This window comes from Chaetodon trifascialis, chromosome 13 (genome assembly GCF_039877785.1).
Source record: "Chaetodon trifascialis isolate fChaTrf1 chromosome 13, fChaTrf1.hap1, whole genome shotgun sequence".
NCBI classification, from domain to species: domain Eukaryota; kingdom Metazoa; phylum Chordata; class Actinopteri; order Chaetodontiformes; family Chaetodontidae; genus Chaetodon; species Chaetodon trifascialis.
Genome location: NC_092068.1, coordinates 20,045,881 through 20,117,754, shown reverse-complemented (window position 1 = coordinate 20,117,754; position 71,874 = coordinate 20,045,881). Strand labels below are relative to the sequence as shown.

General features: G+C 42.8%; 4 protein-coding genes across 4 annotated transcripts; 2 read left to right on the top strand and 2 right to left on the bottom strand.

Annotated features, from left to right (window-relative positions):
* Positions 1–19,644: 19,644 nt before the first annotated feature.
* Positions 19,645–21,325, bottom strand: olig3 (oligodendrocyte transcription factor 3). Its single transcript, XM_070978037.1, has one exon. The coding sequence runs from the start codon at positions 21,162–21,164 to the stop codon at positions 20,304–20,306; it is 861 nt and encodes a 286-aa protein (XP_070834138.1). The 5' UTR covers positions 21,165–21,325; the 3' UTR covers positions 19,645–20,303.
* An 18,824-nt stretch (positions 21,326–40,149) lies between these two features.
* LOC139341543 (uncharacterized) lies at positions 40,150–40,975 on the bottom strand. Its single transcript, XM_070978098.1, has one exon. The coding sequence runs from the start codon at positions 40,973–40,975 to the stop codon at positions 40,163–40,165; it is 813 nt and encodes a 270-aa protein (XP_070834199.1). The 3' UTR covers positions 40,150–40,162.
* Positions 40,976–50,838: 9,863 nt separating this feature from the next.
* Positions 50,839–63,743, top strand: gdf10b (growth differentiation factor 10b). Its single transcript, XM_070978171.1, has 7 exons — positions 50,839–51,051; positions 59,340–59,457; positions 59,593–59,774; positions 60,016–60,215; positions 60,411–60,588; positions 60,982–61,100; positions 61,197–63,743. The coding sequence occupies exons 1-7, from the start codon at positions 50,985–50,987 to the stop codon at positions 61,554–61,556; spliced, it is 1,224 nt and encodes a 407-aa protein (XP_070834272.1). The 5' UTR covers positions 50,839–50,984; the 3' UTR covers positions 61,557–63,743.
* A 2,779-nt stretch (positions 63,744–66,522) lies between these two features.
* Positions 66,523–71,485, top strand: il22ra2 (interleukin 22 receptor, alpha 2). Its single transcript, XM_070977579.1, has 6 exons — positions 66,523–66,617; positions 66,946–67,066; positions 68,113–68,294; positions 68,667–68,809; positions 69,721–69,878; positions 71,160–71,485. Exons 1-5 carry the CDS (start codon positions 66,560–66,562, stop codon positions 69,868–69,870), a joined length of 654 nt encoding a protein of 217 aa, XP_070833680.1. The 5' UTR covers positions 66,523–66,559; the 3' UTR covers positions 69,871–69,878; positions 71,160–71,485.
* Positions 71,486–71,874: the final 389 nt, after the last annotated feature.

Sequence of the window (71,874 nt, the reverse complement as noted above, 5' to 3'; positions counted from 1 at the left end):
ATAGATCTGCCATATTGTCTTATTATTACAACTGATGAATGTAGCTGGTAAAATGTGACATTTTTCCAATGATAGTGACCCTGATAGTGACTTAAATTTTGTTTGGTCATTTGTGTGTGCATATTTTTTTTTTAATAGGTTTTCTGTGACTGCAAGAATACAGCATGGGGATGAAGTACGACCGAGAGACGAGAGAAAGTCCAGCAGAGAGAAAATGACAGAGCGATGCAGAAGCAGCGGCAGAGGCCGTGGCTTTTCTCAGAGATGAACATTAATAATATGACGAGCCACAATAGACGCACTGAGATCAGAGAGATCACCTCCATTGTCCCGCCATCTCCTACTGACACCGACCGCTCTGCTGAAGGAAGAATAAGAAGAATAGAGGAGCATAACCTGGCCGCTCACCATGCCCCTCTTTTTAAAATACATAATGGCCCGTGGTCCTCTGCTATGCCTTTTAAGTGTGTTAAAGACTTGATGTGCAGGGATGTGGAGGTGAAGGCCTGCACGTTTCAGCTCAGAGTCAGCAATTTGTGTGAGTTGCTGTGATCTCTGCATAGTTTTAAACACATTCTTAAGTCATCCCGGAAAGTTCAGGGAGTAGTGCTTTAATTTAGTCTCATGTATTTTTGATTGTGCATTGATTTATGCCATTAATGTTCAGTTTGCAAATACAGGCAACGCTTCCACAAGACTCAGAAAACTCTGTCTGAAAAACAAACAAATGAGTTCAGAGAATAAAGTTGAGATTTTGAGTTTGATTTCATTTTAAAGAATCTGAGATCATGTTTTTTTAGAAACTCTTACCCAAATTAAAAATGCATAACCATCAAATTGATCCTGCGTTTCTAGCTTGGAATAATTGGTTCCTACATGACAGCATCAATATCAATATTCGAAAACAGTGTAAACTTAACCGAACTGCTATAACGACTAAATGTACAAAGTGTCTCACTCCTCGTCCTAATCAATGAAAACAATGACCAGACCAGTCAGAGGTAGAGCAGGGTGAGTCATGAATTAGCCATCCTAGGAAAAAAAACTTGCCAGCATGGCTAGTGCAAGTTGCAACTCAGACTCAGCGATGAATAATTGTTTTATAAATAAATGATCACAGATTCCATGTTGACAGGGCACGCCGAGCTGAAGCTTGTCCTTTCTTGAGAAATATTTACATTCAATCGTTTAGAGAGGGTGTGGGGAGGGAGAACAGGTTGTCTACAGATCAGACTACCCTGCAGAGGAGGAGAGGCTTCCTAGGAATCATTCCAGTTTGTTTTTCCTCTCCTGCTTTTTGTTGTTTAGTTTTCTTTCTGTCAGTGCCGTCCAGCCACATCCAGTGTCTCGCTCCGTCTCAACCCCCAAGTTGTGTTTTTCAGTTCATCTCATCAAATTTTCCTTTTTGTACCGTCAGTCTGTCTACCCATCTGCAGCACAAGGAGAATTTCAACCTGTTTTTCATTTGAGGTTTTCTGGAAAAGAGTGTATCTTGAAACTAGAACTAGAGATGATAAGGTGGAGTGCTGCAGTGTGATCATGAAAAAGCTGATTTTACAAAATTATTGAAACCAATAGATTGACATTGCAAGCGTACAAAATATCCCCATTGCACTGGCAGATGCTTTTCACTTTTATTAAAAAAAACAAAACTTCAAGAACTCCATGAAGGTTTATGGACTTCAGAAATGTAGTGAAAAAGTGGAAAATAACATAAAATGGGAATATTCAAGCAAAGTGCAAGTACTTGAGTAAATATACTTAGTTAAAAGTGAGCACATAACAAGACATGGTACCATCAGCTGGACTTTTCATACTGTAGATAAACCAACAGGAAGAAGGTAACAGTTTGGCTCCAACTGTCCCTGCACGTGTTTCATTTTCTGGATGTACAGTGCAGACCACCACCGAGGAGGCCCTGAGGTGCTGCAGAATATCAGCAGTGAAAAGAGGACCGGTGTCAATAGAGCAGAGGTTCAGTGGCTGACCAGGGGAATCCCTGCGGTCATTAATCATCAGAGTGGACAGACACGTTACTCTGAAGTGGACACGTCTGGGACACCGCACTCCAACACGTCCTTGACCTTATCTACGCTTTTATCTACTTTATTTTTGCATTGTGTTTGTTTCTTTTACAGTTTTGATTGTTGTCTTTTCTTGCACATTTTATTGCATCCTCATGGATGAAACATGTTGTGTGGGTACATTTTGATTGATTGATTGATTAACTGCTAAAGGAAGACAGGTCTCTCTTCTGCTGATAGGATCCCATATTACAGAGGGCAGTGTCCCAATTTAGCTCTTCTGTTGTTATTGGCGCCTTGATCAGTGTGAGCCCTAAAGCAGTGTTGGGTCTTGACCTCAAAGTGGGTCACGGGAACACTAATATGGATTATTTTAGGGGGGTTGGTACAAGACAGTTTTTATGTTGTCAAAAGATGGCCACAGTTAAGTTAATAAGCAAAGAAACCAACATGAACCACTGAGTTTAGAGCTTTAAAACATTAAGAACTTCCTGTTTTATGACTGTCTGCATTTTTTCTCCATCTGTGTTTCCTCTGTTGATGCTTTCATGTTTTCTTTCAGGAGTGTTTATTCACAGCCTGATGGACCCGAAGGCTCCCACATTCGAAGCGTTGAAGCTCAGCCTTCCGTCTAAGCGTAACCACTTTGGCAAATAAAGAAGATGAATGTGTGCAAATCTGAAAGCAAACAGCCGAGATTGTCAGCACCGCGGGAACACGATCTGGGCCGAGTGAATGATGATGTCGCTTAACTCGATGACAGATCACTTAGAGGGCTTGAGAAGGCGGCTTTCAGATTCTCCTCTCCTCTCCTCTCCTCTCCTCTCCTCTCCTCTCCTCTCCTCTCCTCTCCTCTCCTCTCCTCTCCTCTCCAGGGACGGAGCTTTCGTCCAGAGCCATTTTTCAGCCAATTTATTTCTTGATGTGGTCTAACCTGGGGCATCTCCCGCTGGGGAGGCTTTATGTGGTGATTAATGACGGGTATTTAGCCCAGGTACCTGGGGGAGCTGGAGCCCATCTGCACAACACTGACAGGTACAACACTGCACTCCAGGACCAGACAGGACAGGCCAGGCCTGCAGCAGACTGGAGAGTGGCAGACAGGTGTGACGAGTGTCACTGTGCCTCCGCCAACCTCAGTTACACGCGGTTTATTACTGCTGCCAAGTGGTTTCTGCCTTGTTTAAGCTACTAGAATTTAAACTTTAAAGAACTGCACAACTTCCATGTATGTGTTCTCATTTCTGTCTCCCTCTGTCTTCCTTTATCTGATGTGTTTCAGATTGTTTCCCCTGCATACTTCCAGAGCATCCCATGAAAGAGCAAGAGGACCCGCTGGCTGAGGCCAGATGATTTAGACATCTATTATACGCTTGAACGCCTTGTCTTCTTCACTCCATCATAGACCATCCCTCAGCAGAACAGGCCCAGATGCCAGAGGGACCCTAATGAGATTAGGCTGCGGACAGGTTGGTGGCCAGTAGCTGTCACAACTACTCTGTCTGTGTGTGGAGAGATTAATGCGCGAGTGTGAGTGTTTGCATGAAGGCATGCTTGTGTGAGCTTGCATCGGCGAATGTATGCGATGCACAAGTCTACGTGAGTGAGTGAGTGAGTGAGTGAGTGAGTGAGTGAGTGAGTGAGTGAGTGAGTGAGTGAGTGAGTGAGTGCGCGCAAGCTGCCACGTTGATGGTGATTAATGAGCGAGGTAATCCATAGTCTCGTTCTGTCAGTGATAGACACATCAGCAGACCCCCAGAGCCTGATGAACAGACTGTGCAGCTCCATCAGTCAGAGCACACAAACAGAAACACACACACACACACACACAGACACACACACACACACACACACACACACACACACAGACAACACAAATAAGAAGTGTTGTCCACTGTGACAGACTCTTGGTTGCATTCCAGTTTATTATTGGATGAGAGAATCTAATTTTCCCATATAATTGATGATGTATCCTCAACAGACAGCTACTTTTACTTTTCCTCGAAATCATTAATTGTCCTTAACCCCTGCGTGCAGCTTTGTGGACATACACCTCAACCCTAAGCGCAAAGACGATGGTAACACAATGCTAACGATATGGCTGTTCATAAAGCCAGCAGTCTGCGTGCACAATGCTTGAAACCCTGTGGCCCCAGACGCCTTTGAAGCCCACTGAGATCAAAAAGCAATGCTCCATGGAGCACGGACTAGGTGAGGAGCATGGGCAGAACAAGAGACGAATGGTTGGAAGCAAGGAGGGAGGGACGGAGGACAATGCCTGCAGGACAGGGCTGCTGACTTCCGAAGATAAAATCATATTTTGAGGGCAGGCGTCCAAAACTCCCCGTCTGCCTCCGTCTCCCCTCCTGCCTTCCCTCCTTTCTTCTCTGAATATGGACAATGACTGTTTGCGTTTACAGAACCATAAATCAGAGGTGCCCATTGCCACAGAGCAGCTGGCACGTTTGCCAATAATTATAATTATTAATCATGCCGATTTCACGGTCTTCAGCGGGACGGCAGGAGACTGCACGGGACAGGGTGCGGCTGGCGCCTCCGGGCCCGCAAAGCAGGCTGGGAAGGGAAGAGTGGCCCACTGAAGAGTGGGGGAGGAGGGGAGTGGAATAGCAGCAGGGACGGAGAATCAGAGGAGAGCAGGAACAAAACATAAGGTTTTATCTCATTTAATCACTACACGCAAACTATTCAAGAAGAGACTGTCCTCCTGAGAAGAAGACAGCATCGGTTTTTAAAGCAAAAGCCCCAAAACGCCATTTTCAAGTGAGAAAGTCCTCTTGTGTCGGAACTCATTATGACGGGAGCGAAGGAGGAAGTCAGGTGACGTGACAGAGCGACACTGGACTCTAACATGTTGGATGATCTTTTCCAGTTTTCAGCCGAGAGTCAGTATCTCATTTTGACTCCCTAACGATGATGACGAAGGTTCCCTGACATTAATAAAATACTTCTTTTAACTCCAACCATTTTAACCTCCAAGTCTAAGTCAGTTAGTCAAGCCTAACCAAGCGACCGAACCAACCATAGTGGTGTCAGATCATTAAACAGATGTTTATGAATGAGCGATCAGATTCTTTGTGTGGTTCTAAGGGACAGTCTAAAACAATGATTTATTTATTTTCTATTTAATTTGGACTTGTTGTTTCAGAAACCATCTCGTACCGTCTTTTACTCCCACGTCTCTCGTTTTCATCTCACTCTCGTCACGGTGCAGGAATATAAAGCTTCAGGTGATCTCTCCGAACATCGAGCCTCTGGAGGACTTGTGTTTAACTACTCGCATTCATTCCAACAGCTGTTGCCAGTTCCCTCCTCCTACTCAGGCCCTCTGCTAACCAGCTGCCTTACAGAGCCCGGTAAAGCATTGTGCGGAACTGCCAGCTTGTGTCATCTGCCTTTCACTTCTACAGTGCTGTAAACACCAGGACGACTGCATAATGAGACGGTTAAGTAGTAGAAGACGACGTTTTCCTTGTTAAAATGTGCGAATCACGGGAAGCTGGCCGAGTGTGTGCTTGAACATACAGTACGCGCCGCTGTGTGTTTTTGTCTGTGTGTCTATTGTCGTACAATCAGTGTTCTTACATGTACAGTACACATTGCATGCTGGACAGATGGGCGTTGCATGGGTGTGATCAACAGAGACCTGAACCCTGTTGTCCTGATCGCCAGTACAAACCCAACAAATACCCTGAGACCTGCAAGATCCAGCTCTGGTCTGAGGTCAACACATGTCTGTGCTGGCACAAACACGCACTGAACAGATGTGTTATTCAAATCTGGGGACAAATAGCAGCTTAAAGAGGAGCTTCATTCACTCTGAAATGTGGCATCACAGCTACTGCGGTGGCCCAGGAGGGAAAATGACATGAGAACAGATGAATTAAATCCTTAAAGGTGAACAAAAATTTAAATTCTCTTCAACTTTTGTGCAGGAAATATATCTACAATGATTATTGCAGCTATTGCCCATGATTTTTATTCATTTTTATTATTTTAAGAGGCGCTCCACTGACTGCCACTGACATTTTTTCCCATAATTCAACAACAACAACACCCAAAGTATACAGAACACGGCTGACTTAGCATTACACTCCTGTAACACTGCTGGACTCATAAATGCTTCTTCCTTGCCACAATGCAACTCAACTGTAGATGGTTCAATCAAAGATTCAGGTGAGTTACGCTACTGGCAGCTAATGCAGCTTTGAGCCGCTGGTCTCAAGCACAGATGAAGAGCTTCACAAAGAACTCCACAACACCTGTAAACAGATAGGTAAAAGGTAAAAGTTCCCTTTTAAGGCATCTGTCCCTTCACAGCATTAACATGTGGGATGACCCATCGTGCTACGAAGGTTGTAATTCATTGAGGAAGTAGAAGCTATCGAGCTAGCTGGCTTGCTCCTGTCAAATAAAACTATTTTGGTTAATTATTTTTGGTAATTACAATTAAGTACACAAGTCAAAACAAACACCAATGATAAATTTGCCGATTTCTTAGAAAAAATTAATTAAACTTTCAGTTGTTTAGGTTTTTTTTTGTTACCTCTCTCTCCTTGTCTGTGTCTCTGCAGGAGGTGGGAAAATTGACAGCAGGTTTGATGGATGACCTCCAGTCAACTCTTCATCTCCTCCCTGCTCCATCCTGCCTTCTCCTCCTCTCTCCGTCCCTCTCCTCTGGCTCTCCTTATCCTCTCCATGCATAACACAACGTCCCCTGGGCAGGTCCGGACAGGGGGCCGGTCTGGGAGGGTAGACCCAGAGACAAAGCACTCTCTACCATTCGAATGCCCTCCCCCCGGGCCCGGTCCTCCAGGGAGAGTGCTCTCCGCTGGGCCGGGGCTGTTAATAAGCTGCTAATGAGGAAACAGACCTCTATTCTCTGCTAACATCAAGACAGATGGACGCACGCGACATGTTTGTTTTAAACTTCCTACTGGTATGACGGATTAAAGCAAGAAAGGCTCTGATTGGTGGATGGATTTCGGGGTGTGTGATTGGTAATGATTTTTATATCATGTATAAATAACTAAAGTAACTTTAATTTCTAAGAAACAAAGAATAATATAATTGTGTGGTTGGGAACCGCAACAAGCATTTTCTAGATTTTTCCTCTTTCCTTTCACGTCTTTATGGCAAACAGAAACAGGGAGTGCTCCTGCTCCTCCAGGAGAAACTGGGTGGAAGCTTTCGTTGGCACCTTCTACACTTCAGCCACCGGCTATACAAACTAGAAAAGCCAACGTTATCTGAGGAAAAATGTGGTTGCTTACACTGAAAATTGCATGTGTGATCAGAATAAAACGTTTTAAAATTATATTTTCCTTTCTTGTGAAATTTTGTATGAAAGTCGGGTTTAAGTGAAGTTTTAGTGTTTTTATTATTACACTAATGATAAAGATAGAATTAAGAAGGTTAAAGCTTTGCTAAACTGAGCACAAACTGAGCAATTTCTGACAAAACAATCACACCTTCATGTCCATTTAATTGCTGTTCTGGAGCTTACAATCATACCACATGTTCTTCATCAGTAGATGGAGTTTACCTGGTTGCAGATGTTCACAAGTTGTCACGAGGTCCTCAGAAAAAAAGTAATCTAAAATGTGAAATGAACAAAAGCTCCAGACCAGCTACTAAATGGACCTTGAGGTGAGGTCAAGAAACGCAATGCATGTAATGGATTTAAACACTTTGGCAAACAATGTTATTAGTACATTAATTTGCACAATATATGGAAGTGAGGAAGTCCATGAGGAGTGAAAAGTGGCTAGAAATTTCAGGTCTCTCTTGCTTCAAGATTGCTCAGTTATTGCTGCATATGGTGGCCATAGGAGTTTTGTTTGTTGAGTTAATGTTAGCTGCAGTCTGACTGAAAATTTACAGGATGTCAGCGAAACTAAAGATAGAAAATGGTCAAAGACTGGGGACAAAAACAATAAAACTATACATGTTCTGTATCAATAAACCAGAATTAACTGCTGCCACAATCTGCCATTTCAGCATATTGTGCATCACTGCATATTTCCCCAACCCATCAACATCAGTCTGTTTCCATGCAGGTCTTTGCCTTCACCCACTTTCTCTTCACCTCTGCAGCCTCCTTTCTCTCAGCTTGTCGGAGGAAGCGGCATGCTGTAAACTCTGCAGGCCAGATGTGATCCAAAGAGACAACTGATGGTATTAAAGACACCAACAGGACTTGGAAGTGTGCCTTTTCAAACTCTGCATTGTCTGCTTAGGCCCATCAGTGCAACAGGAGGACTGACAGGAGGTCTGCACTCGAGGGCCACACTCGCATTGAAACCCCATCCTCTCTGTGTCTCGACAGGAGGCCCATGCAGGGCTGTCTGTGCCAGGCAGGCAGCCTGGCTGTGTCTGGCGGCGGGATGCATAACAGACAGGTATTGATATGGATTTCTCTGCAGTAGGCCCCAGCAGAGAGCCCGGGGACTGTTAATAGGCCTCTAACGGGATGACCAGCCCGTGGACAGCCCCCACTGACCCCCCAGCACTGTGGAGAAGGGGAGATGATAACAGATGGAGGGGGGAAAGGCGCTCTTCCTGTTTGACGGACAGACGGAGAAAGGTGGAGGGTGGGGTGGGGGTGAGTGACAGCTCTTGGGGCTTCAGAAAGCGACAGTGCTCATGCGTATTTGCTGAGGGCACATGACAAGTTACAAACCTGCATTTTTTCTAAAGGCCTGCAGGGGGCAACTCCACTGGTAGCAGAGGGAAGTCCAATTCTATGTAAACTTATAAGAAAACAATCTTCTCACCTCACTCAACCATCTCTCAATGAGTTTATTGATCAATCACTAGTTTCAAGGCTGCCTTGGTTTCAGCTGAAACCCCCATTAAGCCGTTCTGCTCACCAGAATCAACGGAGGCTCACAGTTCGCCTTGCATCGGCCGAAAAAGTGTGATGAAGTGTTGTGTTATGCTGCTCGACTGCAACAGGGTGGCGGATAGCTTGGCCATCCTCCCTGGTGGTAGTTAGTGTCATGGTTACCAGCTGCTAGATTCCAGCACGGCATCCAGTGGCTATTAGCACAGCATCTGCTGCTGCTGACATTTTCAATATAGCAAATCAGAGCACTGCTGCTTTTATGGCATTATGTACTAGAGAGAGAGAGATTGCTGCACAAAGTTACTTTCACTTCTTTTTGCAGAGCAGAACTGTGTCTGTGTGTGTTTTATCATCTTCAGACTGACTGTGTTTTAAATCAATGTCTGTATTCTTTGCAGCCATGAGCAACATCTGGCTTTAACTTCAAAACAACAACACTGAATCACAGATTTCATTCCCACCTCACAGTTGCTTCCAGTTTCACCAATAACAGGCTTTACTCAAACTTTCCTATTTAAGAACTTTTCTATTTATATGAAATTCAAACTTTTGTTCAAATGTGGGAGGAAAGCTAAGTATTGACACTATGAATACCTGTTCAAACTCAGCATTTACACTCTGTAAACACAACTGACTGTTTGAGGTTTCAGTTTCACCGACTGCATGTCCTGTTGATCGATCAGTCCACTGGCAGATCAGAAAAGCAGTGTGAGGGAGTATGTTGGGTTCTGCACCTGAGCTGGTAAAATAACCAACATACAGCTGACTGTCCTCAGAGTTCAGACTTGGCAACATCATAATTGTCTCAGAGTGCCAAACTGGCAACCGCAAGGCTGTTATGATGAGATAAACAGTTTTCCGGGACCACAGAGTTGATGAGGTTCATTTGAGGGTCCAGACTTTCATCAGGAGCTGTCAGAAAAAGGTCTGCTGTAACTAATGAACTGGGTTCAAACACTGTACCAAGGTTACTGCAAGGAAACTGACCACCACAGCCTGCATGTATTAAACTCTGATAAGGTCCAGGATCAAGGATTGTTAGAGACTGATTGATCTTTCTTAAAGCTCTCAATTTCAATGTGGATCAATAACCGGAGATGGCACTGCAATGTGTTTCCTGCACAGTAAGAACAGATCAGCTGCTTTAGCTCTATCATCGTTCCTTTTGGTTTCACATTGGACATGAACCCTGGTCTCCCGAGTGAAGGTGCTGTGTTTGACCCCTCCAACCACCTCAACCTCCTACATCATTTGACACAATGGGAGTGAGAACAGGTTAGCTATAGAAGTCAGACAACCCTGCATCTTGTAGAATGGTGCTAAAGGGGACCCAGGGCCTTAAAAGGTGACGCCATGGGTTCCTGACCTGCACATGTGAGTCAGGAGTGAGAACATGTTGCACCCAGTCGATCAAAAAAAGCGAACAAAATAGAGAACAGAAAACTGCAATTTTTATATGAAACAACCAAACCACCAAGCTTGTCGTTACTTTAATCATCGTAGAGTAGATTTGTAAATGTGTTTGTGTCCCACCTAGTTTGGTCTGATCACTTTATTTTACAGAACTTTGCTGTGAAGCGCAATAAAAATCTAGTTATTATTTGAAATATGCAGTAGTCAAGCATGAAATTACTCTCTGGTAGCAGAAGGGTTCCTCTCCCTCTTTCTCTCTCTCTCTCTCTCTCTCTCTCTCTCTCTCTCTCTCTCTCTCTCACACACACACACACACACACACACCAGCAGACATTTAAAATGGTTTATCTGAAACCTCCGATTAAACTGTGGCACATAAGATTCAAATATTACAGATGTTCAACCAGGTTTAATGACATGAATGAATAGTTTCCACCGAACCACCACCTACTGCAGCATGCACACACACACACACACACAGACACACACGCACAGAGTCGGCACACATCCCCCGGACGAGCACTGTGTCCTGTCTGATTGGGTGAGGTCTTGGGGGAGTCATTAAGTACAAAGCGTTAACATCTGCCAGACATTACTGAGCCAGAGCAGTTTTGATTTGTCCATATGATGACTCTGGCCCATACAGACATTGTTTGTGTGTGTGTGTGTGTGTGTGTGTGTGTGTGTGTGTGTGTGTGTGTGTGTGTGTGTGTGCCTGGCCCACTGCTGCTGTCACTTCTGGTTTCACACCCACGATAATGCCTGTTTATAATTGGAGCTGTGCTTTCCCCGTGTGTTTCCCTCTCCTCGCCGGTGCTGCACTCACGCCGCTGAGCCCTGCCAAGCAGAGCTGGTGCAGACCGGGCTGTCTTCACAGCAACATGGCGAGATCATTGTCGCTCCGTGATCTTTGTGCGGAGATGCTTTTGGTTGAACTAAATGTCTGGTTGCTTTGCTTTAAGTAGCACCGACGCCTGTCAAGCTCCAGGGTTGCTGTTCTATGGTCGATCCTGCTCACTGATGTCCTGCAGCAAGAAAACTTTCTTCTTATTATTACAATATTATAGTATTATATGCTATTTTTAGATACTATACAGATGTCAACCCAAGAGCAGACTGCAGAGAACTAAAAATGACAGTTGTAGAAGACTGAATCAGAAATTTTATCGGCAGGTTTTTGTGTTTGGTCTCTATAACTCTATAAATGGCTTGTTTGTGTTTTATGCGTTCATATACAATATTAAATGCCTCTCGGTGTATTTTCAATGGCTACTAAAATGTGAGTTTCCCTTGGAGAGACAATAACATCAAGTGACATGAAGTGAAGTGACACTATTTTTAGCAAAAAGATTATGGAAATGTGCACGTTCCACGCACGTTCTAGCCGCACACACGGATCTCTGAGGTGAAATAAACGCGTCTCTCTTTGACCTCTCCACCAATAACCACCCCGGCCAGAACATCAGAACGTGTTGACGCATTATTTACATGTTTGTTTGTTCTCCAACAAGCTGTCTGGGTGTTGTTAACGTTGATATTGATCAAAATCACCAACTGTGATGGAGTCCACCTGGCAGCACCATCAATGAGGTCCGAACGTGCCAGCTGAATCCAGGCCAGAGGGAGGAGGCTAATGTCTGCTTTGACATCACTGCCAGCTCACACAGAGGGTTAGGTAGCGGGCTAACGCCTGGGTTAACGGCACTGCCAGATCACATACTCAGAGAAAGACCTGAGGAAATGTCCTCGGAAAAACCTTAAAGGTGATTTAGTTTCTTTGTTGAAGACCTTTTCAGATACTCTGATCAGGTCAGCTGGCATGTGGAAGCGAGGTAACATCTGGACAGTGAGAGAGAGCGTAGGTGTAATCTATATGTTACTTCTGCTGCCAACTGATTCATGATAGACAAGAAGGTTAGACTGACTGCAGGGTGTAAATGTGAGCTGATGCCAAGCCACGTAGCTTGAGTCGGAGGGGTGTAATGTCTGTTCCTATACTGCTGCCAACAGAGATGTTTGAGCAGTTCCCACAGGCCTGCTTGAATCCCACTTTTCTAAATTCAGCTGCAAAAGACAGAAAAGTGAAAGACATGAATATGATTACATAAAGCTTTCAGGCATTTTAAAGTCAATGTTTTTTGATTTGCTTGAACCGACCTGAACAACAGGTGAAATTGACTATAAATAAAATTTGACTTTTCAGCTGTGATACAAGTGTGACAATACTCTCCACTAAGTGATGTGATACAGAAGCTAGCTAGAGTCAAGAATGAGTAGCCTACAGCATAAAGACCAGAAGCGGGGCAAACAGCTAACTTTGCTCTATCTAACACTAACAAATCCACCTTTGGATGCTAAGCTAAATGTCTCCTGGCTGCAGCTTTGTATTTAACTTCAAGACATGCAAAAACTGATTTTTGTGGCACTTTATTTAAATGACATTTAAAGATGGAACAAGAAAGTGAGATTAGCTCCAATTTTTACTACGTGATGAGTGCAGCCCATTTCAAAATGTGATGAATTTGACACCGACTGTACGGAAGTTTGCAGACTGATTGTAAAACTGGTTAAGCCTGAGGTGAAGCTAATGCTGAATACTAGCTTGATCAGCACCGATCTCTTAGAAATTACATTTATATGCAACTAATTAGTTAGTAATTAATCATAATCGTCGTATTAATCGTCGTAATTAATTAGTTAATTAATTACGACGTACCTGTCCAGTCGAAAAAACATTGATAATGAATGTATGTTTATTGACAATGAATGTTATTTGTTTTCCACCAAAATAGGCAAGTTTGCAATGCGTTGTCCACTCATAGCCATCCTTAAAAATTTGTACAGTATAAGCCTATAATTCAGACAAACCAAGGGGTATGTTTACAACCTGCATTCCTATACTGTACTTCATTGTAGCAATGTTGCTAACATTGTGAGAACTATATTTAAACAACATAAAAAAAACTGCACCATAAGCCAAATTACACTTTTGTAGACGATAACAGACTCTTCATCTATTGTTTTGTATTTTAGGACATTACTGACACACAACCTAAATGGCAAAAATACTCTCCTGGAGAATCACAGGTTGTTTGAAAGTGTCCGCTACGAAAGTAAATTCATGGCAGCCAAATGCAAAGTGAGATTTGTCTGCTTTAATGACAAATCAACCAGCGAGAACATCCACTGTATCAACCACAGGACGCCATGTTGCCTTCAAAGCCCAAACAACTTGGTCCACATTCAAACTCCCTTCATTTGAGAACTTTTTTTTGTCCCCCGTTTTCATTTTGTTTTCAGTGAAGGAACACTATCAAACAGGTTTTTATTTCATTTTGGACTGGACCGTCACAAAGAGGTGGTCTGATCTCTCTATTTGCGTCGTCTGTTCTTGGCTTCAGTCGTGGCTCGCTCTCCTCACGACCATGTTTCACTTTGTCGGCCGACTCTCCCCGCTGAGAGGGGACTGTCACCCAGCACTGTGCCAGGCCCGGAGCTGGCACACACACACACACACACACACACACACACACACACACACACACACACACACACACACACACACACACACACACACACACACAATCTTAGCTTCTCTCCGTCTCCTATATTTAAGGGAAAAAAGTTCTGCTCTGTTTTCTCCATGTCATCTTGCTCAGAGACCCGTTCCTCCGGGCAGATTTAAAGCATGTGGTGGCCAGAGATTTAGATAGACATATCTCTCCCATTAACATCTGCTCCCCTGGCCTGCTCCCCTCTCTCCAGAAGGCCACCGCACACACACACACACACACACACACATACGTATATATACACACACATTCAGGGACACACACATACGCTGCAGTTCATCCATGGTTGACAATCAAGGACAGTTGGTTTTGAGCAGTGTCAGGACAGTTAGACTCTCACGGGGAGTCTCCAAACTACAGGCGACTGGCACACAGACAAACACTCAGAGAGCACATTTACGGCCAAACACTGAACGCCATCTGTCAGTCACTGTTGGAGGATATTACTGCTGACACACACACACACACACACACACACACATGCAGGCACTTTCTGTCTGGCTGAATCTGTATTTATTACACAAAATTCACACCAGAACTGGCTCGTGTGTGGACAAATGAAAGCGGGAGTGTGTGTATTTGTCGTCTTGTGCATATTTTGCACGCTGTGTAAACACAGCATGTCCGTTTTGTCAGGCAGGTTGTCTCTGTGTTAGATTTTCTTTATTTTATAGGCCGATAATTAATATTATTGACAATGGTCACACTCACATGGTAACGTACTGGAGGTAGAGCTCAGAATTTCTAATTTAGTAAAAGTAGTAATACCACAAAGTAAAATTACTTTGTTACAAGCAAAAGTACTCATCATCCTTTAAATGACTGTAAATATGATATTAAGGGCTGCAGCTAGTGATTGTCTTCTTTAATCAGGACTCTCTTGTTACTTTTTTCAGTTAACTGATCAATTTTTGTTAGAAATTAGTAAAATTATACATTAAAATGACCTGAGCCTGAAGTGCTGTGTTCAAATGACTTGTTCTGTTTAACCAACAGTTAAAAATATTCAATTTATAATCATGTTTAAAAATGCATAATGCACCAAATATGGATTTTTATTTTTATGGATTTATGCATTTGAGAAACCAGAACAAGTTCATGTTTTTATGAAGATGTATTTTTCTTTTGTCAATCGACCACTCGAATGATGATAATGATCATTAATAATGGTTTCCAGTGATCCAGTAATGATCACTGGATCATTACACTGTTAGGCAGTGGTGGAATATAAGTATGTACTGTACTTCTACTTCATTACATTTCAGAGGCAAATATTTTTCTTTATACTCTGCTGCATTGATCTGAAAGCAATAGTTACAACTATACGAAGAGGCTAAAACTGGCTCCACCTTGACCAGCTGCAACAGTAAAATGCTGCTTACACATTTATGCATCATAATTAAACAATACTATAATATTTGATCATGTAAGGGCCAATTGGTATCCTCAATGAGTACTTTTTCTTTGATTTGCCAATAATAGTTTCAATGCAGAAATGTGCTTGCAGTGTATTGAGTAGAAATACAAGTGTAGAGTTGAAATAATAAATGTACTTGTCTTATTCCAGCTAGTTTCATAATGTCTCATATTAAAAACGCGACAGATGAGAGCTTTATTCGAATCTTACAGCATGAACACCTTCATAAATTAACTTTATCTGTTCTCCATTGTGTTTGGAAGTCCCATGATAACAGACGACACAACCAGCCTGAAACAATAACGCACATGGATGTCATTCTGCAGCCCCATCCTCTCACTTCCCTGCGACCCTGCACGGACAAAGAGAAGTGTCAACACCACCTCTCTAACTGCACAATTAACATGCAAATGAGCTCAGTCGCTAATGGCGATGGCAAAGCGCTCTTATGATGGAAATATGCTTTCTGTTTTGGCAGTATGGGTTAAACATTAGTCTGTGGAATCAGTTGAGGACAGGAGGGCAGAGGGCCCCGAGGCTTCCCCGAGGGCAGAAAGAGAGAGAGATAGAGAGAGGTAGACGCAGAGAGGCAATGGCCTGTGCACCTGCTTCACTATGACTATGACACACACACACACACACACACACACACACACACACACACACACACACACACACACACACACGCACAGATGAAGACCAGGCAGTTATAATCAGCCTCGTTCAGGCTGTCAGCCCGGTCAATAACTTATCCCCTCAACTGCTTTTGTTCTAGCAGCAGCTCGGCTGATGCGGCCGCTGCCCCTTATTCAACTGAAATTTATTTTCAATTGCTGCCCTCAGGCTCCGGCCCTGCAGCAGCTCACCGACCGAGCACGTAAACAAAGCAGCGGAGCGCTTCTCACACGCACGCACGCACGCGCACGCACGCACGCACGCACGCACTCCTCGGATTGAATGCAACAGCAGTCTGCGATCGCCAAGAGAGGCGTTTACCCAAACTCTGGAGTTACAAGAGCCTTAAACTGTTTGTGCACTCAGTACAAAGCTGCAGTATGTTTGCAGCTTTGTGAAGCTCATATCTGTGACGGAGCTGCCAAGCATCTTAGTTTTAATTAGAACAAGTTTACAGATTTCAGATTTTTGAGGTTTTGGAAAAGGCAGCTCGGTCACATGACCACTGAGCGAGTCTGACAGCATTTGTTGCCTTGTTAGCGTCCAAGAGTGAAACAGTGTGTGTGTGTGTGTGTGTGTGTGTGTGTGTGTGTGTGTGTGTGTGTGTGTGTGTGTGTGTGTGTGTGTGAGGGTGAACAAAGCAGTGTTGCTTTAAGTGATAAACCTCGAGTGGCTCCCAGTAACAGGTGTGTGCTCTGTGAAGGACCAGCCGTTTGTCAAGCGAAGAAAAGAAGAGCCGATGGACGCAAGTCCATTCAGTCCTCACTGACCGGCCTGAAACAACACACACACACACACACACACACACACACACACACACACACACACACACACACACACACACACACACACACACCAGCAGACATTTAAAATGGTTTATCTGAAACCTCCGATTAAACTGTGGCACATAAGATTCAAATATTACAGATGTTCAACCAGGTTTAATGACATGAATGAATAGTTTCCACTATTCCACTATGACTGTGTTTGTAACTATTTCTGATATTTTGTACACTTTATGTATTTTCATATGTTCATATGTGTGTGGAGTGTCTCGTTATTTGACTCTTGTCTCTTATTCTTCTCTCTTATTTGTCCTGTACGTCCTTGTGCACCATGAGCTCACCCAGGCAAGTGTTGCAAAGGCAATAAAGTTAACTCGTTTATTTTCTCTCATTTATTCATCACTTCACACGTGATCTATCTCCGGTTTATGCTTCCAGGTTTTGATGCTCGCTGCAGACTTTTTCAAAGCAGAACTGGTGCAAACGATTGCTTCTTCAGTTTAATTGCCATTGGTTGAACAAAACATTGCTCAAATACCTGTGAAACAACAAAATATTTCTGCATTTTAGAGCTGTTTTTCACAGCATCTCTTCTCCCACTCCTGTTCAATATTTTAACCGTCAATTTAATATATTCTGTTTTTTTCCTTTGGTTTATTTGTTGTGTTGTATCATTATCGTTGTCACCAACTTTCTGTCTTTGCGAGGCCTCCCTCCACGAAAAAGACGAATTTGAATCTCAGTGGGATTTACATGATGAGGTAAAAGTATAAATAAAAAGTCTGAGTGTCACGAGAATAATTTTTGGGACTCCTGCCAGGAAGATAAGCCCCGCCATTATCATAACCACAGTGGCAAAAAAACACATAATTCAATCACTGCTTGCAAGAGGCTTTTAGCTGAATTACAGTAGATGAGTAAAATGTTAAACCTCAGAGTGGAGACCAGTATTAATAAATACTCCTGTTAGCACATGATCAACCAGATTTACACTCCCAGAATAAAAAGCTGTGATTTACATCCACCTCTTTAATATGCAGCTGCCACGGTTTGCATTTGTTTTGTGCATGTTATTTGCATGTGCATGATTGTTTTGTGCATTATTTTGTGGCTTACTTACAAACGGTCCCCCTCCATGAATGTGACTGGATGGCAGCAGCAGCAGCAGCACCACCACCACCAGCAGCAGCAGCAGCAGCAGCAGAAACAGCAGCAGTTGTCTCTGCTTTACTCGGCTCCTAATTAGCCAGAATTAAGAAGTATTTCTCGGCCCATTGAAGAGTCCATTTCCTTTGAAACCAGAGCATAATAAACCTTAAGTAATTACCCCAACTCATGACTATTAACTCGCAAACCGCCAGCTTCCCTTGACAACATCCTCCTCAGTGTTGTGTGGTTAAAAGGCCATTGCAGCTACCCAGCTATTTACATCCCATCTGGCAGCCTGCGAGGGACAGACAGGCTACGCTCATTCCTAAAGACAAAAAAGAAGTGTAAAATGAACTCTTTCACTCTTTCCCAACTTAGCCACAGAACTTGCGCTTTCTTCCCTCCAAATAAGTTACAAAAGGGCTTCTTCTCCTTTTCTTTTTCTGTCTTTCTTTATTTTTTTTTTTAATCCACACACTCATTTGCATGCGGCGAGGCCGAGGAGGGGGTCTGAATGTATAATCTTCTGCATTTAGTAGCCTGTAATCCCGACGCCTTTCTGTGATGTGATTTTCTCCTCTCGGTCCCCCATGAACAATTAACTTGTAATCTCCACAAACATACATTCTGTCGCTGCAGAGATGAGACGAGGGGACACCCAAGGGACCCGGCGGACAAACTGCTCTGCGCTCCCCAAGGCGGATCACTTTCTAGCTGCTACAGGGAACAATTCAGCCGGGCTCCATTAGGCTGCAGCCCCGTCCCTCATTTCATCCTCATTTTCTCCTTCTTAACATTTTCTGTGAGCTGCTCGGAAATGTTAAATAAATGCTGGCTGACCATGTGTGTGTCGTAACTGCTCATTAGCTGATGTTAGTGGGCTGCGGCACGGGGCCTGTAGGTGAGATTAGACAGAAGACAAAATAAAATTACCAGCTGATAGAAAATCAGGTTGGAAATTGTTTTAAAGTGCTGTGAATGGCTTGTGGTGGCAGGAAATCGGCCTGAGCAGCTTTCAGGCTTTCCTCAGTCATTTTAAAGCTGCTTTTAAAATATTACTTTTAATAGACAGGCCGACAAAACCATCAACAGTGCTGCTTTCATGAGGAAAATTGAATATTGGTAAGAATAGTTTGAAGGGAAACAACCCAATTATCTGAGAGCTATGTTCATCCTCTTAATTGTATTAATTCTATTATACATTTTTCTGTATTTGACCGATTTCTTGTTTATATCTAATCATTACTGTTAAATTTCATTATCTGACTTTATTTTAAGGTAGTGAAGAAGCAACCAGTGGAAATCTGGAGTCTGTAAAAGTCAGCACATCGTGGCGTTTTGTTCACTGAGGCCTTGCTTTAGTTTCTTAGAGAATTACACACATTTAGAATTTAGAACAATGTTTAAATGCTGGAAAATGTGTGAGAATAAAATACGGTTTAGCTCAAATAGAGGAATAGATTTAAAGAGATGAAGGTCTGCTTTTATCTGAAAATATATAGAATTTGTGTGTTTCTGGGGGCTACGAGCTGTCAGTGTGCAGCCATTAAAGAAAATGAAGAGTCATAAATAGGCTACAGGTAGTTCAACAGAGGTTGCATAATAAATATTGTTTTTAATGTTTTAGAGCTCCAAGTCAATATTTCACAAAAGAGGGGAAGACAGTGGATATGATTCATAATCTCAGTTTTATTGAAATTTCATCCAGGGACGCTGGGCGATAATAAATATTTCATCAGTCATCAACAATGTACAAAAATAAAGACACGGGGTCTCTGGGCATAACAAATTCAGTTCAGCAAAAACAACCATGCCGTGATAATCGTATCATCATGCAAAAAACAAAAGGTCAAAATAAAAAAATGGAAATCAGAGCACAAATAGACGTGAGAGTGAGCCACAAAATAAATCTAAAAACTTAGATTTTAAAACAAATTTCCGCGGTGGCAGAATCATTTTAGCCAAACACATAAATGTCATTATTTTCATATAGAACTCGAGTTTAAAATCCTTGGTACAAGGCACAGAGAGCATTCTTCGTTTTCACAAAATGACGCCTGATACGAAAAAAGAAAAAGTGTTTAAAATCAAATCAAAAGGTTCATGCAGCCTCCTTCACCGTTCACACTGTGGTGTGACACTAACACTCAAACACAAGAGGATCGTGGCATCTTGTTGCACAACACGAACTTTTTCTTTTCACCGTAAATTGGCAAAATCGTCAGTCTTTAAAGTCCTTGTTACAAGGAGGAAAATAACACTTTTTTCTCATACGCCAAACAAGAAAACAGACTAAACAACAACATGCACCAGTGAGGCCAAATCCACCCTCATGCCCTGAATTCTCTATGTACAAACATCATTACATCTCTCAGTCTCTGCGTCTGCCACACACACCGGGCATCATTTCATCCCGTCCTTGCCCTCCACTGTGAGTTTCGTGAGGCCGGTGGAGGTGATGGGGATGTGTGGGGGAGGCGGCACCTGGCAGATGGTGCAGGGACACGGCAGTCCGGCCCAGTGCTGGAAGCCGGAGCCCAGCTGCAGGGCCGGGGGCGCAGACGTGGTGCTCTTCATCAGGGTGTGGGGTGACCGGAGAGTCGTGAGCCCCGGCAGTGCGCTCGACAGAGTGGACGACGTGGAGGAGGACAGCGCACTCCCGAGGAGAGGGTGCACCTGGTGCGCAGCGGCGGCAGCGGCGGCGGCTGCAGCGACGGGGCCCCCGGCGTGTCCGCCGGCAGCGTGCGCCACGGTGCCGCAGTGGAAAGCTGAGTGCTGCCCTCCGTAAATCTCCCCCACCAGCCGCTTCATCTCGTCCAAAGAGCTCGTGAGCATCAGGATGTAGTTCCTGGCGAGAAGCAGCGTAGCGATCTTGGACAACTTCCGCACCGAGGGCCCGTGCGCGTAGGGCATCACCTCGCGCAGGCCGTCCATGGCCAGGTTGAGGTCGTGCATGCGCTTCCGCTCCCGGCCGTTAATCTTTAGACGGAGGTGGTACATTTCCTCCTCGGTCACTTGTTTCTTCATTTTGAACTTGTTGCTGCTGCTGCTTCCTACAGACGCTGACTTTGCGTCTCCGGACCGCAGTTGCTCGCCGCCGCTCATCTTCTGGCGGTGCTGCTCGCCGCCCTGCGTGGATGAGGACACGGAGGAGCCGACGTGGTGGTGGTGGTGGAGACTGTGGAGCTGGTGCTGATCTCGGAGAAACATGCCGTCCATGTCCGGGGAAGAGGCTCTGCTGCTCGGACTGGAGTCTGAATTCATTTTATGGGTTCGCTTCCGAGGTTGTTGGGTAGGAGGTCGCTGCCGGCTTCCTCCCTCTCACTCTCTCTCTCTCTCTCTCTTTTCACTCTCTCTCTCTGTCTCTCTGTCTTTCTGGAGCCTTTAGTCACTGTAGTCACCTGATGTTGTCTGAAGCCCTCCTGTTCCACGCTTCTGTCCTTCTTATCGCATCGGTGACCACTTTGCCTCTGCAGACTTTCTCTCTTTTCTCTCTCTCCCTCTCTCTCTCTCTTTCTCTGGGTGTGTGTCTCTGTGGTGAGGTGGACACTGATAGTGGGTATTTATACATGCGGGCAGACAAAAGCGGCTTTCCTATTCATAACGCCTAGTTAGGAGGATGACGTTCCCGTTAGAAAGGGGGCGGTGTGCTTTGACTGTCCCAATGACCGCGGTGCGCAACCATTCACTGCCATTGTCAGGACACTGTTGGGGGCACAGCGCCTCTCCTCTCCTTCTCTTCTCTTGTTTGTCCTCTCTCATCTCCTCTTCTTCTCTCCTCTCCTTCTCTTCTCTTGTTTGTCCTCTCTCATCTCCTCTTCTTCTCTCCTCTACGATCAGAAAGTTGCTTTTCCGGGACGAGCTGGTCAGTTTGGTCAGTTTATTTTATGAGATCTTTGTTAAAGTCATACATGTCGTTGTTTAGAGGTAGTTTTCTGATCCTCTTACACTGTATTCTCCACAAAGCTAAATTGGGTTTGGCCCGTCTCGTCATTTTTTAGCTGCGCAATGCAATTTTTACGCACGAAGTCATTGTTATAGCATCGCTAAGAATAGTAATATTTTTGCTCTCACAGTCATAAAAATGTTGTTTAAATGCACCAAGAAGAGGAGAGAGCAGGCTGCGTTCAAAACCTCATCAGCCTTTCAAACAGTGTTCACTTTGAAGAAGGCGGTTATTGTCGGACAGGGTTGAAACCAAAGTGTCCGCGGTTCGGCCGGTGGTTGCCTGAGGGAATGAGGAGGAATGGGAAGGGAAATTGCTTTCCCATTCAGCGGCTCCTGCTGCCGCAGGGGTGCGCGGCCTCCGCTGGGACAGAGGTAACATGCCCGCTCCGACACTCGGCGCTCTGCTGGCCATATGGCAGCATGTGGACGCCAGAGTTTACCTTCACAAAACTTCTCATCGCTTCCATGTCTAACTGAAGGGTCAGTTTTCATTTACTTTATTCACATGTATTATTATTAGCGTCTTCATTTATGGCTGTTATTATTGGATATTTAAGAACTGTATTTGTTTTGTTAACAATTGTGTCCTCAAAAATAAAATAGGGACAATTCTTTTTTCATTAATAATATTCAACACTTGATTATTAAAAAATATTATTATAATTAGATGACAACCGAAATATAAAACAAAAACTGCTGTTTTTACAGAATTTCAAGAATTCAATTAAACTACTTTTCTAAAGGGGAAAATACACTCAAACAATTATTTCACTCACATAAAAATCTAAAAAGCAAAATAAGGAGAGTTACAAATACTAAACTACAGAGGAACAGAATAAACTAAAATTTAAAATCAGCCATAAACTGTTTTTTCAGAATTTATGAAATTAACACAAATCATTTATTCATCAAAAAACAAATTTTATTGATTAAGTGAGCAAACGGAGAGATCTCCAAAGGTGATGCCGTATCAAAATATTGGGAGAATACGTTAAATTGAGTCAGTATTGTGTACATTGAGCTGCTGAGAGCGCTCTCTCCACTCTGAAGGGTCTACTCCAGATCTGTTTTGTGGAGGTGGAGTGGAGGAACGGGCCACCAACAATAACATGTGGAAGTAACTGAAGCACTCTTCCTCTGGCCACCACCTCAGCATCCCTCCATCCATCCATCTGTCTGTCCTTCCATCCATCCGTCTGCACACCCACCCACCCACCCACCCAGCCAGCACTTCAAACCCAGATAATAAAGTCTGTCTCAAACTCCTCTCGGTGCTCTATCCTTCGCCAATGAGATCCCCCTGGTAGAACAGTAAAAATGTGTATTCACAGCCTCATTGTTGGCCCAGCAAAAGAGCCCTTCTCATAAAGGTGCTGCCAATGCAAAGAAAAGCGCTGGTCGGCTTTGCTCTCTCTTGGTGGCATTTGAAAGTGTAAAGCTTTGAATACCAATTGCTTGAACTGGACATATGTGAATCCGCTGTAAGCCTACTAATCCTGTCCCCAAGTGTTTCTTTGTGTGTGGGGCAGCCTCGCACACCCAAGAGAAAGTGTTCCTAATCCGGCCAATGTGGAGAAATGTGTGAATGAGAGGGACCGGGGAGAGCTCAGAGGAGGTGTGTGAGCATGTGTGTGTGTCAGGTATCAATTTGTGCAGGAACACATGCTGTTGAATGGGTTCCTTTTGCTTCATTTATGTGTTTTTTGGTGTTTTTAGTGTGTGTGTGTGTGTCCATCTGAGGCCCCTGGTTCCACACCACCAGGACACTGGTCTAAATGGAGGCAGTTATTCACCGTCCCCCACATTACTGTCGCAGCAGGTCACCCCTAATGTGCTCTTTTCACTGCGTAAGCTCCTCGCTTTCCTTTCATTCCTCTGTTCGTATCTTTTTCATCACTTTCCCTCTCTCATCCTCTCACACTCTCGCTTACTGTCTCCTTCTCCTCTCCAGCTTCTGGCCCTGCTTGCTTCTTCTCTTGCATGCCTCTCGCTTTTTATCTTTCAGAAGTGGCTCTCTGCCCTCTCACATCAGTTTTCTGGGCAGCAAAAGGACAGTTAGTTACACACTAAAAGTGCCTGCGCCACAACTGACCCAATTTGGGTTTTGACTCAGTGTTAGTTTGTTTTTTATGCTTCTGTTTGACTGTACAACTGTTATAATGACGCTCTTTTTAAGCTCACACGTCACTGTTTGTTACTGATTTCTAATCATATGTCTGAATGACAAATGCACATCATTTGTGACAGTTTGGGGAAATCTGAAAAGTAAAAACGCAGTGACAATGGGTCAAAACAACAGCTGGTCAGAGTGAGCCTTTATCAGATGTTCAGGCTAAATAATGTGATTTAGACCAGTGGTCCCTTTAAAGGTATGATATTTAACATTTCCTCATCAAAATATCAAATAACAACTACACTTGTTATACATTTTGCTGTGTGCTTACATTATCCCAAATGTCTGCAACAAAACTCAAAGAAATCCATAATTTTATTCACCGTTGGTCGCCTGTCAAAGGCGTTGTATCCCCTTTAGTCCCTCTAGTTGCTGTGACTTCCAGGGAAATGCAGGAAACAGAGAAGGAAGTCATGACTAACAGGTATAAAACCTTGATGCATTACCTCATCCGTGAACATTTCTGCCTGACTCACATCCGATAGCTTTTTATCTGCAGGGGTGGCTGTTTAACAAAGCAGACAACAACTCCCATGATCCCATGCTGCTTCACCAAATCTTTTGCTTTCATTGTTTTGATTGAGATACCCCGAGCAACAGGAACTACTGTAGTTCATCAGAGAGGGTTTAAGGGTTCATCTTTTTATTCAAGCCATTACGCAGTAATTCACTTTCGAGGAACATCTGAGAACATACCGGGGCTCAGCCTGCAGCTGCTGTCAATCAAACACGGACACGCCCCTCCGGCCAGCTGACACTAAAGGGAGCGTCTCTGACGTTTCTTCCTTTGACTAATAATAAAAACTATTAACTATATTTTTGACTATAAAAAGGGAAACTAACTGTAATTTCAGTCTTACTTTAATAGTGGCAGTCATAGTAAATAATTTATTTAAGACACTATATTTAAAAATATCAATAACTGTTGAAATGTGTTTTTTTAGTAGCTATACATGATTGGGTTGGGGGTGTTTGGGTGGGATCTCAATACTGTGGCTCCAACTGAACTGAACTGTAGAAACACCTGTAAGTTTAGGTTTAAATACATCAGAGAAGTGAACCTGTTCGTCTCCCCCTCCTGGGTGGGCCAGGTCACCAGGCCCCCTCTGATAAGTTCGGGGCTGTAAACTGTCAATGGAGGCGTCCCTCCAGCAGTGTGTGCTCTCTCACCGTCACTGTGACACAGTTGAACATCTCTGAGCTGAAAGGAGGACGCTGCTTAACGGGAGGACAAGGTGAAGGTTGCAGCTGAAGGTGTCAAGGTTGCTTTTAAAGTGTAACCTGTTATAAAAAACTGCAGCCTTATCAGTTTTATTCATGCGCACCTTGGAGATGATTGGATCCAGGATTTCCCCTCTGAGGGATCAAAAATGGATTATTGAAGGAAACTGCTGAGCTCCACTTAGCTCTTATACGAATTTCTTTAACTTTTGGTTAAAAAATATTTTGTTTAGGCTATGGAAATGATCGCGGCGATGCTTAGAAAATTCTCCATATTAACGTCACCCGCTTCATCCTTTGCTCCCATCGTCAAGAAAACCAGGCAGCTTTGACACCTGACCGTTAACATTTGCTGTTTTGGGGCCGTTTGTGAAACACCTGATGCTGTCGTTCTTGGGAGGACAGTCGGGACTCAGACCAGTGGTGACCCTTAAAACAAAGATGTGTCTCCTTGTGACACAAAGTCTAAAGAAATGGGGCTGTATGAAACTTCTGCCTGCTTTCCTGTCCTGTTAATCTTTCCTCGACCTCTCATGTTTGTCTTCTGACCCCTTGTGAAGGTCACGACCCAGAGGTTGAGAGTCAGTGACTTATTTCCTTACAGTAGACAGGACAAGGAAGATGTTCAAAGAAAATTCAAGGAAAATGCTTCAAACATATTGTCCCCTTGACAGGAAGTTAAAGGCTGTATGGGAAATGTGGTCGTCATTTTTAGAAATACTGACAGTAACCATGATGGTAGCCTCATTCGTTTGCTGTTTTAACATCAAGCAGAAAAGCTCGAGGCAGCAAAGCTTCACAAACCACCGGAGTGAAAAACCGCAATGTGACATGTTGTCTTCTCTTAAAGGATTTTTAATATAAATCAACCCACAAAAGCCAAAAGTGGAGTTTCTGCCGCAAACAGACACTAACTTCTGAACGGGCGATTTTGCTAAAGATGAAGAAAAGAAATGAAGATAAAGAAATGAAGAAATGTTCTGCAGGATGACAAACTCTTCAGGTTCAATGGCAACACACTTACAATAAAAAATGCTGCTTCATCGGACTCCAATCAACATTTGAGAACATTGTTTTATAACTTCCTGTCACACGTTCAGCAGACTTCAGGAAACGTGTAGTTCGGAATTTGAATTTTAACATTTTTGCACTTGTTGGACGAACATCCAGACCTTTCCGCTGAGTCCTGAGCAGGCCTGAGGCGTATCATGTCAAACGCATGTGTATCTGCTGATCTTTGCTTCTTCTTTTCCCCTCAAAGACGCCATCAAACCACAGTTTGAAGTTTCCCAAAAAGAGATTTCACAAAGGTTGAAGCATTCGAGCGGCAGATGGAAGACAGCAACACAAGTGCTGAGATCTAAGAGTGAAGCCGAGCGAATCCGTCCTGCCTCTGTCAAAGCAGCTCTGAGATTTATTCATTTTTTACTGAAGGCTTAACATTTAAAAAGTGAAAAGATGTACAGCACCTCTGAGATATGTTCGGGTAACTTTTAAAAGCCTTATTTTTCCTCCTTAGTTTTCTTTGGGGCAATTCTGGGTAAAACAGAATATCAATAAGATTTCCTCTTTTGTGAAAAGTAAACAAACCTTCAAATTATAGCAAGCCTTTAATTAAGGAGACGATCAAACAATTAAAAGCTCGTTAATTACAGACCTCACAACCATCTCTGCCAACATGAATATTGAGGTCCTAATTAATATTTGTGGGGCTGTTTTGTTCTTGGAAGACATTGGTGTTAATTAGGCAAAAACAAGTCGAATTAACATTTCAGTAATGAAGAAACATACCTTCATGTTCTTATTTCTCTCTGTCTGAACACGCTGTGATACAAATTTGGCATCTCAAAGCTTTCTGAAGCATGTTGATGAGGAGTTTTATCAAACAGAAGCAAGTTTTCTGTTATGGATTTTTCAACCTGATGCACAAAGGTGTTTATTTCTCTTTTTGATTCTCCGGTTTGACACCTTTAGATCTCAAATCCAGACTCAAGGTCAGGTTTTACACCTTTAAGCGAAAGAACAGTCTCTCTACAGCTAAAACTCTTTTCACTTCATTCATTAATCTCTGAGTTTCAAGCAAAAGGTCTTTTTTTTTTGAGGATGGGGGCTTATTCACTTCCTGGCAGAGAGTTAGATCAGAAGATTAATATCACTGTCATGTCTCGTCTGTTGAACGGTTAGCTTAGCTTAGCACAAACACTAAACACAAGGGGAAATGGCAATAAAAAATATCTTTGCGTTGTCAAACGGTGATGAAATCCACCAACCAGCACCTCTGAAAGATGGACGCCTCCAGGTGAAAACAACTTAACAACATGTCCACACACAGATGATGGACAATACTGTGTGTACGGCTGATTTAATGAGACACAAATAAGGCAAAGTGCTAATTAAAGATATATCATGACAGCTTTCGCTTGTTGAAGTAGCCATCTTGGATTTTGAGATCGGGGTTGGTGAGGATCTCCGTTCCAGTTGAAATTTGACTTCCCAGTTCATATGGAGGATGCTCGATTTCTTCACTTCCTGGATTTTCCACTGGTTGCCTGGCAACTGCTCAGATCCAAGAAATAGTCCTCCACACTTTCAACACTTCGGACAAAACTAACAATTTCTAACACACTACTTAGTGAGCTTTGGAGGTGCTAGTAGATGAATTTTCTTACCTCTGGACAAAACCAGGATAACTGTTTCCCTCTGTTTTCACTCTTTGTGCTAAGCTAAGCTAAGTTAAGCAGCTGCAAACTGTTTCAAGATGTCAGAGTGGTGTCAATCTTCTAATAAGTCTGTTTCCCAAAATGTCTTAACTATTCCTTTCACCTGTGTGATCCTCATCTCCAGTATCATCCTCACCTCGTTCATCAATCATCCTCCTCTTCCTCATTAGACTCACAGAGACACAAGCATACATAGACACACACACAGAGTTACACACACCAGCAGCGCTTAGCCGGCCTCCAGCCCGGCCCACCAGCTTTTGCAACAAGGTTCTCCTTTTAACTGTCCCTTTCAACGCGGGACAATCAGACACCTCCCATCGCCTCCTTTCAGGCTGCGGCTCCAGCCTCGCCCCCCTCTCCTCCCCATACTGCTCCCTGTGTCACTTTGTGTCCGCTTCGCCCCCTCGCAATGGGTTCACATGACCAGAAAATGAAGCAGGGGTCTCTGCAAGCGGAGAATGAAAGCGAGTATGTTTGTGTGTGTTTGGGAGAAAGAGTGAGGGAAGGAGAGAGATTAACATGTAGGATTTAAGCTGGTGTGATGGGGTGAGGGTGTGTGAGTGGGGTTACGTGTAGAGAGGAAAGTTCGGATCAGGTCTGGCTTGCATGAGTGTGTGTGTGTGTGTGTGTGTGTGTGTGTGTGTGTGTGTGTGTGTGTGTGTGTGTGTGTGTGTGTGTGTGTGTGTGTGTGTATCCATCTCAGCCTTAATGTAAGATCATCAAACACAGGGTTGTACCCGTGCATTCACACATGCAGCATACAAACATATGCATGTGGAACTGCACACACACACACACACACACACACACACACACACACACACACACACACACACACACACACAGTCTATTAGAGGAGTATTTAAGGCTGCAGGGTGGAAGACCTGGTTACTGTAAGAGCGATTATCACATCATTAACTGCTAATGAAAAACCAATTCAGACGGCTCTCCTCCTGAGCTCCGTGCTCGCTCGCTCTCGCTCAGTCTGAGATTTTCTCAGTTAAAGGGGCAATAAAACTTAAACGATTCATGCATCTTTGTAATTTTAGTTGAAGCTCTATGATGCATCGTTTTTAGTCAACAACAAATTGCATACAGAGCAGAAACGGCTGGTCAGACGGAAAAGCTCACGTAGCAGAAGACGAAAAGAGAACCAGACGTTAAATAGAGGCTATGTTGTTCACAGTGGACACGTTTCCATCCAAATGAAGCCCAAATTTTAACCAATTTTCAAGTAAATCACCAGAAAATGTGAATTAATGAGGATTTTCCTCCACTACCGTTCTGTGAGTATTGATGCCGGTGGGGCTGATTCAGGTGCCATCAAACCACTGTAAAAGAAGAGGTCACAACAAGGTGAGGAACTTAGAAGAGCGCCGGTGAATCCTCAAACAACGGATGGTGAAAAACATGCTGGAAAAATGGCATTTATAAGTCATAAGGTTTACATACCTCATGATTTATTCGGCAAGTCTGCTTCCATTTTCTTCTATGGAGATGATGATGTCCAACGGATGGATAAAAACGGATGAAAACCTGCTTATTGTGTGACTTAATTTTATAATTAATTGAAATGCTGTATGATAAGATCGTATCTTTGCATAAGAATCTCGCCCTCTGCATTTTTCCATCACTATTTTTGGTACCAATAAGCTGCATCAAATGTTGCTCCAGCAGAGTTATTACAGCAACCAAACAGCGCTGATGATGAGGAAATAACACAGCTGGTGCTCACATCATCTGCAAATGAACCGAAACACACATGTGCAGACATGTGCTGCTGATGGGGCTCAAATTAACGCTCAGCCTGGTGATGGATTCATCAACAACATGGCCGCTCCAGAACAAGTTAAAATTTATGAAAGGGCTCAAGTAATATTCACAATTACCGCAGACCCTAATCATGTCATTTGTTTGGAGTGTGCTGACCTTACGTCGCTGTTCACTTTTCATTTCTGAGGCTGCTTCTGGGGTCCACACAATATGCATCATTAAAAAGGACAGTTTGTAAAAATTATCTTTGGCTTTTCATTCAAGTGTCTCTCTTTCCTCAGTTTTTCAGCGCTTGTGTTTCAGCAGAGTCTGAAAGGCCAACGCTGCCTTAATGAATCGCCAGAAGGCCTCACGGAGCACAGACAGCAGTGCTTACTGTTAACTCAGACTGTTCCTGCTGTCGTAGCTTGAAACCAGAGCGTCTTTTCTGGAGCTGGAAGGATGAATGGTGGACGAAACGATTCGCCTGCGTGTTTTAATGCTCTGAGAGAAAGTTTACGGCGCGAAGAGAGAAAGAGACGGAGAGGACACGACTTCATCAAACACATCATCTGTCCCGTGACTCTTTGCCTCGTGACATCAGTTTGCTCCTGTGTACAGCGCGTTCATATTTATGAGTCTGCTCGTGCGCACTTTTCTCTACGTGTTTGGCGGCACGTGTGGCGTGTGCATGTGCGCTCAGACTGCGCGCGGCAATAATAAAAATCACACCAGCACAGGCCACATTTTTCAAGTTTGTTTGACGCATTTAAAATGCTAATAACCAGTTTATTATGTGCTACATCAAATGCAAATGCTCTGTTTTACTGCCGTGAAGTTGGGCCGACGTTAGCATTTGCATATCTTATGGCTGTCTCCTTAGCATGCATGGAGGAACTGGATAGCGGGCAGACTCCCAATAAATAACATTAACAGGCGCATTAGATAAACAAGCTCCAATGATGCTGCTATTAGGGCATGCGGAGTCATATCCCGCTTAAATGTAGGTGTTTGACACAGCAGCATATGGTGCGCAAATTCCCCCAAATCAACCGAACGCCAGCGTTATCTGGAAATGTCAGGGAGAGCAGACGGATTGAAAAAACATCGCTTTAAAGGCAGACGCTTTACGATGTTGAGAAAATGCTGCGGAGGAATTTGCCTCTTTAAGACCAACTGGCGGCTGGTGCTCCTCGTGTGTGTGCGTGTGTGTGTGTGTGTGTGTGTGTGTGAATGAGAGAGACAGCAGTTAAGACTGTAGTTCAAACTCTAATTGTAAATGAGAAACTTTGTCTGGTTTAATGTTAGGTTCACTTGAAGTCTTAATCACCTTCAGGCTCCATTCAGAAAGCCACTAAGATGTGAAGTAAACATTCCATAAAGGAAGTCATATATTATGGTTGAACATCACAGCAGCAATTCATTATGAATATAGATGAGACATGATGACACTTTAAAGTGGTCGGGTTTGTCACTTTCATTTCTACAGTGACTGTGTGATGTGGCATGTTGACAGGTGTTTCCTGATGTGTCTATAACACTGTGTGTTAAATGAATATACGGACGACACCAGACACCATCATTTTTAAATGTGAGTGCATCACAGCAGCACAGAAATGAATCCCATCCTATGACATAAAAAATAGATGTGTCTATATTCAGAAGATGGTCTGTGTGGCTGGGATGGAAACTTAGCTACGTCTTAAACTTAAAAATACTGCATTAACCTTTGCCCTCAGCTAAAAGCTTTGTCTGGTGCACCTGCTCATGGCTTAGCAGACACTGATAACACAGGGTGCAATAGTTTAAAAGTGAGAAAATGAGAACATGTGGCGACCAAAAGGCTGCATTGAGTTTAATAACAAACATCTTAAACTGCCAGATTTTGTTAGGTTATAGGTTAACCAAATAAGAATTCTAATTATGGTAATTTAATCAATTCACATTGATACTAAAGATACTGAGGTAAAACTCTCCTTAGTGCAAGAACTCTGTGTCTCTGCTGTGAACACACAGCGATCAACGAACAATAAGCATTTGTTATTTGACTTTGTAAATGGTCTTGTGTTCTAATATCTTTAAGTCATTAACAGTATAAAAGAAGATTAAAAGCGTAAAAAAATGGTGTTCATTCAACGGCTGGAAAATGTGTCAGAAGCAGCAGATTACTGATTACTGACACGCTCTTCTCAGGCATCATGACACATACATGATGGTATATAAGCAGCATGTGATAATAAACTTGATTGATAATTTGTGTTTATATTAGTGTGATTGGATCCACATTTTGTGTCATCTTCAAACTAATTCACAGCTCACAGTGTTGAACACATACATTCAAGTTTTATGCATTGTTCACTTGTTTTTGAATATATAATCTGCCCTATGCTTAAAGGACCAGTGTGTGGGATTTAGTGGCATCTAGTGGTGAGGTGGCAGATTGCAACCAACTGACCACCGCTCCTGTCACCCATCCTATTTCACCACGAAACTTAGAAGTCAGTGCTTGGTTTGTCCATTCTGGTCTACTGTAGAAACATGGCAGTGCAACGTGGTGGACTCTGTGGAAGAAGACCTGCTCTGTCTGAAGATACAAAGAGCTCATTCTAAGGGAACATAAACACAATGAATCTTACTTTAAGGCAATTACACAGAATTATTAGCATTATATTCCAATAGATCCAATAAATCTGTCACACTGGACCACAAACCCACCCGTATTTGTTTCAACTGAGGAAAATGGGCCATAAACATAAAGCATAGCTTCATTTCTGAGACAGGCTTCATAATCCCATCCCTGCTCTTTAAATGTTAAAGCATCGGCACTGATGCTTCGGTCTGCTGTGAGTCAGTGAATCAAACGTGTTCTTGAGTATAAATGATGAACAACAGCAAAACAATTGTTACTCAGAGGCAGCTGATTTCTTATTGTACAGTAGTTATATATGAAAAAAATGAAGCTGACAGTCGGATGGAAACATCAGTCTCATTTCCTCCCTTTTAAAGTGTAATGGTATTGTGTAAATATATTATATTATAACTGGGTTAGCGTCGTCTCTCTTTAACCCAACATTCTGCTCCCTCTTCTCCTCAGACCTCCTCTCCTCCCGTCTTTGTTAAAAAGGCCACTTGTGATGAGATGCCTGCATTCACTTGTTCCTCCATTTGTACTCACTGTAAACCCGGGCACTCTGGATGAGTGTCAGCTACATACCACAAACAAAATGCTGAAATGTAGATGCTAATGCTCTCTTTTTGTGATTCTCTCCTTCCTCCTTCCAGCCTGCCCAGTAATCTCTCCTCCTCTCTCTCCTCCTCGCTCTCCCTCCTCCTAATCCGCTCCACAGCCGTGAAAACTTTCCATGAGAGAGAGATGACCCGTTCTAATGGGTGGAGGCAACCACCCACACACACAGCCGTGGAGGGTCCAGCCAACACACACACACACACACACACACACACACACACACACACACACACACACACACACACACACCAGATCTCACTAAGCTTGCTTGGCTTATATTGCCCGACTAAGACGGACCGAGCCTGGAACACGCTGTGTGATTTAAACCCCAATTATAACCCTCAACAACTGGTTTTCAATCTGCTCTGTCGGTCAAAACGTCTGGTCAATTGATGTAAAATTAAACACCAAAAAATTCTATAATCAATTAATTGTGAAGTAAATTATCAAGAAAAAATGGCAAATATTCTCCAATTTCAGCTTCTGAAATGTGAGAATTTGTTGCTTTTCTCTGATTTATGTCCTTGTAAATTTGATGTCTTTACATATTTTACATTGTTTTCTGGCATTTTACATGATTTTTAATCAGTGATGAAAGTAACTCTGCTATGCAAGGGTTTAAGTAGTTAAATCTCTTTATTCCTATTTGATTTTTACAACCTTTCATCTGATTAACTACAAACATTTGAATGTAAGGTGTGACACCCGAGCTGTGCAGAATTTTGAGCCTTTTTGCAGCTTTTGTTTTTTACTTTCAAAACATCCAAATGTCTGGAAATGATAGAGTCTGTTTAAAGTCATAGCTATGCTTAATTATCCCCCTGCAGGAACATTAATTAATTAAAGTCACACAGTAAACGAAGATCAGATCTACTGAGCAGATCTCCAGACTGCGGGACAGACATGGCCGTGTATCCGAGCAGCTGTTTTGGTGAGCTGAGTGCGTGCAGGTGTTGAGCTCTCAGTGGGATCGTTCAGCTATTTTCCTGCACACTTCTTTATTAGGCTGCTTAAAGGACCATACAGCTGCTTTTGAACGTTGTTGGCCAGTTGAGTACAGATTGCATGTGGTTCACATCCCTGCTGACCATTTTGCAAAGCGCGCCACAAGTTTTAAGACGTGCTCTTCACGTAGTCGATGGTTTCACCTCCAAGCTGTTAAAGTTTTGACTTACTTGAGGAAAGAGATCCATCGCAGTGAAAATATGATGTTTTTTTTGGTCATCATTTCTGGTGCGTACAGGATGCTGCAACAAAATGTTCAGCATGTGAATCTTTTGCTTGGAGCCTCCTTAAATGTGACAATGAAGACTTTTTTTTAAAACTATGTAACCATGAGATGAAACAACAGCACAGAAAATGGAAAATCGGTGTAAAAGCTGCATTAGGAAAAGGTCAAACATTCAGTAAACAATTTTGTTATTTGGCTAAAACAATATTTGGGTAAGCTTATGGAACTTTAGCTCAACAGTGGCCACTGTGGCTACAAGTGGTAACTGCAAGATATTCTCAAGTTAGTTGCTTTAATGACACATTTAGCTGAAGGTAGCTAACATTAGTGGACAGTAGTAATTTAGAAATTTTTTGATAAATCTCCAGGGTCATGGTCAACAGGTGTGAAGATGCTGTGAGTGTCACTATGTACAGCAGAACAGGCTTCAAGTATCACGACAAACTGGAGGACTTAATAAAGTCTTTACCTCTGCTATCATAATGGACTTAATTTGAGCAGCTGCTGGCTGAAGCAGAAAAGAAGTTATTTCTTGTGATAAATCGTCTCATTATGTTGGAGAAATCAACCTTTTGTTTTCTTGAGCTAACGAGATAAACGAACCTTCTATCACAACAACATGAGCTTTGATATCTCTAGATAACAAAATAATTAAATTAGATAATTAATTCCCAGTCTGGCCTGTGCTACGCAGATTGTGACTTTTACGCAAAGGTGACCAGGGAGCTTATTCATACACGAGACCAATATGTTAAATTCTCATCTGATTTACGGAAAAGGTGTGAATCTGACAGGAGCTGGATTGTCAGTAGCGTTCTGAATTTATGTTCCTGTTTCATTGCTTATGAATTCAACTTTTCATAGAAGGGAGAAATAAAGTGCTGTTTTCTCATTAATAACTCATAGAGGCACAATAGTTTAATGGTACGATCCTTTATGACCAAACTCAGATGATAAAAGTCCTGCAAAAATACACAACAATTAGTTTTTGTTGGACCAAAATCGCTGGGACCAACTACCCTGGGAGGCCCTGTCACACACAAACACAGACACACACAAATGTATAAAATACCCCTGCTAGTTAGCGACAGCCAGGCTAGCCATGCTAGAGTAGCATTTCCTCTACACCAGCTTCTCTGGTCCTGCTTCAACAGATGGCCCGACGGGTCCCTGGATAGGCCTGCAAGGTGGAGGGAGGGGAGGGTTGTGGGAGTATAGGGGAGTTAAAGGGGGATGGAGGGAGGTTGTGGGGGGTTGGCACCCTCTTAGGAGGACTGAGGGGGGTGTAGGGTGGGTGAGGGAGGGAGGAGACATATGTCCACAGCCCTGGCCCCTGCCGATGGACTGTCTCTGCTGGCTGCCTGGTAGCTGGCCCGCTGTCTCACACACACACACACACATACACACACACACACACACACACACACACACACACACACACACACACACACACACACACACACACACACACAATAACTTGTTTTTGTCACTTAGGAGGACACTGCATTGGCTTACATTTATCCCCTGAAGACCACATTAATCCTAACTGTAAGCAAAAAACAAATCTTAACCTTGTGGGGACCACGTTGTAGTCCCCACATGGGAGGCCGGTCCTCATGATGTAGCTGTGCGAACACATTTGTGTCTCCACAGTGTGAGTAATATAACACACACACACACACACACACACACACACACACTGATAGACAAACTTACTCCACTAAGCTTGGCAGGTCGCTGCAGTGGCTCCTCTCCCTCTCCATCTGCATCTAAAAGACCCACGCGCCCCGACAATGAGGTGACCATGTCACTGCCTGAGCCGAAGCAGAGGGATGGAGAGAGGGAGAGATGCAAGAAGAGAGGGGAGAGAGGAGAGGGAGGGGACGAGGGAGGGACACATTAACAAGCTATAATCTCAACTGCCTTATCCATAATGCATTGTGTGGGCCAATTTACATGGTGCTGGTCCCTCTGGGAGAAAGAAGATCATCCATCACATTACTTTATTAGCTCCCTCACACTCTCTCACAGATGCACACACACACACGCGCGCACGCACAGACAGACACACACACACACACACACACACACACACACACACACACACACACACACACACACACACACACACACACACACACACACACACATCATTATTTGTCTCTGCCTGTCTTTCTCTCTCTCCCTCTGTTTTGTGGGCCTGTTTTGTCATGGTTGTAGTTTCAAACTGCTGCTGCCTCTATAAAACAACTCCAAACCGTGTCGTGTCGTGCAGGCTGTGACAAGCAGGGAGGGATTTCTAAAAAATAAAAAAAATAAAAAAATCCTAAAATACAGCAGTAGTTTATTTTAAATATGCGACAGCCTCTGGTTTCAGTATGAGTCGCGTAGGAGTTCAGAGTCAGAGGATTTTAGGTAAACGTCATAAATCTGATGCTGAGTTTTGTTTTCTGAAGCTAAACTTTCTTTGTGTGTGAATGAATAAATCTTATAACTGCAAATCCACAAAGCAGCATTAATCCCTGACAGTTTTTCTTCAAATTAACATAAACTGAGTCACTTTTCAGGCGAATTTCGAAGGGATTTAAGAGAAAGTATTGAAATACTAGCATTTTGGTACAGCTGCATATTCAGGGTTGTCCATGATTTTTGGGAAACTTTTCTTTGGTACTCTCGCAACTGGCTGAAAATATGGCCACTATTTATATGAATATGGTCATTTAAGATCAGTAATAGAAAAAGGAAAATTTGTGCTTTTTTCTGTTCTCTGATGTTTGATTCAAGACATACATTGAACTGCAAATATCTAATGATCAAATAATTCCCCGCACATGATCAAAATGTTGATTGTTCCTCTTTGAAAGTAGTTTAATTCACAAGGGTTTTTTTTTTTTATGCGGGTTCCAGTTAAAATTAATTGAACTGCACTTTTAAAGGAGTTCAGTTAAATATCATTTTCTGAATAATTTAGATACATAAATCAGAATCAGTGTGGTTTTATTCATGGTTAAGCAGACAAACATTTTGATTGATTGATTGATTTTTGCACACATCTAATCTTTGATGCTATATTTTTGTAAATACACAGAATTATCCATGCATTTTGTTTTTGTCCTGTGTCTTGTGGCATAAACACACAAACACGTTTTTTATTATAAAGGAAATCAATTAAATTAACTTTATCCGCTGTTTTTTTTTTTTCTTTCTTTTTTTAACTAATTTCATTCAACCGCTAAGAGTGATATAAGACTAAACTAAATTTTGCCTTAAAAAGTTTGAGGGAAGAAATAATTTCCAGTTAATTCTTAAAGTCGGTGCAAATGATACCAATGAATAAAGAATACATTCAAATTTCCATAAAACGAGTTCATGAACACATCACACGCACAAACTGCGGTTTTTGTATGTGATGTGTGTGTTTTGTGTTTGTGTCTAATGGCTGGATCGACTCAAGTCGTCCGTGCATGTCTCAGTGAAATTAATTGTTGGCACCTTATTCACACTCACACGCACGCACACACACACACACACACACACACACACACACACACACACACACACACACACACACACACACACACACACACACAGATCCATCAGATTCCGCAGTCACCCTGTGAATAAAGAGAGCTGTAATTGCAATCATATATGTGGAGCTTCAGCACTGCGCGCCATACCGTACCATTAGTATCACAAATAAGTAATAATTTGCTAATGACAACATTATGTTGAGTCAGTTTAGGGGCAATTAAAGTGAGTGATATTTACATATGCCCAATGAATCACGGAGCGTGGCAGTTCGGGCGGACTCTAATGAATATTCATCCAGGCATTTCTCCCCTGCGCGCTGCAGTTTATAAACTGAATTATGGCTGATTTGCCCTTTTAAAAAATGAACATGGGCGCATCTCCCACAAGGAGGCGGCGAACAATAACGTCTGATTATAAAAATGTTTTACTGCTAAACTGCCGGTGAGGAGACGGCGGCAGCGTGGTTAAAGACTCTCTTGGAGGGGTGCGGAGGAGGGAGAGCCCACCTAAAATCAATCCAATTTGGTGTCGGCCTGTCCACCTTTTTAGATTGACATAAATATTTGCAGTGCGCATTCAGAGAGGTCCGCATCATGAGTATCTGACCGCACATGTAATTGATTTGTTTTTACACCAGATTGTCTTCAGATTAATCCAAGTGGAGGTCAGGGTTCACGCAGAGAGGCCTGCCGGCTGCCTCACCGCCACCGCCGGTGGTTTCCCGGTAATTGCCCCCGGTGCGCATTCGGCTGGGTGCTGACCTCTCAGGTGCGCGATCAACAGGCGACATCAGTTTGCATTCACAGGGCGCTTAACAAGATGGGCTGCATGTTTATCATGCAAATAAGCAGCTCTCTGGCAGGTGTCAGACACACACTCGAGACACACACACGCGACGTGCGCGCGCACACATGTATGTGCGCGTGCAGCGTCTTTAAACGGGACCGCAATCATTATCAAATTGACAAATGGAGCCGTGGGCACAGGAGGCTGTGACCTGAGAAACGCAGCTGCACCTCATGGTGAGCAGTGATGTAAAGTATCAACAACAACATCAACAAGAAATAAAATTAATTTAAAATTACCACATCAACCCAGATGACTGACGGCGCCTTTAAAAGGTGAATTCAGGAAGATTTTCAGAAACATTTACACCTCATACAGTAAAGATTTAATCCATTATAAACTATGGTTTCTATAATATCATCGTATTCACATATGGTCAAGTTTAGAGGGTGTTCTTGCCATAATCATTTAAAATTCAGATTTTAAGTGTCTGATTCTTTTTGGTGATTTAATTTGCACAAATCAAGTACAGAAACAGAATATTAAAGAAATCAATCATGAAATTCACGAGCCATTAGTGATAAGTAAATCCTTTATTTCTGTTTTGCTGTAAACAACTCCAAGTGATGGCACTGTTAATTTCATTTTTTAAACAAATAAATAGCAGACCATACCTTATCAACCCTCAGTAATGCACCTCTATCCTGACGACAACTTTCCTCACAAGCTTTTAAAGTGCTGAGATGCATCAGGACACATTTGTTAAATCAGACTTCCAGATAAATAAAAATGCTGTCAGTGTGCTCAGTCCTGCCTCAACGCTTCAGTTTGCTCCGACTCAAATGAATCTGCTGCCATCTGCTGGTTTATTGGAAGCATGAACATGTTGTACGACATATTTTACTCGTCCTGTGTCTTTGAGACTAAACACGAACGTAGATCAGATTCTTGAGTTATAATTTAACTAACTTTAATTATTCAAAGACATGAGACGCTGCATCTTTTCACAACGTCACCAAGCATCAGTCTGGACAGTCAGAGTTGTGTTTGGTGTGAATTCAGCAAGTAGATCAGATATTTGTAGACTTTATGGTGGAAGCTCACATTTTCTATCTTGTTTTTTTCTTGTGGTACAGAGGAAAAACAAGGGGATAATCCACTGCTTTCATTCCATTTGGAATATAAAACCATCAATTTAAGATAAACAGCATTTGGAAACAATTGGACGGTTCAGCTAAGGGGGTTGCGGGCTGCTCTGGTCCCTCAGAGGGTCTCTTATTAGTTGACATACTTTGTTCTAACATGCTGATAAACAGCTGTGCAAAGTTTTGTAAAGACAAATAGAAAATCTCCCACACAGATTAAATTTCTGTTGTCTTTTTAAATAAAATGAGAATATTACTGAAGTTTTACATGTTTTCTGAAGTTTTTTGGCCCAACTGTAAATGTAATATAATTTCAAACCACTTTATCTTCCATTTCTCAGATCATTTTCTTCAGACAAAATATAAATCAACAACAAAAAAAACCCTCAAAAATCTTATATTTAATGTAAGATTAAGCTCCCTGGAGAGCAAGAAAGTGATAGTTTTCAGGTCCTGAACACCGGATGATCTCCCTCCTGTTCCCTCCTCAAAAAGTGACTTGGTATCAGTACACAAAGCTGACATATATGACGGATGTCTCTGGTAGCTTTGGCAGGTGGAGGTCAGGGAAGGGCAGCACGCCGTCATTGTCTATGTGTGTCTGGACTGTGTAGGCTTTGACCACTGCTCCCCACTCCAGCACAGAGCTGTGGATGATTCCCAGTCTGGCCTGTTCGTGATACGCTGCCCCCAGCTCCCTGCCCAGTAAGATGTCTTGAATCTGGGATGAGGACAAACCCAAGGCATCCATCTTCATGTCTAGAATCAGGTCCAGGTTTGTGTCTTTATCTCTGTTGTATCTGTTTGTGTCGAGGTGAGCGCCGTTATCTCCGTCTGGGTCAGTGTTGGAGTCTGTGTTCTTGGCTCTGTTTGCGTCTGGACAGTGATGAACCGGCCTCTGCTGCAGGTTCACCACCGTCAGCCTCTCCAGGTGCTGCACAGCAAAATGCCCCTCCAGGGAAGAGGGTGTCCCCCTGGGTCCTCCGGGGCCACAGTGGATCAGGGTGAGGTGCCTCACCTCCGAGTTGTTAAGCAGACGTGCCGTGTTTAACGGAGACGTGAACCAAACAGTTAGACGTCTCATCCGGAAGACGGGAGACGAGTGCGACTGGGGGCGGTGCAGCGTGGAAAGCTGAATGTCCTTGCATCTGCAGTCTGCAAGCGATGAGACGCTGCAGGGTTGTGGGTCCTGCGTGCAGGAGTAGTAGAAAAAGCTGTTGTGGGTCACATAAGCCAGGCGCAGGTCAGAGCGCTGCAGAGCCACCGACACACAGAGCAGCACACAGAGGAGAGGGGCAGGGGCTCTGAAGGCAGCCATCACTGCTGGAGGACACTCTCAGGAAGCATATTGTTGGTGTTCATGTGTGGAACTGTGTGTGTGTGGGGGGGGGGGGGTGCAGGTATATACACCTGAGCCTGTAGAAGAGAACACACACATTCAACGTCAGAATAAGTAAAGATAAGAAATAGACACACACTCCATGATGCCCTCTTCATCACAGTGCATTTACTGTAAGGCTCCAGAGTCAAATGTCGTCATCTTGCAGATTATCATGGCCTGGATACACTACCTGTATTATTGTCTGTACCAATTTTCCATTTGATAAATCTATCCGTTAAAACAGAGATATTTCCCAGTGGCTTGAAGTCTGTTATTTCTAAGGTTGCTGGCAATCCACTGATCTTTCTACTGACTACCTCAAGTTTTCACTATTTTATGACATTTTGCAACTAATAACAGTTATTCTAGCAAATAATTGCAAGGTGAATTGATAATGAACAATATCACTAGTTGCAGCCCTGATCCAATCCAACTTACACTGCATGTGTGAGGAAACATACAGGTTTATGTTTTACCAGCATGCAGGGTTTTTTTTAGTTGCTCTCTTATGGACGGTTTAGACATAGGGCCAAAAACAAGTAACCTGATAAGGGTTTGATACTCAGATCCATTTGGGAAGTCGTCAGTGGAAACAGTTTGGAAAACAGCAGGCGCTGCCAAAAATACTTGGCAGGTGATTGGATGAACCGTCTGTCGATCACCGTCTATCAACGAACCATATGATGTTGCAGTAGGACTCTTGCCAAACCCGGTCAGGAACAGCATGAACATATCTTTTCCTTCAAGAAAAATCATGCAGTGTTGTTCTTTTCTCTCTTTCATAGCTGACATTGTTGTCTACATGCAGTTGCTTCCCTCGCTGTTGTCACACCTGTAGCTGCCAGAGGATCCTCACAGGATGATTGGTGGACTGGATTGGACTGCGGTTTGGCCACAAAAGCATAACTTGAAGCCTGGAAAGATGGATTCTCGGCATGTGTGATCTCATTTGAACTTGCGGGATCAAGCAGCATCCAGCTGCTTTCAAATTAAAAAGACGAAGTCCACAAAGCCGAACAAAGAGAGGTAAAATGAAAACATAGAACTGTGCACATACAAGTCATACTGGAAGTAATGTGTGGATGTAGTGCATCATCCACTGAGCTGTTTGTCCTGCAGACAAACCAGCACAGGATGTCCTGTGATGTCCTTCAGATGGTCTTCTTGGGGACTGGGGTGACAGTTGAGCATTTAAAGCTGTGAAGCTGAGGACCAGCTGGTCAGCACAGGCTTTCAGACCGGAGGGTGACACACCGTCTGGGCCTGGTGCCTTCCTGATCATCTGTGTCTGAAAGAGCCAACACACATCTTCTGCACAGATCCTGAGTGCAGATGGGGGGGTCAGCGGGGTGGGGTGAGGGGGTGGCAGCGGGTGCAGTCGATTGTGTGACATCTGAGTCAGAGCGGGTGAGGAGTGCAATATGCTCCTGGTGGTGTGTGGTATGGTGTGTAAAGTTTCACACACACACACACACACACACACACACACACACACACACACACACACACACACACACACACACACACACACACACACACACACTCACACACACACACACACACACACACACACACACAGATTCAGCTGTGAGATGGGTGCTGTAATTCCACTTTACAGGTGAGTAAGTTGCCCACAGTGAAATAATGCTGTTCTATTTATTGCGACAGTTGGAAGGTTGAAAAGGCAATAAAGCAGAGGACACACATGGGAGAGACATCCAGCTGTAATGTGTGTGCCTGTGTTTGTGTGTGTGTATATCTGTCTGTGTGTGACTATGAGATCACATCATGCTGGCGCCTCGCCCAAGACGACTGTCTCCAAATGTCACTCTGTATCTCTCTAAGGATGCGAAGGAAGGGAGGAGGAACTGCGAGAAGGGTAAAAAAAGAAGGAAGGAATTACGTATAATTTACACTGAAGAGAAAATAAAACCTTCAGGCCACAGTTTGTCCTGTGAGATCCACCTGAGATGCAAGCCTGCACGGAGGAAATTAGGAGGTAGAAGGTAGGTAGGTAGAAGAAAGGTAACTCAGATAAGGAAGGAAGGAAGGGAGGAAGGAAGGAAGGAGGGAAAAAGGTATGGTAAGGTAAAGAAGGAATGAAGGAGGTAGGGAAGAAAGGAAGGAAAGCATTAAGGAGTTAAGAGGTAAGGAAGGAAGGAAATGAAGGTATACAGGTAAGGAAGTTACAAAACAGGATTAACCTACAGTATTATTTTGGTAATGATATTTTAAAACCCAGTTTTCACAAAGACTTTATGTCATTAACGTTTTTTCATGGTTTTGGCTTTTAGTTTATTTATTTCCTGTTTTATATTGAAAGAGTTTCTCTTTGTGTGTTGTGTTGTGTTGTGTTGTGCTGTGTTGTGTTGTGCTGTGTTGTGTTGTGTTGTGCTGTGTTGTGTTTTACTTCCTGTCTTTGTCTCGTGATTGTTGATTAGTTTCATTGTTCCTGTTCTTCCTCTTTCAGATGTCAGGTCATGTGTGTTTGTTCACTTGTAGTTTTGCAGTCTTTGTGTTTTGATTTTGCTCTTGGCTCCTCCTGCTGCTTTTACCTTCCTGTTCCTTTTTTTGTCTGGATTCAGCCTCAGTTATTAAAGCTTGCTGCATTTGGGTCTTTCTGAACTGTAAAATACAACTTCATGACCTCAACAGATCTCCTCCAGACCACCACAGGATCACGAGGAGATCTGCCTTGGATATTTTTTCATCTGTATTAATGGCACTGTGGACATTAATGATAAGCTGAGAGCCACAACCTCTTTGGAAAGAACTAGCTCCATTAAACACCAGTTTCAGGGGTTCCAGGCAGAACTGTTAAATGGGACTGATAATCTTAAGGAAACCATGCTGGCTCTTCAGGATTCCTCCAGTGGCTCCATGCGAGACATAGAATGCAGCCTGTTAGCCCCTCGTCTCCCCCCCTCCAGTAGCCTAACCATCCTGTGTCCATCCTGTCCAGTTCACCAGCCTCCCTGGACATCAATCTGAGCTAATCTGAGCGGCAAGGACAAATGGATTTGGATAAAGTTCTTGGTTGGAGTTTGGGTGCGCCACAAGCAGCTTTCACAAGACCACAGAGAAGAAGGGGAAAGCTGCCGTGGAGACTCAGTGACAGCTGTGTGATCTGGCTTTCATGGTGGACATTAAGTACCTCTCAGAGCTGAACCTTCGGCCCCAGCCTGCTGCAGCTCTCTGCTTTCAAATGTGAAATCGCTTGAATAAGAAATAAAGGTGTGGCAAGTGCAACTGGAAGGAAGAAACACTGTCACGTCACCAGGACGTCCGAAAACTCCTTCAGGCACTTCAGTGAGACATATCGGGACATGAAGAGTAAACAAAAGAACCTGACTACGTGCAACATGAAATCACTGAGCTGCACGGTAACAACCAAGCAGTCGCTCTTGCTAAGACTCGGCTCTGCTCAAGACTGACAGACCAGGTGGATGTGTAAAATCTGTGAAATCCCCCCTTAAGTAAAGGCTGCACATTTCTGCCACTGCTGTTCATTCCAACAGAGATATTTATTTATTTCAACGCTGACTTTCACTCCGGTTAATGATTAACAGCGAGGGCCTTTTACTAACCCCGGGGAGCAGGTGTGGATTTGTTCCTTGTTCGTGTCGGTTGTGGCTCATCAACACATACAGCAATAAAATTAGCTTCACACTGGTACTCTGACTACTGCTTAAATCCAGCATGGCTGTGTGACATGTTTATAGAACAGTACAGTAATGGAATGAACTTAGTACATTTACTGAGTACTGTACTTAAGTATAAATTTGAGGTACGAGTTGTGTGCAACTTTATACTTCTACATCTCAAATATTGTACTTTTTACTTCTATAGCTCTTTAGCTTTAGTTTCACATCCTTCCTGCTGAGTAAAAAACACGTTTCTCTGAACGTGGTCATCTTGAATGTGATTGTTTCTGATAAACTGCAGGATGACGTGTTCCTTCATGGGTGGAGAAAATTGTCCTTCTTCTTAAGATAAATAACTATTGAAAAACCCTCTTGGATTATCTGGAAAAGGCATCATCACAAAGCTGAAAACAGGCTGAGCTCATAAAAAGCTGGCCTTTACAGGGTTCTACAGGGCTCTCACAGGACAGCGACGCTACAAACATGATGATCTTATAGAATATGTGGCATTGCTGTAGATTAAACTACCCAACAGTACATAAAGTGATTAAAATTGGCTCAGCCTTAAACAACTACAGCAGTAAAATGCAACATGCACATGGATGTCAGCAGTAATATTGATCCATAATACTCATATAATATATATAATAATACTTTTACCTCTGATACTCTAAATATTGCTGACAATACTTTGACTTTTGAATGCAGGACTTTCACCTGTACTTTCACAGTGTGGTTGTGCTTTTATTGAAGTAAATGAGCTGAACAGTTTACCCACTGGTGTTTATATGAAAACAAAATGCTCAGGTCATGTCAATAAACACAGCCTCTCTGAGCTCAGGAGATTCTTGCTATTGGAGTAAAACACTCTGAGGTCGCTCCCCTGTGTGCTTCTCATCCATTAAGTATTTTCTTAGCAAGACGTGGAGAGAGGGGATGTGGACATACTGACAGCTGGTTTGGATCAGGACGGTGTCACACACACACACACACACACACACACACACACACACACACACACACACACACACACACACACACACACACACACACACACACACACACAGTCTGTTATGGGTGTGTTCTTCCTGCACTACAGTTAGGGGTACATTGTTCGGGACTGGGAGCCCACATTGAATTTCACATACACCAACACACATTAAGAAAATTATAACTGTGGAGATCGCTTCGAGATTCCAGGGAAAACATTGTTTTGAAATCTTGGCTTTTTTAAAGGTCTGGGTAGATTTTCTGGTTTGGCAATAACATCTGACCAGGAGTATGACTTTCTGCCTCATTCTGAAGCAGCGCTGACCACTACATTCTTCCTTCGGCCGTCTGTGACATAAGACAGAAGTGAATTATCATCTGCAGTATATTTAACATCCACTTTCCTCTCTTTCATTTTGCCTCAAAGTTGGAAAATTCCTCTTATTCCGCATTTTCCGACAGTATCAGTTTGTTCCAGCTCTTCATTGAAGCCCTATGATGTTTACAGTGTGTGAAATATTTAAGATGCCATCATTTTGGAAATGGAACACTGCAGAAGGCAAATTTCACCCTGGTATATTTGGAAAAATTGTGACCTCCACTAGAATTTGAAACACAGTTTTGCGGGTTTTAACATTGTTTGGCTGCACTGCATGAGTTTGTACTCACTGACCCACGAGCAGGTCAGTGAAGTTTAAAGGAATCAGAATCATAATAAGGTTTATTCCTCAGTAGGTTTTCACAAATGAGGAATTTGCCTTCTAAAAAGCAAGTGCTGCAAGTTAGGAAGCATACATAGAAAATAAAGGAGGAGGAGGAGAAAAGCAAAATGGAATCAGGGTTGACCAACGACAATGAGCCCATGGACCAGGATCTCTCTGCTGTTCCCTCTAAATGCATCTGCAGGGTAGAAAATCTTGAGATTAGAGTGAGGGTGATGTACATAGACTACAAAGGTCGCTCCGATGGCAATCCATCATTAAAAAATCTGAAAAATATTCTGAAAATATCCATCCATCCATCCATTTTCTATGCCGCCTATCCCTTTCAGGGTTGCGTGGGGGGGCTGGAGCCTATCCCAGCTTCAATGGGCGAGAGGTGGGGTACACCCTGAACCGGTCGCCAGCCGATTGCAGGGCAACATGCAAAGACAAACAACCATTCACACTCACATTCACACATACGGGCAATTTAGAGTATTCTAAAAATATGTAATATGTAAATGAAAGAGCTGTACAGTTTTGCACAGGAAAGTACAAAGTATTGAAAGGAATATGCGAAATGTGTGAGAGAGTAATCCCAAAATGATGTAATCCAAAAAGGATGTGTGTTTATGTAATGTGTAGCCTGAATGTGTGCTTATGTGTAGGGGGATCAGTGTCGGTGGGGGTCTTGGGCCTTGTTGAAGTCAGCTGCAGTCAGGAGGAAATTGTTCTTGTGGCGTGAGGTCTTGGTCCGGATGTCCTGCAGCCTCCTACTGGAGGGGACTGTCTCAAAAGGTTTGTGTTCAGGGTGGGAGGGGTCGGGGTCCTGGTCTGGAGGGATGGCAGATTGCAGCCAGCCACCTTCTCTGCAGAGCAAATGATTCGCTGCAGTCTGCCCTCGTCCTTGGCAGTGGCAGCAGGGTACCAGATGGTGATGGAGGAGGTGGGGATGCACTCAGTGATGGTGGTGTTGAAGTGTACCGTCATTGTCTTTTGAACTTCTTCAGCTGCTGCACAGAGTTCATCTTCTGCTGGGCTTTCTCGGTGAGGGCGGGAGTACTTCATAATGTCAACTGGGGAGTCACACAGGGTGATGGGGGAAGGTGGGGGTGGGCTCTCCGAAGTCCACAACCATCTCCAGCGTCTATAGAGCATTTAGCTGCAGTTTGTTCTGACTGCACAGGTCACCAGACGGTCAGTCGTCCATGACCTCGCTTTTTTAAAAGCACGTTCAATTTATGTCTTATGTCCATTATATATTTTATCTGGTGTTTCATCTTTGATTTATTTATTTGTTTCTGTTTGGTTTTATTTGATTTGATTTCTTTGACCGAGACGTACTTTGTATGAAAGGTGTATATAAATAAACTTTGCTTGCTTGGTAGTCATTAAGTCCTGTGGTCCCTGTTTTTTGGGGGACAGGGATGATAGAATTGTTTTCCCAAAACTATTAAAAATGAAATTGAGCCATACATGAAAACAGTTGCTAACAAATGCACTATTTACTGCTGTTTAAGAAGTTTTCTAATGTTGTTTTAAATAATTATGAAGCCTCTCTAAAAATGTAAGTATATTGTATTTATGACCCATTTTTACAGATGTGTCCTGAGTAGGAACAAATCGTGCTGGTTAAAGGTCCAGTGTGCAGTATTTGGAGGGATCTATTGGCAGAAATCTAATATAATATTCATCAAAATGTTTTTATTAGTGTATAATCACCTGAAAATAAGAATCGCTCTGTTTTCATTACCTTTGAATGACCTCTTTTTATCTTCAGAGGGAGCAGATCCTCTCCAATGGCTTCTCCTGTGCTTGGAAATGGATGGTGAGACAACAGAACTCAGTTGGTCGCAGTCTTAAAACTCATTGCTAGATGCCACTAAATCCTCCACACTGGTCCTTGAAGTGCCACAGACAGGCTGGGGAGGTTGTAAATAACACTGCTGGTTTGTTGACAATAACTGAAATGCTAAATATTTCCAGTCTTAACCCGTTCAAAAATGTGTTGAAGTGCTGTAACTGCAGAGAAGTGGATTATGTTGCATGTTTGAGAAGTTTCTGTAGACTTTTAACAGTCTAAACATCAAACACGTGTCTTTGCCAAGGCTCTGAGTTATCATTGGACTCAGCTGCGACTGCTGTGAATCCAAGCTGACTACAGCAGAACAGCAAGTCACAAACGTTATAGAGCTGCTATTCTGCTACCCTGACCAGCTGGGAAGCAACTCTGCATTAGAGATGACCTGATTATGTGATGCATACGTTCAAGTCCTTCAGCAACCATTACAATTCTGACAGCAGCACAGAACAACCATTGGTTTTTTAGAAGTACGACCACGACCACGATCGTTCCCAATCCTTAACCATGAGTTTATTATTGTAACCATGACAAAAAAAGCTCCCTAACCGCAATGAAATTGCCTCTATGTGTCGCTCTGGAGGACTTGGACAAACAACATATTTTGAGGCTTGAGGACTTGTTGTTATAGTTACTTTAAAGCAATAGTTTGGCATTTTGGGAAATGAGGTCTCAGGTCTGTACGGTAAGTAAGATACACTGGAAGGAGTTAGCTGGAAGCACAGGGAAAGAGCTAGCCTTGGTCTTTCTGAGGGTAACAGCGATGAGCTACCAGCACCTCTAAAGCTCATTCATAAAGTGTCATATTCAATCTGTACAAACACCAAAATGTAAAAAACACAAGTTGAGGTTTTGACAGGCAACCAGCTGGGAAAATTCAGGAAGTTACTGCTACCAACCAAGAAAAAGTCCAGCAAGTGACAGCCAGTAAATCTGTATTTCCAGTCTTTATGCTAAGCTAACAGTCAAAAATGAGTGTGGAATTGATCTTCTCATAGTGTTGGCAAGAAAGTGAATAAGCATAAGTAAATGTTGAGCATTCCTTTAAATACATCTCTGTTTTTGTAAAAATACCCAGTCCCGATACCCAGCCAAGCTTCTCTGTCTAATGAACTTTCACTCCACACCTCTTTATGTTACGTCACAGTCGTGTATGGCAGTAAAGTATATTGCTTTCTGTGTCCTAGCTGAAAAGACTTTCTACCCACTTTGATAAAAAGGGATGAGCGTCTGCCCACACATCTGGCTTATCTATGAATCACAGACTTGGACTTTAGGTGACTCAAACCTCAAATATTAGGCGAACGAATTGTTTTTGTGGGTCAGGGGTGATGTTTGCCTTGTTAAAAGGCAATGAAACAAGTACGTTCACCACTGTGTCATTTATTCTGAGGAGAATCTTAGTAGGATGACAAGTGACATCCTACTGTGACATAAAGGCTTTATATCCAGCGTCAGAAGTAGCTGCAGTGCTGTGATCGGTGACACTTTTTAAGGTTTTCCATCTGAACAGCCAGAATTTTTCTATTACATAACACAGACACAGGAATGCACAAGGTATGTAATGTAACATGAGAATATACAGCCGGCTTGGCTGTCTGTTCCCTTTTCCAGACTACAGAGTTTACTGCAGGACACAAACATGCATTTTTAACAGTTGTTAAAGTACACTAAATGATCATCAGTGCTAGCACACAATAAGTTTCCCAGTTTTCTGGGGTGTAACTCACCTCAAGTTGCTGTTGAAGAGCTGATATGTGAATGCGTCAGTTTGAGGCTGGGATGGGGAGGAAAAAATCCCACATCCAGCTGACGTCAGGATGTGGGAAGTATCGCATAGAGGAGGCTGTAACTCACATCAAGTGCAGACTGAGTTTGGCTGCTGTATACAAACATTAGGCTACTTCATGTTTGTTCTAATCAGAGCAAAGCTGAAGCTAAGAGGATCCCACAGATCATCTATTTTCTCAATTGTTATGTTGTATCTTACACATAGTAATGGAAGTCCATTTCATATAGATACACTTTTGTCAGAAATCCCATACAGGGATAGTCGTGAAAAGCCAAAGATAAATTGGCATTTTGTCAATTGTATTTCAAAACATACTCTGTTGTGTATGTGAAAGTCATATTAACCACAATAACTGCATTGAAAGTAATTTTTAATAATTTCATAATGATAATAAAAATAAAGCTGTATCAGTTAGGCCGAACACATGAGTTAATCAAGTTTATCATAGAGCATGATTATCTTTCCTGACAGGAAAAGGCAGTCTTTGAAAAAAAAAAAAAAAAAATAGGAGGAGGAATTTCCCGATGTCGTCACATTGAACACACTTTTGCTGCTTTCACGTGCTGTCGGACTTATGTTAGACGGTCTTGAGCGTCACTTAATAACAAAGAAATGATGAATACTGAACTAAGAAATACAGTGGGATTTTAATCGCACCACAGTTGCTAACTTTGTCAGACAAGTGGCATTACTGTGTTCAGCTTTATAAATCGTAATATCTCTGTTGAAACGGCAGCAAATTTGGTCTCTTCGGTACTTGGAAGCGTAAATTTACGAGGTTTGTGAAAGCAGCTAAAGGCGAATTCGTTTGTCCTGCGGATCAGAGCGAGAAGCCGCTGGCGTGGGAGACGTTCAGCTGTTGTCTCTGCAGTTCCGCAAAGAGACGTGTGATCATTTGGTGTCTCCCTGAGACACAGACTCTGAGGACAAAGGGCAAGCAGTTTCTTTCCATTTGAAAATGGACCTGGCTATGTTTCATTATGTTTTCCTCGTTATCGTCCTGCTTCAAGCTGTAGCGGCCCACGGTAAGTTAGCTACGTTACTTTTGATGTGTTAGCTAAATCAATCTGTGCTAAAATCGTAATATTAACCAGGTACCCGCATCCCAGCACTTCCAAATATACCAGAATGTGTCACACGATTCACAACATGAGTAATGCAGTCTAAATGTCGGCTTGCGTTTGGCACGTCACGCCTGTTTTGTTGAACGAAGTGAAATGAGGACGGTCCGCTGGTAAACACGGTGAATCCCGGCTAACGTTAGCTACCAGCGCCGTGCCTGCTGTCAGGCACTGGGAGCCTTTTTCTGTAACTGGATCCACTCTTTAAATAGTTTTTTTTTTTTTTTTTTTCCGAGGATGAGATCATATTATGTGACACTTGTGTCCTTTTCTCGAATTTATGTGAAGACGACCGGCCAGACTGGTGCTGTGAAGCTGCTTACAGCACAGTCCAACGGTTAGTTTGATGGCCGGGCCGCTGTTGGATGGTATCTCTGAAACCACCGTCTACCTGAACTCCTCTGCAGGCCACATAATCACAAATGAGCTGTCAAACAGCAGAATTACGTGCATTTAATCAAACAGACTCTTTTTGCTGGAACAGATCTTCTGCTGAAGTAAAATTGCCTTCTCTTTTTGTGGCTTTTGTTATTTCCTCTTTGTACATTTCAGTATTACCCAAGACATTTTGTGTGATGCGTTTCTGCAGAGCTGTCCACTTTTCCTTGTAAAAAGACGTGAGCAGAGTCATTTAGTAACACAACCCTGCGGAAGCCAAACATGCATGGATGCAATAATGGACTCAGAGGTTAATATTGTGTGCTGCACATGTTCGTTTCTTTTTAGAAACGGCTGCAAATTGGATGCACTTCTTTAACCTTTGGCGTTTTGCTTCAGTTGCCATATGACACTGATAATGCTAGTGGAAAGTGGTGCAGGGTGGGTGGAGGATATTCTAGGGTGATTAAAGTAGAAAACAGAATTCACAGCAGCATAGACTGTGCAACAACCAGCAGGATGTTCAGTCCATATCTTTTCAGTCTCAGACCAAATTAGCACATCTCCTCAGCTCTATGCATTTAGATCTAATATTGGTCCCAGACCAGTGTACTAATGCCTGGAATAGGACTATTGCTGATGGTGGGGGGAAAAAAAACCCTTAATGACCATTTTTGGAGCACAACCAATTTAATTCGTTAATCATTTTAGGTGGCATCAAGTGAACGTGAATCGATTCTCTGCAATCTGTGCGGATAACCTTTACAAACTCTACTCACTGGATGCTGTAATGCACTGTCAGCGATGCGATCTGAAGCAAAGAGCACTCAGCACAAGCATTAGTGCAGCCTGACTCCATAATGAGTGCAGCGACATGCAGACCACAGAGCTGATCTGTGGTCAGCAGTGTAGAGTGAGCAGCAGCTTGTCCCTGACCACCTCGAAGGCCCGCTTGTCATCTATGCAAAATGTCATACTTTAATGAATCAGATGTAGTTTGATGAGGTTGAGATGCAGCAAGGGATCATGGGAGTTGATGTCTTCATTGTTAAATAACAACCATTGCTGATTAAAATCCATCTGTTCACCGAAGAGGTTTTGTGTGAACGTTTTGTTCATGGTACGTTTAGTTGCTGACTTCCGTTCTCACTCTGTGATGTGTCCTGTGTCTGCAAGTGCAACGTTACCTTGAATAAAACTTTGGATTTCTGTGGGTTTGAAACATTTTGGATAATGTGAGAGCACAACTGCACAACAAAATATGCACCATAAGGTTTTTTTTAGGCATTTTAATGTGGAAATGCATACTGTGCATTTAAAAATCATTTCCATTATTCCAGCTTCTCAGCTGTGTGACCATTTTCTGCTTTTCTTTGTCTTATTAATGGGTCTTGAAAATAATTGTTAATTGCAGCCCTGATATTTAAATGAGTGAAGGATTGATGACAAAAATAGTAAAACTGTTTGAGACAGATCATGGGTGAGGTTTTCCTGTTTAACACAGCAGCAATCAGAGTTTCCCGACAGATGAAGTGAAATTATGGAGAGGAATTGAAATCCTTTGCAAAGTAATCGCCTGCAAAGCACTTGAAGCGTTTTTGCTTGCCTGCTTTGAGCTGCTGTTCTCTAATCGTATCTTTACACATTAATATTCTGGATCTGGGCCTGTATTTGTCAAGCGTCCTAGAAGGGGAAGTCACTCCTAACTGGCCACATTATGGTTATATTTTTATGATTAGAAATTAAAGCAGTGAGAGCTCCAGAGGTGTCAAAAATGTGATGTAGTCCTGCGTTTCTGGGTGGTGTAGCTACACAGTGAGGGACTGCAAACTACACGCAATTTGTAAGACTGAGAATTCGCAGACATCCTGTCATTCAGAGATGTGATACAGTGTGGTGTGGTCACGGTTTGTGTACCGTATCCTGTGTATGTGAGAGGTCTTGTGGGCATAACTGTGGACCTCTGTTGTATAATCACAAACTGCGTGGGTTTGAATGTGCCGCTGTGGCTTTCACAAGCTCTAGGTGTGTTTCTGCAGCTAAACATATTGTCAGCCGGTCATAATGTTGTGCGGTCTCAGTCCAGAGATGTTTGATTGCATATCCCTGAAGCCATGAATGCAACTGTGATGAGTCACCGTGAAGAACAGCAGAGCTTGGCTGGGGGTTTCCAAGAAAATCTTCACCAGTGTTTCCTCTGCATTCATTTAGGAGTGGCGGGCCACCATTAATTCGAATTTTTTGCTGTGAACAATTTAAAAAAAAAAAAAAAATTCGAGTTTTTTTCTCCTCTTGCTATGACATGCAAGAGGAAAGGAATAGTATCGTCAGCCACAGACGTGGAGCAGGTGACTGCACCCATATATATGGGTACCATATCCTTTGGTACCCATATTGTTTTTTGAAAATTCTATTTAAAGTGCAATATATATATATCTGTGAGAAAGAGACTAACTTTAAAAAAAAAAAGAATTTTGCTAAGAGTAAGTTGCAGTGCATGTTCATGCCCTGTAAGTCGTAGCTGCAGGGTGTGTTTGAAGCTAGAGATGTTGAAAATTGTCAGTGTTGTGTATTTTGCTTCAGATTCAGTAATGAGAGAATTTTTTGTTAATATTTTTGAAAATGGTGCAGCTTTTAATGTGAACCTAAACAAGTCTCTTTCCTTTCCTTTGGTTTTCTTTTGTGTGTGTGTGTTTTGTTTTTGTTTTTTTGACTTTTTTTCCATTTAAGCTGCACGTGATTGGTCAACTACATGATGTGTGGTGGGTTCAGCCTATGTTTACACTTAGAGAAAACGCATATGTTTTCATGCGGTTTGGCCTCTCGTTTACACGCGAACTGAAAGTTTTTTTCACGGAGAACAATGATTTTGAAAAACTCCGGCCAAAGTGAATTCTGATTTCTGAAAACGGCGGTTATGTGTTGGCGTGTAAACCGGGTTAAACGGCGTTTTAGGTTCTGAAACGTCACAACATGCGACCGAAAATACTTAACGTCATGTGAGTGACCTATGTTTACACTCGCGCCCATAGGTTTGGCATAGTTATGATGCGCTTGACGGCGTATTTATCCGGGTTCATGTAAACAACAACATTTTTGCAAACGATGCTGTGTGCATGATGTTATTTTTGAAAATGGAGGGGCCAAAATATCCATTTTCCAAAATACCCTACTACGTGTAAACGTAGGGTCAGTGTGTACGCACTGAGCAGGAGGGGGAGGAGCAGGGGTTACAGACACAGCGCACGTACACACACACACACACACACACACACACACACACACACACACACACACACACACACACACACACACACACACACACATTCAGTCTTTAAAAAGCAATTTTCAACTAGCCATTCAATATAGGTTGTAAAAGTAAAATCTGCAGTCAAGTGTCATTTGTTTACGCCACCATGGCTCCCCGGAGAGCCTGCCCCCGCTGCTGAAAAAGATCCTAGAGGAAACACTGTACACCTTACCTCCGACTTTGCTTTAATTTATGCCTTTGAATAGATCCTCACATTAAAGTGTCATGTCTCACCTAATAATCGCTGTGCATGTTGTGGAAACAGGGCGAGGATGGAAACAAAACAACTGACAGTGTTAAGAAGTGTAAGGTTGGGTGTGTAACCTCTAACACAGAGTCAAAGTGAAAGCAGTCAACCAGAGAAGGAACAAATGGTTGATTAATTGATTAGTGTGTTGGTAGAAAATGAATCAGCAACTGTTATGATAATCGATTAATGGGTTGAGTATTTTCTTTCTAATAAAACATGACCAAATTTCAACTTCTCAGTTGTGAGGATGTTCAACTTTTCTCTGTTTTTTTTTCTTATTTTAATTTGAATGTTATTGGGTTTGGACTGTTGGATAGAAGAAGAAATCTTCAGATGCTAGCTGCTGCTTCAGATGGTGGTGAGAATTTTAGACTTTCCCATTTTACAGACCAAAAAAAAAAAAAAAAAATTGTTAAAATTGTTAGCAGCTGATTTGTAATTGTGATGGTACCCACCAACAAGGAGCAGGTTCAGCTCCAGTTTGCACACATAACTTTGAACTGTGGAGCATTTTGAGCTAAAATAAATTGCCTCCAAACTAGAAAATTTGGTTCCCAGCTGGATCCAAAAAACATTTTGTTTTCCAAGACCTGAAGTGCGAACTATGATGACACCATTGGGTTTGTCAGGTTGAAAAGAGCAGATGGAAACGACTGTTTGTCTCACACGTAATAGACGTCTACATCTTTTTCATCATTAGTGGTTGGTCCGTGCTAGTTTTTTGGATAGAAATACCTGTGATAACAGAACAGAAGCTTACAGATAATCAATATGATCTGCCATTTTGCTACTACAGTTAGCTTCGGTTGTGCGTTGTCAGTTGTCCAGTTGATGGTGCATCCTTGATTACAATGGTTCTTTTCTAATTCTCTGATTCATGCTTCTTAAATGTGAATATTTTCTGCTTTCTTCACTCCTCTATGACCGTAAACTGAATATCTTTGGGTTGAAAGAAAGATTTGTGGATGTCATCTTGTGCTTTGGGAAACACCGATCTGTGTTTTTTGCCATTTTCTGGCATTTTATAGACAAAACAACTAATAAATTCATGAAGAAACTAATGGACAGGTTAATCAGCAGTGAAAATGGTCTTCAGTTGTAGCCCCAGTAGCCGGTTTGAGTCAAGAACCAGAGCTAATTTGCTGAAAAGGAGTATCTTTGGTCAGTTCCTGATTTACTTTAAAATCTCATCTGTTCTCTTGTGGGTCTTGTGGCTCGCTGTTATATGTTGTTAAAAAGTTGATGCATGGTTGTTGCGTGTGAACTTGTGCGTTGTGCAGTTTGAGTCCACGTCTTTATCGTCCCATCTCTTGTATTTCCTTTCTCTTCTTCTGTGAAGCTTTTGCCGTCAGTGGCTGTGGTCGAGCTGAATGCTCATTCTGACTGAAAGTATCAAACAGTTGCTTCTCCAATTATTTGCAAACTCGATCAGAGTAAGGATATAACAATATCAAATGTACAATTTACAACAGCAAAGTTAATAAGGAAGGCAGACGTTGAATAACAAGGAAATATCATTAGGTATTAACATCAAGATAAAATACCAACTTTTGTACTGAGCTATATAGTGAAAGTACTGTAATGTGAACAGACGATGAAGCGTGGATAATGTAAATTTATATTTACTTTGTCATGCATTTTCAAGTTGTCAGACTTAGCTTCCTGCCATTACTTTCTATGCAAAACAAACGTTTCACTGGGCACCTAAAATGCATATGAACTCATTTTGAAAGTGTTTTTTAGCAGCACTGAAGGACGGTTTCAGTCATTTTGTGTCTGTGTTCAGTGACCTCCTTTTTAAGTCTGATAGCATCAGCTCGCTCCTCCTGCTTCTGAAAGAGGTTTTTTGATTTGTATGCACAAATCTTGCAACACAATCAAGATAAAAATGTGCTCAGTCTTTAGAAAATACCGTGTGCCCTTCCTCAGCCTGGAGATCAGTAAACTTAAGATAAAAACTATAAAGAAGCTTTTGAAAATCACTCAATTTAAATGTTTTATTTTTTAAGTTGTGCATTTTTCTGTGCAAATTGGGCAATATAGACATCTTGCACCTGCAGCTTGTGCACAGAAACTATCAAACTGCTAGAAAGTAAAAACAGAAGTTAAAATTGTGAAATGAAATGTGTGTGTGTGTCTCTGTGTGTGTCGTGAGCAGCCCTGTGGTGACAGCCCTCAGTGACCAACTTTACTGTTGCGGTTGTCACTTCTTTTACAGCACATGTGCTCCTGTGATTTCTGTTTCGCTCTCATCTCAGTTTGTTTGTGAGCCCGTCTGTTTGTGTGGGCGCATCTTATCACGTGCAGGCATGTAAATGTTCGTTCAGAGGAAGCGAAACCAAAAGGTACTTTTGTATTTTCTCTCAAGGTTTATGATTACGGAGGGGACTCATGAATGTGAGTGAAGATGTGTTCAGTAACTAATCCAAAACTTTACTGAAACCTTTATCTTTGCTGAGCCGTGCAGTGCCACACCAGGCCAAATTTGGTTGTACCTTTTGTTCTTTCCTCTCCTTTCTTTAAAATGTACTCCCAGTCTGAGCTGGCGTTGTCATTTAAACCAGCCGTTTTGGCGCCATTAATATTGACAGAGAACTACAAAGTTGTGATATGCCAGCCTCATGGAAACAAGTATTTCTGCTTTCATGATAAATGTGCAAACATGGTGGCCATTGCCTGGTGTTGCCACAACAAAACAATGCTAAAAAGGCTTTATTATCTAATATGAAATAGAGTTGTTGCAGTTTTATTGTGACATGTGGGAGATGTTTGGGGATTTAAATTTGATGATTTGTTGCGAAAAAATGAAAAATAAAAAGGAGGAGTAAGCAGAGAAATCACGTGTGTGTGCGTGCGTGCGTGCGTGCGTGCGTGCGTGCGTGCGTGCGTGTGTGTGTGTGTGTGTGTGTGTGTGTGTGTGTGTGTGTGTGTGTGTGTGTGTGTGTGTTTGCTTGCGGTGAAATACGTCCTTCCTGTAACCGATGAAATGTCCGGTTGGATGAAAGAGCTGGTATCTGCAGTTCTTCAGCCCTGCCTTTAATATCACATAGTCCTTCTGCTGAAATGAAATCAAACATCAAGTCGCTGATCAGTTTCTAAGAGGGAAAGAGAGAAAACAGTCTGTTTTTTTTGTGCTTTGCTTGCACAAGTTTGGGTTTGAGGAAGTGTTTGCACTGAGGAGGCTATTAGGAAACGTCTTTTTTTTTCTTCTAGTCGGTGTCAGACTGCAGAGACATTGCATTCAGTTTCTGGCAGCAGATTAAAGAGTCCAGTTCAGGAGTGAAGCAGCCCTTTATCTCCTCACGAGCAACATTAAAGACAATAAGATAAGATAAGATATACCTTTATTAGTCCCACAGTGGGGAAATTTCAGGTATTACAGCAGCAAAAGTGGATAGCAAACATAGAGGGCATCAGTAAAAAGGACATTTAATATCAAATCAAACAATATAAACAAGGAATAATGAAATATGAACAAACAATACTGATATTGCACATTGATAAGAACATTGCACATTGATATGAATATGAACAATCAGTACTGACATTGCACATTGAATGATAGTACTCCTGACTGGAGTATTGATAGTGAATGGGTTCCTATATTGCACATAGGAATTGATATATTGCACCTTAAATTGAAATTCACCTGAGCAAATATTTTCACAGTTAATGTGTATTATAGTGCAGTCATTGAAAGTTTTGTGAGTGTGTGGTCTACTGGGAGCACTGCTGGTTGTAGAGTGTGACTGCTGCAGGAAGGAAGGACCTGTGATAGCATTCCTTCACACACTTTGGGTGAAGCAGTTTGTCGCTGAAGGAGCTCTCCAGTGCTGTTAAAGTGTCCAGATAAAGTCTGCTCTGGCCAATGATCTTAATCTTCAATTTGTGCTGATGTGAGAGCCAAAATATTTCCTGACGTTGTGCTCTTGGGCTTGTGGTGCATTTAAAGTTATGTAGGCCACTGTGTCTGTGTTTGGAAAAACACTTACGCCCACTGTGAGAGCCCCACCAAGAATATGTTGTGTGCCAGCGCCCTCTAGTGGGGAGTTTAGGTTTCTTAAAAATATGGAGCCTCCCTGACTTCAACAGGCTCAAATTCACAATGAGGGCAGTGACACAGTTGAGCTGAGAGTCTTTAAATGACCTACATGCTAAAAATTGGCAGCCTGACATTAAATTCCTAATTTTGGTCTGCTGTTTGAAGACATTCAGGAGATCTGCTGTCTGACATCTGTGTTCCTGTTTCCACAGTGGAGCCGCCGACCGACGTGATCCTCGACTGCCATAATCTGCACAACGTCGTGAAGTGGAATTACGACCAGTTGTTGCCAGCTCTTAAATTCAGAGTCGATATAGGCGCGATGACACGGTTAGACATAAATGTGTTTCTCTTTGAATTCTTTACCTGCTAAATATCTGTGTTTGCCTGCTTAGAACTATGTTTTTTTAAAATCATCTCTTCTTTCTGTTGACCAAGTTTCTCTCATCTCATTTGTGTCCACAGCCCTCCAAGTGTGCTTTTGGTGGACTCACCAAACCTACAAGCTGATGTTTCCTTTCTGTCTGACCCGAGCGATGACTACTATCTAACTGTAACTGCTGTGATTGGACTCAATGAGTCTGATCCCGCTCCTCAGGATGGAATCCATTTCAGCTACTTCATGGACTCGCCAGCGCATCAGAAATGTGAGTGATGATGTCCGTATTCACCGAGCTTACACTCACAAAATACACCTTTACTGCACTGATATTATATTAACATGAACGTAAACAAGGTGCGTTGCAAATGTTTCATGGGGATGAAATGCGTGTTTGTGAGGCCTTGAGGATGCATACAATGTGTTTGAGTGAGATGCATAACATTCCTCAGTATGTCTCCAACAGGAGAGTCAGCCACCAACTAAGCCATCTTCATGTTGGTCTCCAGGTGCTGTGGATTTCCCACCAGTTAACGTAACTGCCCAGCAGGACGGCAGCGTCCTGTTCAGCTTCATGCATCCCTGGCTGCTGTACCACCAGCCGACGTCTCGCAAGCAACCCGCAATTCGTCGAAAGAAGAAAAGCCACAATGCAGCGGCGAGCAAGTGGCTACCTGAATTTAAGTACGACATCGTGGTCACCAACCAGGTCAGACTGCACAGAATTTCACATCTTTAAAGTTGATGACATTGATGAAACAGTAGCTGCAGAGGAAATGAGCTGCAGTTAATGCGGTATTAGTTAGTAATAGTACAGCTGCTGACCATCATTGTGCAACGTGCAAACAAATGACTTCGATGAAGTTTTGCTGAAACGGAGCCTCGCTGTGTGTCGTGTGTTCAGAGGGAGCTACACCAGAGGTTCATCTGTGAGGACAGTGTGTGCGAGGGGATGCTCACAGTGGATCCTGCTCAGGAGAAACCCTGTCTGAAGGTCCGAGGCGAGATACAGAAAATCTTAGTTCAAGGCACACAGCAGTACTGCGCCCAGCCGGAAGGAACACCTCCACATGAGCCAAACGGTTGAGTACAAGTTTTTATGTCTTTGCTTGTTTGTTCCACTCAGGGTTGTTCAGATACGTGACAGCCATGCTGCCGTGTCAGCGCTGAACAGGTTGTTAAACCTGACATGTAACTTGTTTTAATACTAAACAGTCTGATGGCTGTTGGGATGAAGGACCTGCGTAAGTGTTCTGTCTCTTGGATGCAGCAGTCTGTTACTGAAAGAGCTGCTTAGGCCCCCACAGGGGGTGGGAGGGGTTGTCTATGATTAACATGCTCCTGTGACCCATCTCCTCGATGGTGTCCAGGGGGCGGTACACAGAGGAGATATACAGAAACGCCAGCGAATGAGAGTTTGGTCAGAGTTTCAGCCCGTCTGTACATGTATTTACTTTTACGTCTCTTTTGTCTAGATTACACCTACGTCTACATCATCGTGGTCGTCGTCTTGGCCTTGATTGCAGTAGTTATTATCCTCTTCATGTTGTACAAGAAAAAGACCAAACCCACAACTTCTTTCCCAGGCTCTATGGTATGTATGCTCAGCTCAACTGCTGCATCCCCTCTGAAGGAACTTTTTTGATGAAATTTCAACGCTAATCTAACCACTCCTCTTTGTGCCTTAAAGACGTTCACCGGTCGACTGAAGCAGACTTTCGGAGTGGTTCAGCAGTCGGTCTTAGTGCCAGAAGTGGAGCCCGTCTCACCCACGCCTCTACTGTCAACGCCATCAGAGAAAGAAGACAAAGAATTCACACCTGCCGTCACTTCCTCGACTGAGCCTGACCTCCGGCTGCGCATCGGGGTGCCAGCTGAGGAGGAAGGTGTGTGTGATGTCATGGAGGTAAGTAATGGCGAAGGACCCGTGTACATAGAGGGCAGCTTGGATCAAGATGAGCCTGAAGTCGATGTCCCCTCTGATTATGAAAAACGCCCGGTGTTCGTGGAGTTAGCCCCAAATGAGCAGACCGAGGGTTACCGCGGCTGACGCAGGAACTGAACGTTGTGGAACACTGAATGTTTGATTAGGTCACATGACGCACTTTGCCCACAACCCTGCGGTCATCACAACTGAAAAGGGGAGTTCTGGTTACAAATTTTAGGTGTTTCAAACTTGTCTTATTTCCATGTCAATGCCAAGTAAACGCAGAATCAGGAGCCTCCCTCTGGTCATCAGTTAAATTTTTCATGTTTACTTTAATATGTCAAAGCAGGGCAACAGGTAGCCTCTCTGGAAAAGAAGTCTGCATGGCCTTACAGTTGTAAGATAAACTCAAAGTAATTGTCAAATCATAAAGTAAGCAGTGCACTAATGTTTTTAACAATGGTATATCTGATATTTGTGCTTCAGCCGCTGCAGCCTGTGATCGATTCAACCCTTCACAGTGCTCCAGTGTGAGAAAACGCCTCGTGTTAGCGTCATAAATTCCATTCACGAGGCAGACACTTTTGTCCAGTGTGACTTAAAACACGGTTTTCACGCTAAGCTGCAGCCATGGCGTTGAGGTAATCGCTGTTTGGAAACACAGTTATCTGTAATCAGAATCTGCTTTATTGGCCGACCATGTGTGCACATGCAAGGACTCTGGTTTAAGCCTCAGCAGCATTATCAGAAAAAATGTTTTAACATTTAAGATTGTAACTGTTAAACTGCACGCCGGCATCACTATACTCACCAGTTACTGTGCTGAGTGGTCAAAATACTGTATTCACTGTGGAATGTTATGTCATGAATATTGTGACATATTGTGCTTATTTGTACTTCTGCGTTTGTGCAGTTAATTTCTGTAATGTGACATTTTTCGGACTGAAAGCGAATATTTGGAGCGGGTTTAGTTTACGGATTTGATCTGTGATTGGATCTCTAAAAAAAGCGGATCTGTCGGAGGTCGTTGGCGTCCTCCTTTACTGCACCGTTTAGCCATTTCCTCAAATCACATTTGTTTAGATAAATGTGTGTTTCATTTTTTTTTTAATGCATTTAATGCATTTTATGAGCTGCAGTCAATTCTCATGAAATGAGTGGCTGTCTTGCACCAAGCATAAAGTGATCTGATCTCTTTGTTGTGCCATACCTTCATCTAAGCTTTTGAATACATATTGCTTTGCTGTTAATAAGTGCTGAATGTATGAACACAGTCTGAAATGAACCAGCACACAAAGTCCATGTTTAACACATGTTTAAATCTTTTGAACAAAATCCCTTCTCACCTTTCAATGGCTCAGATGTAACTCTACACCTGCTTTCATTTAGCATGTACAGATCTATGAATATACAAATAGACCCCGCCTCTATCTCCGCCCACCCCTCCGCCACTCGCCTGCAGCTCGAGCGTACCTCCTCACCTGCATCAAACACTCAAACGCTGCTTTCTGGCCGAAATCCCTGAGGGAAAGCTTCATGCACTTTACCATTACCCAGCCTGATCGTGCTAACGTTATTCTAGCAGCGTGTGAGGACGACCTTTGTCATGACATGTTTTCCTCATGAACAAAGTCACGTTAAGTTTAAAGCCGCCATCTAATTCAGCAGCTTAGCTACCTGTAACGTTCTTTATCATAATCCTAAGACATGTAAAATGTTCGACAGGAATCATCACGCAGGCTAACGTTGGCTAACATTATCTGGCTTGTACTCACTGTGTCCTCGGATCGATGGATGGAACGGGTTAAGCTTCAGTTTTGTGGCAAATCCCGTCCGTTTTTTGTGCAGACTTTTCTGGAAAATAGCGACTGCCAACCCCAGTTTTCAGTGTCAGGTTCTCAGATCCTTCGGTCCAAAATGAACCATTTCTCCTTTTGCAGCTTAGGACCAAAAACAGAGCGCGCCTCTGCTGTCATTGAAAATGAAAGAATGGGATTGGTTCCTTAAATGTGTGACATATGAAATCCTGTTTGTGGGACTGTCATTGGTCCACAGCAATTTCAAGGTGGAAATCCTCATCTGTGGCGTTGGCTGCTTATTTTACAATAAAGTTTGAGTGTGTTGTTTAGTCCAGTTAATGTTGGAAAACCAGTCAGCTCATTAAAGTCTCTGATTTAGTCAGCGCTAACTATCTGATCAAGACCTTTTCTCTGTATTCACTTCATTACTACCTCTGTGCCTTCGGACACGTCTCCTGCGTCTTTTGTATAGCATTTCAGCATTTCAATAAAGATCAAATTAAATTAAAAATGTCTCCCTTTTTCTCTTCGTGTCCCGTTCTAATGAAGGATGTGGTTAAAAACAAGAAGGGATGTTGTGATGGATGTAAACAGAAACCGTTACTGCTGCGGCACAGAACCATTAATCAAACACTTGGTCAGAGTCTGTCCTTTCTCTGTAAGGGAAGAAGCACACATGGCACCACGTTCATGACATTTGAGAAACTCCCTTTGTTCCTTCCTCTGAAACCAGTCGTTTGAGTGACAAGGGAGACCTCTTTTGTGTGTTGTGTTTCCTTCCCCTTTTTTTTTCTGTTTCCAGTAAAGATCGATAACAGACTTCACTTTTCTTTGTGGGTCCTCAGCTGATGATGGCTTATCTCAGGGGTTTCTGGTAATCTGCAGCAGTGATTGTGCCTGACAGCTGTCCTGTGAGGTGAACTCAGGTACCTCTTCATCAGCACCACCACTCAGTTAATAATTTAAAGGTCAGTATAATTAAAATACAGGTACTAGTACCTGTAGCAGTAGTAAATGTGTCATTTAACCATCTATCTTCTACAGTTAGCTAACAATTTCAACCATTTATCCACCACTTTTAGCTAATAATTTTAACTATTAATCCGTTACTTTTGCCCTTTTCAATAGTTTATCCACAAATTTTAGCAAACAATTTTTAACAATTACTTTTAATGTTAGCACGTTATAACATTTCAAACAATTTATCTGCGACATTTAGCTTTTTCAGCACTTTACGGCTGTCCGTTACCCTTAGCTAACTGCTTCAGCTGTTTCATCACTTTCAACCCTTTATCCTGTGTTTCAGCCAACCATGTCAACCACTTATCCTTTAGTTTTAGCTGACGAACCACCAACAAACATTTACTTTCGTATGTTTCTGTGTAGCTGCACAGTGGCGCAGCAGGTAGTGCGCGTGCCTCACAGCAAGAAGGTTGCTGGTTCGATCCCCGGGTCAGGCGGGGCCTTTCTGTGTGAAGTTTGCATGTTCTTCCCGTGCATGCGTGGGTTCTCTCCGGGTACTCCGGCTTCCTCCCACAGACCAAAAACATGCTCATTAGGTTAATTGATGACTCTAAATTGTCCGTAGGTGTGAGTGTGAATGTGTGTTTGTCCTTACATGTGGCCCTGCAATCGGCTGGTTCAGGGTGTACCCCGCCTCTCGCCCATTGTAGCTGGGATAGGCACCAGCCCCCCGCAACCCCGAAAGGGATAGGCGGTATAGATAATGGATGGATGGATGTTTCTGCGTATATTAGCCCACGTCTTGCCGACTCTGATCTCAAACACAGAAACATAGCAGAAAAAAACCTTTTCATCTGTTCAGGTATTGTATATCCATTTTTTGCATGCTATGACTCATGAACACCAACGTTGTTGTCGGGACTTGGCGGAGCATTGGCGGCGTATGAATTTTGCCAGTAGATCATCACTCATTTTCCAATTATTCTGACACCACATGAATGCTCTGTTATCCTCTACTTTTAGCTTTTAAAAAACTTTTTCACTTACAGGGTTTTTTCACCATTACTTTACCTTCTATTCAAACCCTTCATCCGTTACTTCTGGTTTGTCGTTTTTTACATTTTAGCTGTTTAAACTTTAAAAACTGCTCATTTGCTACATTTTTCTGCACTATTTTTTACATTTAAAGGTTAGTTTTTGGCATTTTTGCCTTTATTCTGATGGTCATTGTGAGAGAGACAAAAGTCGCCTAAGTTGTGTTAATTCTGTAGGACAAGGGCTTAAAAGTTGTACTAACACTGCTTAGAAAAGTTGTAAATTTGCACTAAATTAACACAACAGATGAGAATAGAGATACATTTGTTGAAAGTTGAAAAATTTAATTAAAAATCACTGCACACTTAAAAAAATAAAATGCAGTCTAACTGTAATGATGTGAAATATGAATTTTAATTTGTACAATCAGGATTTAGCTAAACGTTCTGCAGGATACAACAATAACAGTACAATTCAGCAGCTGCTGTAAATACATATAAACCCATTAACAATCTAATAATAATTTACATGAAGTGGAAACAAGTGAGTGAAACGAGGCAGATGTGATGTCTCCGCTCCTCCGTCCACGTTCACTCAGTCATTATGAAACACGTGTCCCTCAAACCAGTGAAATGTTTGGACAGCAAATAGTTAAAACTTTGTCCAGTAACAAATGGTAATCCTTCAAACCATCAGAGAGCAAACAAAGGGCTGTTCAGTCAAACTCGTCCTCACAAAGCTGCTTTTCAAGAGTCTAAAAACATCTTTTTCACAGAAGACAGGTCAACACGTCTGCTGTGAAACGGCCTGTTAAAGTGGAACATTCATGCCTGCTTTATTTTAGATGAGACCTTCAAACGTCTGCTTGAGAGAAGAAAAACAAGTGACGCTCATTCAGCAAACACATCAGTCAAATCCAGAGTGAGAAGAAGCTCAGTTTGCTCTGAGGGTTTGCTGTCAGTGCAGCAGAGTTTAGTGTCTGAAAACTCAAACATGAAACTGAACAAAGGCCAAGTGAAGGGCAGTTTGTGTTGTCACTGCAGAGTCAGTGAATGCATCATTATGTGAAGGGTTTGACACTCATAAAGTCGTCTGTCAGTGTTTCGCAATGAATCCTGTCACATGTAAGTTGCACAAAAACGTACTTCTGGAAAAAAAATCAATCACCGTCAAACCCTGCAGCACCGTCGCAGGGAGTGTCCACACATCATGGAATTTAAAAGAGGAAGTCGGCGCATGTTAAAGGCAGCGGGGTTTCCTGCAGCATCAGTCCAGAGTGGCTCTTTGCGTTCGTTGGCCTGTCTGTCGTCCACCAACAGCATCAACGCCATGACCCGTCTGCTGCTCGGAGCCGTGCTGCTGGGACACCTGGCTGTCACGCTGCAAGGTAACCTCTGTTTGTCCGTGTTTAACGTCATGTGGGTTTAGTCACACTGATTCAGTTCAGTCCCTCCAGCTTCTCTCAGATCACAGTGTTAAAATATTGACCCTCAGCTGATGTTTGTATTTATTGGTGTTTAATAAACTCTATTTTTTAAACACTTTTCCTCATTTCTAAGTTGTCTTACTCATTTTTTGAACTTATTTTTTCTTTGTTTGACTGTAAAGAGGTTTTCCTCTTTAGAAAAGAGCTTCTGTAAAATAACCACCATCATCATTTTACTGACCACTCACTTCTTTTTATGAGCTTAATTGATGCTCTTTAACTTCCTCAGTTCTGGTGACGCTCGCTCCACCTGCCCAGGTGAGGTTTGACTCTGTGGACTATAAAAACATCCTGCGCTGGACTCCGTCCACCAACAGCACCTCCCTGCAGTACTACGTCCAGTGGAAGATGTAAGACCTCACACACACGCACACACACACACACACACACACAGTAGATTAAATAGTGCAAACATTCAGTATTTGTTTCTTTTTTTCCGTTGATGCAGATTATAGTTCTAATATTATTTTCTCAATTAAAAAATAATAAAAGAAAAGAAGAAAATGATCGATTTCACTCGTCTTAAAGTCTGTTTGTGACTTAGCTCTTGTCATGTTATGTTTGTTTGTTTGTGTGCTTGTATTTGTGTATTTATAATTTACCAGTGCAGTGATATCATGTCAACTTTGGGTGATTATCAGTGATAAATTGAATCATTTTAAAAGAAAAGTCTGAACTGTTTGTTAAGAAAGGTATCACAGAGTCGATCACATGGAAGCTGTGATGGAAAGTACAGTAACTAAGTACATTTACTCCTCAAGAACTGTGGTTCAGTATTATTTTGCTGTATTTGCACTTTACTTGAGGATTTCCTGTTTGTGCCACTTTATACTTCTACTCCACAACAGTTCAGTTAATTTTAGTTACTGTGCAAAATCAGATTAATAATACAAAATATAATCAACGAATCAATGATGTGAAATCCGTCTCTGGATCTCAGCATTAGCAGCAGTGGGACCAGCTTTAGTCTGTTGCCCTGGTCGAGGGCACAGACAGCAGAATGAACCTGACAGACTTGTCTTTGACGACGGGAGAAACCCTTGCAGACACAGGAAGAACATGCAAACTCCACACAGAACTCTTCTGCAAATCCACGTTGTTGCTTCGATCATGAAGGTGACACTTCTCTGTATATAGGCGACAACATAGCAAAGAGTTGAGTGTTTGTCGTATATCGTTTAGAGAATATCACAGATCAAAGATGAAACATGCACAAACCTCAGTCAGATAAAGGATCAGTTAGTCAGGCAGGCTAAACAAACCCCTCTGCCCTGCACTCTCTGGGATGCATTTTGGTCATTAGCTAACAAGCAGGATGCGATCCCTCCTCATATGGCTTACCGAATGCCGCACAGAGTGAAGTTAACCTGTGGCCGTCCCTCCTCTCTGTGTTCAGTTATGGGGAGCCTCAGTGGTTGGACGTGGACGGCTGTCAGGGGACCCAGAGGCTCCAGTGTGACCTGAGCGGCGTGACCTCTGAGCCCAGAGAGTGGTACTACGCCAGAGTGCACGCTTCCTCCCTGCCCTCCAGCAAATCAGCCTGGGCTCTCTCCCCAAGATTCAGCCCACGCTGGGACAGTGAGTCTTTATCCTCCTCCTCCTCCTCCTCATCATCATCATCGTCTGCATCCCCTCATCTTTGTCTACTCGCTTCTACAACTGATGCAGACACTGATAAAACTAGTTCTTTATGCAGAACGACCAGGAATATATAGAATATTTGACTCAAGGAGAAGCAACAGTAAGAATTAAACACAAAACTTAAGAAATGTAATTCGACAGCTATATGTACAGTACAGTCGCTTATGCTATTGCAATAAACACTAAGCTTTTTAAACCTAAAAAAAGCTGAAAAAAAACATAAAAACTACAGAATATTGCTGCACTTTGTCCCTCTTTTATCACGATGATTCTGTGCTTTCTCTAAACAATCATTTCTCATACCTGCAGCCAAAATCAGCCCTCCTGTGCTGAGGCTGAACGTCACCGAGCAAGGGATTGTGGTCCGCGTGAAGCCCCCGAAACCGCACCTCCGGAAGATGCACAGCAGTCTGCAATACAAGATCTACCTCATACACACCAGCGGAGAGGAGGTAGACACACATGCACACGCACACACTCACAGTCCTTCAGATTTCTGACACATCAGCCTTGAATATATGTGACAGATTAAAGGCGAGTCTTTGAAACTTGAATCTGCTAGTTACAAGTAAAAATAGTGTTCAGTGGCTGAACTTGTGCTGTGTCAGTCAGAGCGCAGCAGGTGAGCCGAACATGCAAATATGTGAAATGTGCCTGCAGGGAAGCACACAGTCGATCAAGAGTGAAGTTTCCAGTAAGAGATGAATAATCAATGAATATTTCCTGTGGATTACACTGAGCTTTTCTCCTGTCAGTTCTATTTTCCATATAGTTCATCCAAAATGACATCGTTTCCTCAAAAAATCCCCAAATTTCCCAAAGAAATGATGAATCTGTAAAATAAAGGTTTTCGGGCTGCGATGAAGAGTTATTTTCATTATCGATGAATCTGTCAGTTCTCTCTTCAGTCGATCGATAGGTGGTTTCATCAATAAATGTGACTTCAGAGAGATTCAGTTTATGATACAAAACAGGAAGAAGCAGCAGATCCTCAGTTTGGAGAAGCTGGAATCAGATAAAGAACAATTATCAACGCTGTTCATGATCAATTTAGCGCTGAAAGACTCGTCACCATGATTACATTAAAGGGTATTTTCACTTCAACACTTCCATGTGTACATTAGAAACAAACTCCCTTTAAAATGCCACCGCTGCTGTTACGAAATAGAAGAGGAAGAAGAGGAAGAGGAAGAGCAGAAGGAGAACAACAAAAACAAGAACAGGGAGGACAACAAAAAGAGAAGAAGAACACCAAGAAGCAACTTTAGTCATGTAGAGAGTGACTGGCGTGAGCAGCCAGATCGAAACGTGTCCTCAGGGTGAAACTGATCGCCTCCCTCCCGCCTCCCCGTCTCCTCCTCAGGAGGTGTTTGAGATGAACTGCTGTTCTCACAAGCTGACTCTCAAAGAGCTGAACCATGAGGCCAAATACTGCCTCCAGGCCCAGACCGTGATCCCCCAGCAGGCCAAGAGCAGCGCTCGAGGCCCGGCGAAGTGCGTCTCCACGCTCTGATCGCGCAGGTATGAACACATACACTCACATCTGCATCCATCTGTCTCATTACAAGGTTCAAGGCCTGTTGTTTTTATTATTATTATTATTATTATTATTATTTATTTATTTTTTTTATGTAATTATTTTTCTGCTGCAGCAGCTTAAATATGCCGTGAGCTGGAAAGAGCGAAAAACATGAGACTTGGCCCCATAACTGGACATGATGTGCAACTGCTTCCCAAGTAATATGATGTAATTAAGGCCCAAAAAGTCACTTTCGAAAAGCTGCCCCCTCACACTTTAAGTCTGGACACACGAGTCCAGCTCAGTGCGCTCTACTAAACTACTAATCTAGATCTTGTGGATTTTGACTCTATCAGCAGCAAGCGTATACAGCATCGGGTGACTGAGAGCCACATTTCTATCATAAATGAGCAAGATTGGTGGAGAAACATGGCCGCCATCTCTTAGCAGGAAAATGGCCATAACTCGTTTGTCCAATCATCATACTCGACTCAGTGGAGGCGTCCTGCTCTTCCTCCTGAACACACACACCGAGGTTCATTCAGATCCGATGAAGGGGCCACAAATGGCAGAACTTTGAGTTCTCAAAGTGTCTGATTGTTTAACCAGAATTAAACCAGCTGAAGTGACTTTGCTCACCTTTGTGAAGCCTGAAAGCTGCTCCTTTAATATTTGGCCCACCGAGCCCAGAATGGCTGCTTGAGGCCATATTTTCTATCATTTATTTCAGTGTGTCAAATTAAAACAGTTTAGTAAGACCTCTGCAGTGCAGATCACCTGTTAAGTGTGGTTAAAAAACCAAGAAGAAGCTGCTTTGTCCGTGAGAAAATGTTCCAAGTGTCTGCTCTGTGCGTGTGCGTGCATGCGTGCGTGCGTGTGCATGCGTGTGCTCCACACACAGCAGCCGGACAGTATCGTTAGCGAGTGAAAGCTAACCTCTGTGTTTTAACAAAAGGTCACCAAAAGAGAAGTCAGGTATCAGCTGTCGCACAACAATCGCCCGAGGCAGTGAGACAGAAAGAGGGAGGGACAATGAAACTCCTGGAGGAGAAATCTTAGCAGGAGAGTTTCTCCACAATGACCGTAATTACCTCTGCTCACCCCACCTCTGCTCGCTATTTTTAGATCTGTGACGGATGTGCTCAGGTAATGTCATTCTGGACTGTTGCTCCTTTGTGCACTTCATTCATCTTTTCTCCCCCTCTTCTCCACTTTCTCTTCTTCTTCTCTTCGCTGTCGACGAACTCTGCCGACACTGAACGTCTGGACTCGTCCTCCATCAGTTCAGCTCTAACTGTCCACGGCTACCTCGACGGCTGCAGCCATAAACATCCGTGCCAATCAAAGTGATGCACTTTATTACTAAGAGCACTGAGGATCTGAGTGTGAAGGTGAACCTTTTGGCTTGAATGACTTCATCCTGCTGGACTCTGCAGCTGCATCGTTTCGCTCATGAATGTTTCTCAGAAGGTGACAAAACGGTCTGAACTCGAGGTCCACTCGTCCTTTGCGAGTCACTGAGCGAACTCCACCTGCTGATGGAGGCTGCGAGATGGGGTTCAAAGCTCTAGTGAGTGGACCCTGAGTTCAGATTATTTTGTCCTCCTCTTTAGCCAGAAATCACATGATATAATGTGACGTCAGTGAAACACTAAAGCTGAAACACTAATATCTGATGTTTTACCTCATCTTGCTCTGAGGCTGTTTAGTCATTTTAGTTTTCATCTCAACCTTTTTGTTCGTTTACTGTGAACTGAGAGTTTCGTTTGTGCAGATGTTCAGAAGTGATGGAGACACTGTGAGGTCCCGTCTGGTGACTTTGGCTAATATGACTATAAAAAGAAATTTAACAAAATATTCTTTCAATCAGATTTATAGTAGAGTCGTAATGACTGTCTGTCACCTGAAACAGCTAACGAGGATGATCACAAGGACAGCTTATTGAATATATTGTCAATTTAGAGCGAAGTGATATGAATTCTGCTACAACTGGATTTA

What these genes read in the sequence shown, in the direction of transcription:
- olig3 (XM_070978037.1), bottom strand. Translation starts at nt 21,164, where the DNA reads ATGAATTCAGACTCCAGTCCGAGCAGCAGAGCCTCTTCCCCGGACATG.
- LOC139341543 (XM_070978098.1), bottom strand. Translation starts at nt 40,975, where the DNA reads ATGGCTGCCTTCAGAGCCCCTGCCCCTCTCCTCTGTGTGCTGCTCTGT.
- gdf10b (XM_070978171.1), top strand. Translation starts at nt 50,985, where the DNA reads ATGGACCTGGCTATGTTTCATTATGTTTTCCTCGTTATCGTCCTGCTT. An exon ending in CTCGCCAGCGCATCAGAAAT is followed by an intron (nt 59,775 to 60,015) that starts GTGAGTGATGAT and finishes GTTGGTCTCCAG; the next exon opens with GTGCTGTGGATTTCCCACCA. An exon ending in ACATCGTGGTCACCAACCAG is followed by an intron (nt 60,216 to 60,410) that starts GTCAGACTGCAC and finishes TCGTGTGTTCAG; the next exon opens with AGGGAGCTACACCAGAGGTT.
- il22ra2 (XM_070977579.1), top strand. Translation starts at nt 66,560, where the DNA reads ATGACCCGTCTGCTGCTCGGAGCCGTGCTGCTGGGACACCTGGCTGTC. An exon ending in CCTGGCTGTCACGCTGCAAG is followed by an intron (nt 66,618 to 66,945) that starts GTAACCTCTGTT and finishes TAACTTCCTCAG; the next exon opens with TTCTGGTGACGCTCGCTCCA. An exon ending in TACTACGTCCAGTGGAAGAT is followed by an intron (nt 67,067 to 68,112) that starts GTAAGACCTCAC and finishes CTCTGTGTTCAG; the next exon opens with TTATGGGGAGCCTCAGTGGT.